At 40.8% G+C, this 67908-nt stretch overlaps 3 protein-coding genes across 4 annotated transcripts; 1 reads left to right on the top strand and 2 right to left on the bottom strand.

Moving 5' to 3' along the window:
* Window positions 1–11086: 11086 nt before the first annotated feature.
* Window positions 11087–18118, bottom strand: layna (layilin a). Of its 2 annotated transcripts, XM_056252924.1 has the most exons (8): window positions 17844–18118; window positions 17450–17467; window positions 15495–15792; window positions 15262–15419; window positions 13802–13846; window positions 12784–12870; window positions 11757–11859; window positions 11087–11673 (listed from the first exon to the last, which is right to left on the bottom strand). In XM_056252924.1, exons 1-8 carry the CDS (start codon window positions 17917–17919, stop codon window positions 11322–11324), a joined length of 1137 nt encoding a protein of 378 aa, XP_056108899.1. In that variant the 5' UTR covers window positions 17920–18118; the 3' UTR covers window positions 11087–11321. The 2 variants fall into 2 exon arrangements, with proteins under 2 accessions (XP_056108899.1, XP_056108900.1); XM_056252925.1 differs by lacking the exon at window positions 17450–17467.
* A 221-nt stretch (window positions 18119–18339) lies between these two features.
* Window positions 18340–48714, bottom strand: hoatz (HOATZ cilia and flagella associated protein). The gene is made up of 6 exons (XM_056252923.1): window positions 48407–48714; window positions 48099–48132; window positions 47867–47936; window positions 31907–31966; window positions 19485–19538; window positions 18340–18488 (listed from the first exon to the last, which is right to left on the bottom strand). The coding sequence occupies exons 1-6, from the start codon at window positions 48636–48638 to the stop codon at window positions 18420–18422; spliced, it is 519 nt and encodes a 172-aa protein (XP_056108898.1). The 5' UTR covers window positions 48639–48714; the 3' UTR covers window positions 18340–18419.
* A 4214-nt stretch (window positions 48715–52928) lies between these two features.
* On the top strand, window positions 52929–54401 carry btg4 (B-cell translocation gene 4). Its single transcript, XM_056252866.1, has 4 exons — window positions 52929–53393; window positions 53465–53602; window positions 53709–53970; window positions 54079–54401. Exons 1-4 carry the CDS (start codon window positions 53221–53223, stop codon window positions 54280–54282), a joined length of 777 nt encoding a protein of 258 aa, XP_056108841.1. The 5' UTR covers window positions 52929–53220; the 3' UTR covers window positions 54283–54401.
* Window positions 54402–67908: the final 13507 nt, after the last annotated feature.

Raw genomic sequence — 67908 nt, 5'->3', positions numbered from 1 at the left:
ACACCACAGTGTCGACAAAGGAACCCTAATCTATTTTGTATACCAAATGGCTTTGCGATATTTGACAACTTTGAATCTATATTTGGGTATCTATATTAGGCTACATAAATGTTGTTGATTTTTTTATTTATTTAAAAATATAATTGTTTTTAAAATAAATAAAATATATTAAGTCTATATATGATTTAAAATGCATAGAATTTAGAATTTAATTTAGATAAATATATTTGTACATTTATTTAAACATCTGTAGATGCGCTCCCCTGACTCTTGAGCATGTTGTCAGATAGCGACCCCTGCTGTCAAAATGGCTTCTGCTGTTATGTTTTGTTGCTGTGAAACCAACCAAATAACAAAAATATAAATAGTAATTTCTGAACACTTACATACAACAATGAAATACAACAATGGATGACAGCATTAATAAAAATAAAGGAAGACATTAAAAATACAAATTAAATATGAAGTACAGTAGAAGAAAATACAGAGGTAGTGAATCAAGTTACTTAACATTCTACAGATTGCCATACAGTTCTGTCAGGACCACTCGTCAAATACGATTGACATTGGCGGTGTTCCGTTCTGGGCGAGAACTCCCAGCGCATCCATGCAGCCTAGCATGGATAAGACATAGACTGTAAATAAGGGGTAAGAGCAGGGATAACAGCAATAACCCCCTTATGGTAAACAGAACAGAACCAACATGAATGTATGCAGATATCATTATTTCAAGATTTTAAAGTAGGCCTACAACATAATTCGAGAATTTATTCTGATTCAAGAGGAATCTGAATGCCAAAATCCTGACTGGGTGAGAGGAGGAGGGAGGAGGAGGATGGAGGAGGGTAATTAGCTCCTGAGAAATGCGATGCTGATAATACTGAAGGAGCTTATATATGTATACAGTGATAGGCGTCGTATTCCTATAGGTAGACAGCTGAGAGTCAGCTGATGCGAGCTTGACTAACAGTGGCGGAACTAGAATTTTACACATGGGGTGGCCACTGCTAATTTCGGGGGTACACAGTACACACACACACACACACACACACACACACACACACACACACACACACACACACACACACACACACACACACACACACACACACACACACACACTGGAAAAGCTTGTGGAAGGAACTGGGTCACTCTGTTTGTGTCTATAAGTGTTGAACATCCAAAACATTTGCAGAAAACAAAGCTGAAGCACCAAGTAGATAAGATACCGCATGTGTCTGTTATGAACTGCTGCATTTATTTACAAAAAAACTCACATTTACAAAAAAAAAAAAAAAAAAAAATATTTTTTCTTTTAATAGATATAGCAGGCATCAAGCAGACATGTCCTTGAAAAAGTTAAACAATTTTATTGCCCATCAATATAAAATCTTATCCTGGGAAGATTAAATACAACATAATTCTTTTTTTATAATAATTTATAATAATTCTAATTCTAATTATTTAATTTATATAAAAAAAAATTGTGTTCATTTTTGGGTGAACTATCCTTTTAATCTGGCAAAATCATCTCAACTTAAATTCCTGAATTGGGTATGTGATTGACTGCCTGTGTCTGGTAGATGCTCTGACCTGTTGCTGGTTCTGAAGTCTGACCACTGACTCTGACTAGCCAGTGGTGATGCAAGGGCTGGCGGGTCTGTTTGCACCTGATCTGCCTGTTAGTCCAGTCATTTTAAGCCAAAATGGGGGTCAACCTTGAACAAATTGCAACAAGCAAACTCAACTGATTTTGTATCCTCAATATGTCCTGAGTAAGGACAAAAAAGTACCAAAGAATCCCATTAGGGAAAGTTTAGAAAAAAGCAAAACAAATATAGCCTAATTATACGCCTATTCATTCTTTTTCTTACGAGAATAGGGTAAAAAGTTTAACATTTAGATATCACCATGAAAATTACTGAGTTGATTACTTACATCAAGATGTATTCCAAGTTTTTTTAAATTGTTTGTTAAGATGGACAAACGGTGCATAATCTAATTACGTATGTGCTAATTTGCATAAAAACCACAACAGATCTAAACATTGGGTCTAGCCAGGTGAAAATGTCTTGTTGAATCTTGTTGACACATAACAGTAAAATACTTAATGTTAAGGTCTGAATGGAACCCATTTAGGCTATATGAGCATTAATAAATAGAGGCAGGAAGAAGTACTTTAGAAACCAGCCTTTTTTAATTATTAAGAGATGGGGTTTGGGGCTGGGTCTGTGCGACTGTTTCTGGGGGACGAGTCTAAGGGAAGAACAGGAGACAAGGCTAAGGAGAATGCAGAAGACAAAAGGTAAGTAAAATAAAAAGTGAATCCCCAAAAACAGATTTCAAAACTTTCCCCTAATGGGATTCTTAGGGACTTTGTTTCCTTACTCAGGACATAATGAGGATACAAAATTATTTGAGTTTGCTTCTGTTGCAATTTGTTCAACCTTTTTTTCATAAAATGACTGGACTATGTTTGTGCTTATTTTAAAATAACTCTGATATCTCTCCCTTTCTTTTCATGTTTAATTGACCCTGTTCAAAAATATGACAAATGTAAAGGTCCAGTGTGTGATTTTTAGCGACATCTAGCGGTTCGGTTGCGAGTTTACACTAAGGGCTCAGCCCACCGCTCACCCCTCCCTTTCGAAGAAGCTACGGTGGCTAAAACGGGACAAACATCGTAGTCTGAGACAGCAGAGAATAGCCAGCGTAAACCAAGTTTCTGTACCACAGTCCATTATAAACCACATCATGGATAAAGTTTCAGGTGAGGATCAAGGGTCTTAATACATAATATAATAATAGTAATCAGCTGATTGTCTCACGAACGTAACCAGCACATTCTCCCCACATAGCAAACCCATAATACAGCGAGGGAGAAGAACCACATGAAACTATGCAACTATATATTTTTTCTAACAGGGTAGTAAAAGTTTAGTTGGCTAATATGAGCTGTTACTGTGGCTGAGCTGGTTAACCTCTTAACCTTCTCCAGAGCGTCGGCGCACTGAAGCGTTTTTTTATTTATTTAGTTCAAATATACTATCAGATTTAATGTTATACCTTGACAAACTATACATCATTAAAAAGATATAAGACTCAAGATTCAGTATTTGACCACTATTGTATTCTGAGAAACTTATAGTGACAGTTATGTCTTAATTTGTGTCAGGAGTTATGAAATGAAAAAAACGAGTCGATACCTTTAATATGAATTATGAGCGTCAGCTGGTCCATTCATAAAAAACACTCCGTGCTGTCCTCATGATAGCGATTCACAAAACAACGTCCCTGAGGGCTTTTAGCTCAACAATGTGCAGATGTGGAGAAATATTGATATATTCTCATAGATTCACATCATATTTCTATAGACAGGAATAATATTTATTGAATTTATACCCAAATGCGTCGATGTAATCATAATGATCGCTTCTTCCTGAGATGTGCTGTGTTTTCCATTCATACCAATAGCATGGGGGCGCTATTATGTCCAATAAAAGTCCATATATGGATCATGAAGAAGACCCATAGTCATGTGACATTCCAGGACGTCACTGAGTGATACAGAAAGTACAGAGATCGCTGTAACATGCAGATAAAGATGTTTTGAAGACAATAAACATGATTGCAATGATATTTGAGTTACCTGTGTTCTTCAAGCCATGCCAGGTATTTCATAATAATAGATTATATTTATAATGTAATGCTAATCGATATAGATTTCATCATCGTTCAGAACACTAAATAATACATTTTCTGTCTGATTTTTTTTTTATCTGAAGCCAAGTTAGATCACAGAAGATTATTTAAAACACTAGACTTGCGTTATATAGTGAGTTTGGAGCGCAAACATAGTTTTAATCTCATAAATGGTCGTGTATTGATGGTGTGCTAAGCTAACATGCTAGCGAGCCCAGGCGCACCTGCCACGAGCAGTTATTGTTTTATGATTTTTTTCTAAATAGGAATGCTTACTGAAATGTTTCAGTGCATTTGATACCAGTTTCAAATATTTAGTGAGAACTTTGATAAAAGAAATTAGGGTTTGAAACCCTATGAATAGCTTGTGAATAGCCAGTCGTTAGTAGCTATAATGCAGACAAAAGAAATGCATATTTAGAGCCATAATAACCAGTCTGGAGAGGTGTAAATGTGTGCAGGGGAGACTGAGACTGAATGGGGCACCACAAAACAATAGAGACAATAGACTGAATAGATGACTCAGAAGATGACTAAACATCAGTTTGCTAATAGAGTCTAATCAAAATAAAGTAATTTGACATGATCTTGAAAAACATTTAACTAAATACAGAGCTTTATACTTATCATTTTCAGATTTTAAATATAAAATGGTCACACATATGGCTTTAGCTGCAGTGCATTTCTAGATTGCTCCAGGGCCAACTTCAATTTTATTTTCATGAAGATGTTTCATAAAAATAAATTTCTAATAACTTTACAAAACTTTGAAGCTATTTAAAATTGTTTTTTTCATTATGACAATAATTAATTCTACATTTACAATAAACAACCAAGTGTCAGCTTTCAAATGAGATCATACTTGTGCTTTTAGTGCAAAGGGTTCATGAACTGTATCTGTTTTAGTTTGGGTATGTCATTTCTGGGGATTTTTCAATAGTGGGCTTGAAGCTTAACAGGTTAAAGCGTAAAGCCTTGTTTAAACTCGACGCGTCCGCATGAGCCCAAAGGTGAGTGCGGCAAAAATGACGTGATTGTAACAGCGCGCGCGCCTCCGCATCCCCTAGACACAGTTACTACACACACAATAGGCTTTTAACTCTGATTTTGGAAACTCGATCGACTTAAAATGCTTCCAAGATCGACGGGTTGGTGATTCCTGTAACTGTTTTACGGTCAATGACAAGAGTAGCCTACTAATCAGCTGTCTCACGAACTTAACCAGCACATTTATCCCCACATAGCAAAGCCATAACACAGCGAGGGAGAAGAATTAAGTTACATGAAACAATCCAACTACATATTTACACCACTGACAAGGGAAAAGTCACTACTTACGGTGTTTATGACTAGCTTCTTCTAGCTTCCTGCGGCTTCTCTCTCAAGGTAGTGACGAAACGCGCACTGTAGCGTTGTTTGTTCGCGTTCGGCTACTGTAGAAACATGACGTCACAATATGGCGACCTTCATAGAAGGGGATTCCCGCGCCTATGTAGATATAAATGCCTCATTCTAAGGTAATAAAAACATTACGGTTTATTAAGTAAGTTCTTTATACACCACTGAACACATAGTTATGGATGTCATATTGCATTTCTGTTAATAAATACTCAAAAATGTTACACACTGCACCTTTAAAATATGAAAAATTCAAAATATGATTCCAATCATATTCATATTCGAATCATCATCATCATCCAATTACCAACATTTAACTCTTTCTCGCTAGTATATAAAAAAAAAGTGGTTTTGGTAATTTCATGGCACCCCAGAATATTTTGTTGTATGAATATGAATATCTGAACATACCAAAAGAAAGAACAAACCCTGTGCTTTTAAAACAAAAAAAATAATGTTATTCTAGCTTCGTGCGTCTTTTTTTTTTTAATCAACATTTGAATGTTGACAAGTTTCATAAAAAGCAACATGAACAAAAAGCTGAGAAAATCGCATTTTTATCAAAGACTACATCTAGATAAGATTCATAATGATGATCAAAACACAGTAGATCGAGTCCATCAACAACCTACACCCATAAAGCTTCATAGTCCTATAGTGATCGCATTATGATATCGCTTGTTTCTGCTCTTCTTTTCCTGCGTTTTGATCCCCTATCCTCACATTAGCTAGAACATTTGTTTACTGACTGTAACGTAGGCTACACACGGCAAGGTAGTCTATATGCGTGTATTAGGCCTAATGTTGGCTATTGGGAGCAAACCACCCTGATGCTAAACCTTAAAAGCTTACTTCAAATACCATCTCTCGTCCGTTTGAAAACTGCGCGCGCCTCGCTGCCGGCGAACGTAATTTAAAAAAAAAATCAGCATCAGCAACTGCCAGTAGCAAATAAAATTTTGGGGTGGTCCAGTGCCACCCCGGACCCCCCTCTGGCTCCGCCACTGTTGACTAACGTGACCTGCCAGAACTGATGCTGCGCTTGATTTTCACAAATTTGACACTTTTTTGTTGTTTGTCTTTTTAGTGTCATAATTAAGTGGTTAAAGCCAAAAAGAAATTTATTTTAATTTGGGTACTTTTATGTTTACATTAATACATACATTTATATTTATGAATAAAATATTTCGCCAATAAAATTATATATTCCTATATTCTATATTATAATTACAATGAGAAAAAATAACAAATTAAATCACAATGTTAAATCAATGTTTCTGTGTTATAATATCTTACAGGCTACACCAGGGCTGTTGCATCACAATAAGTGTATTGTGATTGTCAAAACATTTGGTAACTAAACAGAATTTCATTAAGTTTACAGCATGTTGCAATGTTTAACTGTTTTTATAGTGATTGACACAAATTTCCCAATTTAAATTCATAAGCTTGCGATTTGATTCCGTTCTTAATTCAGCATCGATTTATTTAGATAAATATCAGGGACAGTATCTACATCTTATTTTTTCTCAAGGAAAAAATCTCCCAACTAATGCTGTAAACATACAGGGAAACCTATCAGCTGGTACTATTAAAGGTTAATTAGCCTAACTCACATTAATATAATGCTGTTTTTATACAAACTATTATTTACATATTATTTTTATATATATAATTAATACTCCTCCCTATAGGCCTAGTTAATTTTTCTAGCTAACTAACATGCGATGGTCATTAAATGGCTTTCCTGGGGTAAATGTAAGGAAGTTCCCTTTCGGAAGGGAACTCGCACTGCATCGATGACGCTATTGGGAAACGCCCTCAGTGTTATGGAGCGCGCTTCAGTGAGGCTTCAGCTGCCGCGGGAGCACGTGAAGGAAGGAGCTGTTACCGGCAGGCTGGATGAGCGGTTCCTTTCTGGCCATAACTCCCCAGCTCCCGCGAGCCTTCCATTCCTTCCTGATCTGCATATTGAGATCAAGAAGGCATGGAAGAACCCATATTCTGCACGCATCCATTGTCAGCAGCAAGCAAACTACGCTGATGTCGAGGGGATGCGTGAACATGGGTATGTGTCGATGCCCCCAATCGATGACACGTTAGTGAACTATCTGGCTGCTGGAGAGGCATTGGCACTAAAAGCTCTGGCTCTGCCTTCTAAGCCACTAAAGATGACATCTCGCTTGAATGGCAGGGCATACACGGCAGCAGGTCAGGCTGGGGCTGCCTTACACACTATATCAGTGTTACATGCATACCAAGCCGACCTGCTGAAGGATTTGGATCAGGGGCAGGGTCTCTCCCCTGACGCAGTGGACGAGCTGCGCCGCACCACAGATCTGGCTCTTTGGGCCACCAGACAAACCGCTGCTTCGATTGGAAGGTCGATGGTAGTGATGGTGGCCACGGAGAGACATCTGTGGCTGAACCTGGCTGACATCGGGGAGAAAGAAAAGGCTTTTCTCCTCGATGCCCCGGTTTCGCTATCTGAACTTTTCGCCGCCTCCGTTGAGACGCTGGTAGAAAAGTTCAGAGAGGCGAAGGCGCGCTCGGCTGCATTTAAATCATGCATTCCGCTGCGATCCGATTCCATGCCCATACAGCCATGGGGCCTGGCCCATCCAGGTTCGAGGATCGGAGACAGAGCCAGAGGTTCAGTGTCGCCTCTCGCGCTCCACATCATCCTACAAGGAGTAGGTCGCAGAGAAGGCACGACTCGAGGAAGAAGAGGGATCTGTGGGAGCTGATCCATCACAGGCGCTCCCAGCGTCAGTGAAGTATCCCCTTCCTCTGAGGGTGAATAACAACCATCCTCTCCTCTCTTCTTCCTTTTCCCCCTATTTTCTTTACCCCAGGCGTTTCTTACATCAGGCCTGAGGCCTGGACCGATGATGATATTTTCCCATTAAACGGAATGCTTCTGAAGGTCTGGAGTTGGGCTTGGTAGTGAGCGCGCCCTTTCTAGCTTTTGGGTGGTAGGCCTTCATTATAAGAATATAATTAAGGCCGCCGCTCTACGAGCAGCAGGATGATCTTGGTAGGTCTTTATTATAAGGTTGTTTAACTTTAGACCTTGGTTCCCTGTTTAGAAAGTATTAAGGGGTATGTTTGATAGGTATTAAATTAGGAATTTAGGGCCCTGAAGTTCCTGTTTTTATAGGTAGGCTTGCATACCTTATCATAGCTCTTGTGATAGAGTCGTTATAGCTTTATGTAGTAGGTGGTGCCAATCTTGGTCACCCAGTGAAATGTACAGGTTGGCTTCATATCATAGAGTGATATCCCAATCTCTAGTGAGGCCACCGTGCATGTGAGCTTCAAACAGGTTTTGTTCACATGAGATGGCTTCCTCCCATTTGGGTTTGTCTTCTGAGGCCACCGCTTTGTATAAGCTCCAGATAGACCAACCAAGCGTTGGCCCTCATCGGGCCACCTTGTATTTGTATAGCAGGTCTCCTCTCACTTCTGAGAGTTGTTATGAGACTATAGCTTTGAACTTCAGACATAGGATATTCAAGTGCCATCCCCACGAGGGCTGCCTTAATATCTGGCTTAGGCATGTGTACTAGGAGTTTGTTGGAGACGGTCTGCTAGAAGCTTTTTCATCCCGAGCCCCTCAGTATCTGAGCGTAGGCTCTTTAGATTTAGATAATCTACAGCTTATCTCTGTAAGGTCTAGTTTTTCCCCTGGTACTGGCCTCTTTCTACAAGAGTCGTATAGCCCAGGCCCGCCTCTGCATTAGGGAATTATGCTAGTGGATGTTAAGGGTATAATAAATAGCAGCATAGGTAGCAGGCTATTCCTAAGCCTCCCATGCAGATATATTCTGGGCGTTGTCAGACTTGTCTCTCTATGGGAAGAGAGAGTTGGAAGCAGTAATGCTGAGGTCTCCGTTTACACAGGTGTATATTGTAGCTAGAATTTCCCCGCTAGACTTTAGGTTGGATATCTAGGACCCTTGAATTGGTTTCAAGTCATAACGTGAAAATATTGTTGGCCTCAAAGCTGAGGCCTCCATTTCCCTTGGGCTTAGTGGTTTTTTGGCTACCCACAGCTCTAGTCTATTCACCCTGTACCACTGGGGCTCTTTTTAATACTCCCTCCCATTGGGACGAGTTTGAGTACAGTTTTATTGACCACTTTCCACGGTTTAAACACTGATTGATCGATTACATGAGACATAATACATTTCGGTAAGTTGAACTGTATCTTTCAACATACCTTATAATGTTCATTCGTGTTTATTTACTAGTAGTAAAGAGGAAGAGATGATCAGTGCCGCTTGAACTGAGGCACTACAGCGATCGTCACAAGAGCGCAAAAACTGTATTTTTTGAATTTCGTACTAAAATTTACAGAATTTGAAAGCTGAGACTCTTGTTTCATATCAAAAGTAACCTTCTCTGCCTTGTCTGTCGGTTTCAGTCTCCTCTTTGCTGTGTGAGAAAATGGATGTGTGGCGTGAGAGCTGGCAGCCCTGTACATGCATGTAACTGATTGGTAATATATTTTCCCAAATATGAAAGTAAATATATTTAGTTTCAATTTCATTCATTTGTTTTTGTTTATTAAGGCTTCATTAACATCACGGCATACACATTCCAATATTTGCATAAGAAACTTGAAGGCTGTTTGATTCATTATTTCACAGAAAAAGACAGTCTGCAAGAGATAGTCACAGTGTAATTAATTACTGAGCCAGATACAGCACATCCAGTAAAAGCAGCATAACATGGTCATGCAAACCAGTCAGTTTGTGTTCATCCTTCAGAGTTTGGCTTTAAAGATGCATTAAAAACGGGTAAGTACTGTATTACTGTTCTTTTCACAATGGTCATAGGAGCCTATGAAAACTAGGATTGTATAGGCTTAAATAAAAAAGGTAAACTAGCGAATGTCTGATAATCATTACCCGTAAACTTAAGATGTTGTTGCATTCAAACTCTGGTAGAGAGTAAATTGATGGTAAATCTGTGGAATTCTAGGAATTAGTTTTTCTCATTCATTTAATACATTTCGGAAATCTAAAACATTCACACATTCCACACATTTTCAGGCTCCTTTTGAGCTCTTGCGCAAACCTGATTTGGTAACCTATCCACTTTTTTAGCAACGCTGAAGAAAGCTATTTTCTTTAAATGTGCGAGACTTCCGGTTCATTTGCCGCAATAAATAAATAACTAGAAGAATAACAAAGTGCAGTAAACGGTGAGCAACAAACCAGTGTGTTTATGATTACGATAACTATCAAACATTTTCCTTATAAAGTAATATTATGCTTATATTGTTATCATTACGACCACAAGTTAAAGGTAGGGTAGGCAATTTGTTTTATAAACACTTTTTGTTATACTGCTTGAAACTCTTTTCACATCCTGATAGCAATCAATAATAGAAGTGATCTAAATATTAAAACATGTAGGCCTACATATATATTCTGTGGGAGTCACAGGACCAAAAAAATGTTTGTCCAATCATTGCATTCGTTCCGAACGCCACAAAGAAACAGAAGCCACGTTTAACAGTTCCTCCAGAACCAAAACAACAAGCTTATGCTGCGTTCACGCCATGTCGTAACCGCAATTATAAAATGGAAACCCGCTAAGTTCTACCTGGAGCTGTTCACAACCTCAGACTCGGATTTATGCGTTTCTATGTCAACACTATCAACGGCGAAATGAATCTGAAGCAGTCAGGTGGTACAACTAGAGCACAAGTTGTTTATGTTCATTATTATTGTAACATTATGTGCTTTAATACATGAGGTAATTTGACACCGTCTCTGTTCTCGCGCCGCTTTTCAGACACTGCTGTGTGCGTTCATGTGTTTTGAAGGAGGGTGGGATCTCATGCTTTCAAAGCTAGCTTTATTGCTAGCCTGTTCAAAATTGCCTACCCTACCTTTAATTGGATAGGCTACATGACGTTAACAAACAATGTACTATATAGCTGTATACTTTGATACACTCATTGCTGGCTGATAACAGAAAACCTACTAAATTTTGTACAGGTACAATAACTGGAATCGAATGACACTTGAAGCCTTACGCATTCAAGTTACAAATGACCACACTCATTCTTACGTTAAAAATAAAGTGGATACTTGAATTATAGATAATATTGGATACCTGGCACCAAGGAAATACTTGGGCAAGGCATCGACAGGTAAGCTATTATCATTCTTAACAAGAGAATACCGTGTTAAATGCCATCTTTTATATCAGTAGCCATATAACTCATCCATCCATCCTTGGTCTCTGTAGTATCTCCCGCTTCCACGGCCTTGCAGCGTGTCATACAAATCGTTGGTCACAAAGCCGCTCTCAGTGCTGGCCAGTGTCACAAAACCACTTTCAGTGTCCCGGCCTGCCAGGTTGTCATAATCTCCGGGTGGAGTGTCTGGAGAAGAACCCAGGAAGGAAGTGTTTTTGATGTCAGGCCGTGTGCCGGCCAGGTCTGATTCATGCTGCCTTCGGATGACCTTGTAGACGTCAGGGCTCGGGCTGTTGCATCTTTCTCCAGCGGCCCAGTATCCTGGATCCTTTGGAGGGGTCTCAGTCTGTTCTTTCTTCCTGCATGCATAGATTATGTTTTTTTGCTATCAAAATTAAAATGGCAGGCTTTCTTTAGTGAAGAGATCAGTGAAACAACGCACCTCTTTGTGAACAGCTTGAAGCAGAAAACTCCAGTCGCCACAATCAGCAGCAGTAGAAGTGGTATGGTTGGCAGCACAATGTAAGCGATATTGAGAGCATTGTCTGAAAGACATGCAGGATATTGGTTAATATGAAAAGTATACAGCCTTTAAACACCATTCAAAAGTTTGGATTAATGTTCTTATGTAACAGCATTACTCCAGTCTTCAGTGTCACATTATCCTTAAGAATAAATAGAAAGTTCAAAAGACCATAATTTATTAAAAATAGAAATCGTTATTAGAATTAAAAAAGCCTTTACTGTTACTTTTGAACAATTTAATGCATTCTCACTGAATAAAAGTATCCATTTAAAAAGAAAAAAATCTTACTGACCCCAAAGTTTTGAACAGTGGTGTATACTTTTTTTATATTTTACATTTTTAAAAAACACACTCCAGGTATTCAGTTTTCCAGCGTTGATTCAACATAGTTTAGCGGGGTCCAAACGTCTGAGACCAAGACTGAAAATATGCCTACAATTCTTACTCAAAAGATTTTATTATAAATTATATTATCAGCATACCCATTTAAATGAAAACTTAAAATTAAGTTTAGTATGGTATGTCAATGTGTTTAAAACCTGATGATCATAATATGCAGCATGATTTAAAATGATCCAAAAAGCATATCTTGTGCTTCAGTTGAAGCAACAATGTCTGATCATCTGTACAAAGAGTCACGGGATCAATGACACAAATTTACTTATTGATTAGTGACCTAGAAATAGTGCAGACATATTTATCTCCAATCTATAACTCATATAACAACTCAAACCTGTATGGCATTCATTCATCTTCGAAATGAACAAAGATATAACATTCTCTCTTTTTTTAATCTATCAATTGAAAAAGTCCATACAACCTAAACTTTCACAAATTAAAAAGTACAGAAAGACATAGTTTTATACAAGCCTTCTAAAAAGGACCAATTGAGACCAATTGACCAATGAGAGTCTTCAACCATGTCTGAGAGAAAAAGATTCACCTGGAGGTTCAGATACAACCACCCTCATGCCATCATCCTTCTCTGTGACAGAGGGGTATCTGGGTATTCTGGGTGTCGGAAAAGCATCTGTAATATACGAGAATTAGGTTTTCGTGTATTATCTGGTGTAAGACATCAATAAAACAGCACATTAAACAGAAAAAAGTATTAAAAAAAGAAACAAGCACATACAAATAAACCAATAAATGCAGACTTTCCCATATTTCACAAATGGTGGATTAAAATGAATCCATCCAACATTAGGCCAGTAGTTCTCAAACATTTTGACTCCAAGGCCCCCCTTTGTCCAAGACAATATTTGAAAGTCCTGCTTTGTAAGCTGATATGTACGTTTGATACTTTTGTTGTAATAAAAATTAATAAAATCAAAAATATCAGTTTAATGATGTACATGTTTAGTTGAAGTATTTTGTTTAGCATTGTAATTAGGATTACCCTTGTGAAAAAGAAGTACACTTTAGCATACTTTAAAAAACCGTAGTTCACCCCAAAATGAACATTTTGTCATCATTTACTCCCTCCTCAAGTTGTTCCAAACCTCTATGAGTTTTTTTGTTTGTTCTGCTGAACACAAAGGAAGATATTTTGAAGAGTATGGAAGTCAATGTTGCCCAACAACTGTTTGGTTACCCATATTCTTAAAAAGACAACTTAAGGGTGAGTAAAATTATGACAGAATTAAAATTTTTGGGTGAACTATGCCTTTAAGTGCGAATTGGATGTAATGTAAATCTAAAATTAGTTTTGTTTTAAAATATACTCAAAGATTTTTGACATTTGATCACTTCTTTTTCACAAGGGTATGTTAATATAACTAAATTTAAATAATTTTAAGACTTATTGAGGCCCTCCTGAAGTTTCCTGAAGTCCCCTACTGGTTGAGAACCACTACATCAGCTGTCTTTATTTTATAAAATACAAAATAATTTGTACTAATTATGCAGAGCCACTATATTAATATACACATTAATAAAAAAACATTATATCTTAAGCTTACCTTTAAATGTTTCATTTTCTGCAGGGATTGGGGCTAGAGGTTTATCTGAAACATCACATGATGACCATGTTATATCACATACTAAACAGCGGTGCGTTTCCCAAAGCCAACTGGTCGTAAGTTCCGTCATTACCAACAGAGCAAAACTTGCGACCATAGTTGGCTAACGATGCTTTTGGGAAACGCACCCCAGTTCTTGTTGCTCTAGGAAGCTCTAATCAAAAATTTTAAATGTGAATGGTAAATGATCCCGAAGTCAGGATTTTGTGTTCTCCAGATATGTGGACTCTTCTTCAATGTAAGCGAATGGGATTTTTTTTGCTTTTTTATTGTTTACTAGATGGAAATCATAAGCCTGTTTGCTTTAAAAAATAAAAACACGGTTCTCTTTATAAAGCTGCACCGTTTTCAGTGCAGGATGAGTTACATGTAAGGGATAATGTACATCCAGCCGGTTGTTATCGCAGAATAAACCCCAACAAGGTGATCAGGTCTTAATTCACCCTGAAGGGGTTTATTCTGCGATAACATCCGGCTTGATGCACATTATCCCGCTTATTACATGGCTACTTGCCACATAAGTAAATAATTAGATAAGAAATAGGCTATTGATCTGAGTTGAAATATTTTATTAGCTCTTTAAACGCAAAGCTTCCGCAGAGAGAGCAGTTGCTAGCAAGTGGAAAGTTCAAACTAGACAGACATTTAAGGGATAAAGTACTGTAATAATAAATAAAATAAAATAATAATAGCTAATAAAATATTAAAAACTCAAATCAATATTTTGTGTATTAATTGTGTCATCCGGTAATGCGGACTCGCTCTCTTGTTTCATACAAATGCAGCTGCTGCCAATTTGTGACGATTGATTTGTACACTGTATAAAATAACAAACAGGTGTCGATTTTAAAACAGTTTAATCTCAAATGAATATCTCTTATCCCCATAATTATTTATGTGGCAAAATACTGTGTAATAAGTGGTATGACTGTACCGTATACCTTAAATGTTCATATAATTTATAACTTTGAACTTGCCGCTTGCTAGCAACTGCCTTCTCCGTGGAAGCTTTGCGTTTAAAGAGCTAATAAAGTATATGACTCAATATTTCGATCAGTGTCTAATTATTTACAGCAAGTAGCCGTGTAATAAGCAGGATAATGTACATCCAGCTGAATTTTATAGTAGAATAAACCCCTTCAGGATGATGCAAGACGTCCTGATCACCCTGTCAGGGTTTATTTTCCGATAACAACCGGCTGAATGTACATTATACCATACATAACATACCGCTGGATGGCACAATTGACCAATCAGAATCAAGTATTCCACAGAGCCGTGTAATAAGCAAGTTTAATGCTTAGGTTTGTTCAAATCACCAAACTAAGAACTGTACGAGCAATATCATTAGTAAAATTAATTGAGTGAGAAATCATTTGAATAAAATATGCCTTCCCAACCTTTAGTGTACTTGCAGATAAAGTTGTTTTTGGTTTCACAATTGTCGTCATTCCACTGGAACATGTAAGGACCACCCTGACCCGGAGGAGCAGAGGGCTGATGATACATCACTACACACACCTCATACCCACAAGAAGGCTCATCAAAGTGCCAGTTCCTGTCACACACACAAAACAATGAGCAAAAGGACCTACATAGGGAATGCGTCCATCAAATGCAGCTCTCGTCACACCTGAAGGTTGCTTGGCTTCCATCCATCCAGTAGTATTGAGATGGGCAGTCTCCGTTTTTCTCCTCATAGTCTTGATCCCTACGAAGCCCAATCCAAAAGTCACCGTCTGATGCTTTTAGTTCATGGATGAAATTTTCTATCAGTATCTGCTCAGTCTTAGACTCAATACTGAGAAGGTCTCCACCATCACTCCTGCAGGCTCGACTCGCATCTTCAAAGTTGAGTTTACGTCGGCTGTCCTGAAAGTAGGCGATTTTATAGCAGGGCTTCTCAGTACCACGCTTGCATATCTGTTGACCTTAAGAGACACATTATAGATGTTAGAAAAGACAATGGAGTGTAAATATATTGATATTGATTCATCCCATGTACTTTTATTTAAAACACTTAAAGGGATAATTCACCCAAAAATGAAAATTCTGTCATCATTTACTCGCCCTCAAGTTGTTCCAAACCTGTATGAATTTCTTTCTTCTGCTGAACACAAAAGAAGATATTTTGAAGAATATAGGCCAAACAGTTGATGGGTCCCATTGACTTCCATAGTATGGGGGGGAAAAATACTATGAAAGTGCGCCCATCAATTGTTTAGTTACCAGCATTCTTCCAACTATCTTCTTTTGTGTTCAGCATAAGAAATTCATACAGGTTTGGAACTTAATGGTGAGTAAATGATGACAGAATTTTCATTTGTGGGTGAACTATCACTTTAAGATGAATAATTTTGTATTTAGAAAATGAAACAAAAACAAATGTGTTGTGATGTGGGGTGTGTCTCAATCAGCTCCCTAGTTCAGTAGTCAGGGCACTGATTAGGGAGTCGGCCATTTTAAGGGCTGTCTCAATTGAAAAATCCTACTAGTGCACTAAAACGTTCGCTCCCTAAAGAAAATACCCAAAGTGCACTGTGAAAACCAGGGAGCTCACTATGTTCCCCTAATGGAAGTTCTGAAGCGTGAAACATAAATCATGTGAGCCAACTTACCACACACAATGCATGTGATAGATGTTTTTTAAAACCATTATTTAATTATATTCCAGCATAAACATAAAGCATCCAGCATCACTAGGCAGGTAATGAACATAATCTAGCTAAAATTGATAATTTATTTATGGCTGAAATGATGACATGTAACAAGCAAAGTATTTTATCATTATGTACTTTAAATAACATTAAAAAATTATGTTGGAAATATATCAGTTATGGCTTATTGTTTATAAATACCAAATTTACCAATAGTGATGTTGTATGAGGACATTGTCATGTAGCCATAAATACTGTCAAAGTGTCCCAATGTGTAGTAAGTCAGGGTCCTTACTATCCTTAATTCGTGTGCACGATATACTGATCCACGACCTAGGAACCTGGGATTGAGACGCACCCCATATCTCAAAAAGTACATGCAATACTTTCAATGCTAATATAAACCTTAAGAGATGTATTTTTACTATAGGCTACTATGGATGGATTTACTGTACATGAAGTCACAGGGGATGACCCATAGTGCAATGCTTTAGCAGTCTTAAAGTTACAACAGCAATGACTGCACTGAACTCTGAGTGAGACTGAACTCAAGTGCATTGTCAGTACAAAAGGTCAGCTAAATGGCAAAATGGCAATCTTTTTTTCTCGAGAACACAAATTTTTAGTTACATGTTTGATTATTTTTCTAAAAAGCAATGGTTTTTCAGGCAATCAGCAAATCCAGGGTCTCCCAACACGAATAAATAAATCCCTTTCACTAACATTAACATCATGTAGCAGATCATTATTCAATTGAAAAAAGTGCCTTTCCGTGAGAGTGTAAAATGTAAATATTAAAAAAAGACAAATTAAACGTAATGTTTCTTTTATGATAAGGCTACTTTTCGCTCTATGGATACCATATAAATATATAAATGAGATGGGCTATTACTTAATTTAGAGAAAGCATATTGTCTGGGGCAGAACATACCTCTGGGCTCGTAAATGTCTGCACCGCAGGGAGGATGGACAACACATCGGGTTTACAAGTGGTGAAGAGAGAAAACAGCCACTGTTAAAGCATCTTAAGAAGTCACTCACTCCCTGTATTCAAGCATCTAATTCAAATTACTTCAACAGGAAAACGAACGAGTCTGATAGTTAAGTAAGCGAAAACAACAACAAAGTCAATGAACCTTTCTCATATTATAAAGAACCCCTGTCAAAAGGGCACATGCTGTAAAGTAGGCTAATTATATACAATCTGACTTGTTCAATTTAGCAAGGTTTTCCTCCAAATATTACTACATAGCCTATATTTCAATATTTTAAAGTAGGTTAGTCGACTCGAATGTAACATTTTCTTTCTTAAATGTGCAACTCACCGCCTATAATCTTTGACGCCCACGCGGAGATGCTGAATAAAACCAAAACGCAGGCACATTTTCTCATCAGTTCCATTTTTATCACCTTTGATCAAACTTCCATGGGTCTTAAAAGTAATTTCACGAAGACAACGGGATTCCGAGAAAATAAAAAAAGGAACATCCAACCCAGGGGGGGCATCATCCAGTAGAAAACGAATCACCTGTCCCGTTATCCGCTGAAATCTTTGTGAGCATCCAGAGAGGCAGCTCAGAGTGAGACGAGGGCGCGTGACTGAACGCGAACGTATGAACACATACGATCATAACACGTCACCAACTGACAGTAGGCTAACTAACACGCCATGGGCTTTTATTTGTAGATATGAACAAATTCCGTAACAGTTTACAAGTAGGCTATATTATGCCTAACGATCTTCTTCAGATAAAGTGTTAAAAAACAACAAACATTTTTTTATGATGTAGCCTACACATAGGCCTGCTCTAGGTACAAGTAGACTAAACTTCTTGAACATTTGTCTACTATGGTAAAAAGACATGTTCTTCATGGACTAGTCTTTAATTTCATCAATATGTTTACTGGAGCTTCAGAACTTCTTTCTGGTCCTCGTCCACAGGTGATGAAAGTGTCTCTGGAGCCAATCTAATAAAAAAAACACATAAATGATTTCAAGGTTTTCAAAATTGAAATTAGTTTAGGTAACACTTTATTTTACAGTGCCTTTGTTACACATGTTACATTTACTATAGTAATAAATTATGCATAACATCCATTGTATGCAACTAATCCTATTCCTAACCCTAAAGTAGGCTACATGTTGTAGTAGGCTAATTACACTGTAATGACACATTGAAATAAAGTGTAACTATATAAAACATTATTTTATATTCTTTTATACAAAATTCTTAATGCATTTTCTGTTTTGCATTGTATTTAGTTGCAGCAAACAAGTTAATCTCAGCATTATCATAATATGTGTCATGCTTGCACATTTAACTTGATATTGCTAGAAACCAATCTGCTGCACAGGCTAATTAAAGTCTTCCTACATGACATTAGGTAAGGATTTTGCAATGATGCATTTATCAGAAAGGGAATTGTTTTGGATAATAGGGTAGGCAATCAATGCTGGTTTGAGATGTCTGTACAGAGCAGAGCAGAGCAGAAAAGATCAGACAGATTTCAGATCAATAACTAAGCCTCAATATAAGCTTAAGTTGGTTTTCCAATAACCCTTCATCACTCGGTCTGGAGATCAATTTTAGTAGGCTAAGAATCCATATAATAATGAAAATGTTAGAAACTGTAAGATATTTCCCCTCTCTCTCAAGCTTACGTTTACATGTTTAAATTATGCTTGGGGGTGAGGCCCTATGTGGTTTTCCCTTTTATAATTGGATGTGATTTATGCTGTCCGCAGCAGTAAATTACTATTAAGCACACAATTACTATTACTTTATTGAATGCAGTAATACACTGCACTGCACAATCACCTTTAATTATAAAAAGTTTATTGCACTAGTATACCTAAAAGTTGCAGTGATAGATGCAGTGAAAAATAATTTTCTAGATTAAATTATAATCAGGTACAGTGTTAATCTCTGACAGAGAAAAGAAATAACATTTTGTAGAGGTACCTTTTTTTCTACTGGGTTGCCTTTTCTTGGTTTGTGTTGGTAGGAAATCATCTCCTTCTGTTGAATAAACATATTAATTCAGCATGATATTAAATACAATATGACACACACACACACACACACACATATTGTTTTTTCTGTTTTATGATTACTCCACGGAAAACATTGAATATAACGTTTTTATATAAAAATATATATAATTTCCTTTTCCAAAATTGTGTCCCCACAACATCGATGTTTGTTTGATCAAACATACAGTAAAAACAAAAATATAATGTAATATAAAAATATTATTACAAATTAAAACATTGTTTTCTACTTCAATATACAGTATATGTTTTAAATAATATTTTTCATTGTCACATGATCCTTCAGAAATCATTCTTATATGCTGATTTGGCGCTGAATAAATATCAATAAATATGTATTATCATCATCATACTTTTTACTATTATTTCTTATATATTTTTTAACAGAATAAATGTCTTTACTGTAACCTTTGATTGATTTTAATCCATCCTTGCTGAATAAAAGTCTTAAAATCTTTAATAAAAGACCCCAAACTTTTGAACTGTACTGGTAGTATTGTTTAATCATTTTTTGGGGGCTGGGATGTGTTGTTATCCATCTCAGTTTTGGCTGTAAAATATACAGTTTTCAAGTTTTAAGTTAATACATACAGGGGTTGGACAATGAAACTGAAACACCTGGTTTTAGACCACAATCATTTATTAGTATGGTGTAGGGCCTCCTTTTGCAGCCAATACAGCATCAATTTGTCTTGGAAATTACAAATACAAGTCCTTCTGTAATGAAGATTTGATAGCTAGGACTGTAATTGTAGCTAGTCGGGATAAGTGACCACTGTGGTGCATCGGTAAGAATGCAACTGAATGCTCTTCTTCTCTTCAAGGGATTTATTGACAGCTAACAGATGATTGTCTGTCTTCGTAATTGTACAGTATATGTGTGTGGTTCTATAATAAACAATAAAGAAAAAGAAAATATCAGCATACAAGTAAACAACAGTGCTGTCAGGATGCTATTAGTAAAGCTAATAAATAGTATTAGTATAATTTTCCCTTCAAGTAGCTTTAGCTGTTTATATCAAATAACCAAATAATATACTAACACACATTAGCTGCTTATTAAATTAAAGAACAGCCTTCTTATGGCTGGGTCTCAGTAACAGCAACCCAAAAACATAGTTCTCTACACCACAATCATTGTAAACACTCCAATAATAACTATACAATATCAGGTAAATACACACATAAGCACAATAGTAGTGTAACTAATAATACTAGGCATTAGCATGATGCTAGCGAAATATATGCTAACATACTGAGTACCTCAGAATAAACACTCATAAAAAACCTAATACACCAAAAATACACATATGTAAACATTTTACCAGGGTACTCACATGTTTCTGAACGCACACCTGCACAGATAGTAACACAGATGACAACTATTTACTTCAGAAATATCTACAATGTGATTCCCGGCAACTCTCACTACTGACTCAAAACTAAACTTATCAGTCAGCGCAAACATGTGTCCTCCCCGTGACCCCAAAACAAAGGCGCTGATTGGCTAATCCTCGTTTCCCCGAACATTAATAACGGGTCCTTCTTCACAGCCGCCCCCAAATTTGCACTGTCAAATTTGCTGTCCCATAGAAGGACCGGTGGTCTCAGGTACCGTCTCAGGTATGGCAGGAAGTGGGACAAGAAGGGCAACTGGCCGGGTGTAGTTTCTGTTGTTAACCTGGATCTCCGCTGCCCTTATCCTCCCATCTGCACCTGGGATTACCTTTGTGATGCGGCCAATAGGCCAGTGTGCCCTCGGGAGCTGTGGGTCAACGATCATGGTGACAGCACCAGGTTGTAGTGGGGCTACTTCTTTCTGCCACTTGGTACGCGTCTGCAGGGCAGGAAGATAGTGCCTAATAAATATCCTCCAGAATTGGTCGGCAAGGACCTGCGTATGTCTCCAGCGGCGGCGGCTCAACAGCTCGGACTCCAGATACAACACCTGGGGCAGCGATGGGTCGGGCCGCCCCATCACAAGCAGATTGGGGGTTACTGGGTCAGGGTCTGCGATGCACTGGATACATACCCCAAGGGCTTAGAGTTTAGGATGCCCTCTATCTCGATCAGGACCGTGCGCAGGACTTCTTCTGTCACAGTCTGCATCTGGATTGTGGCATACAGGGCAGCTTTGATAGATTTTATTTCCCTCTCCCATGTACCACCAAAGTGAGGCGCACTTGGAGGGTTGAATCTGAACTTGATCTGATGTTTGGCCAGTTCTGCCTGTAGAGTGGGGTGAAGTGCCTTGAAAGACTCGTGGATTTCCCTCTCACCTCCTCTGAAATTTGTGCCCTGATCCGACAGAAGCTCCGCTGGTTTTCCCCTGCGTGAGATGAATCTGCGGAGGGCCATCAGAAAGGAATCCTGGTCTAAACTAGTCAGGACGTCTATGTAGACAGCTCGGGTAGTAAGGCACTTAAATAAGATACCCCAACGCTTCTCATTACGCCGTCCGATTCTGACCATGAAGGGCCCAAAACAATCCGTTCCTGTAAAAGGGGTGGTTTCATCAACCGCAGGCGGGCGAGAGGTAAGTCTGCCATCTGTGGCACTGCAGGCTTCGCTCTCCATCTCTGACAATCAGGGCAGGAGTGCTGGTGCCGCTTCACAGCTTCTCTTCCACGAAGGATCCAGTACCGTCTGCGATGTTCTGCAAAGAGTCGCTCTGAGCCTGGATGACGGAGGTCTCGGTCAGCATCTTGAATGATGAGTTTAGCCACCTGGTGAGCTGGGTCCAGAACTATGGGGTGAATGGCTTCTGTGTCCAGCAAGTCACTGCGACGCAATCTGCCTCAAACCCGGATCAGCTTCAGTTGGTCATCATATTCAGGGGCTAATGTGATCAAACGGCTGGTGAAAGGGACAGGTTTTCCTTCTGAGAGGTGTTGAAAGTCCTCCTCGAAGCAGTCTACCTGGACTTTTCTTAGTAGATCTCTCTCAGCATCCTGGTAGTCTTGTGCAGTTGGCATTGACTGGCTACCTGTCGCCCCGTGACAGGACCTCACAACCGCCTCTATCATGTCCCTGAAACCATTGAATTGGCTGGCATCAAGTGAAGGCGAAGAAGGAGCAGTGGTGATAGAGCCGCAAAATGTGGCCTTGCGAAGCTCTGTGGCATCCAACTGCTCAGTCTCTGGCTTAGTAGGCCAGTGGGTAGATGACAAGCACAAAAATGCTGGGCCGTGCTTCCACCGGCTCTCCCCTGCCAGCTCCATTAGGGTCTTCCCACGCGTAATGTCATCTGGGGGATTATTTGCAGAATCCACGTACCTCCATGCGTGGGCCTCAGTCAGCTCCTGGATCTCAGCGACTCTAGTGCCCACAAACACCTTAAACCTACAAGAGTCTGACTGAAGCCACGTGAGAACTGTGGTGGAGTCTGTCCAGAGCACCACTTCACTAAGTACCAGGGTGAGTTCACGCTGTAACAGCATTGCTAACTGAGCTCCAGTCACCGCGGCACATAACTCTAATCGCGGTATCGACTGCTGGCGCTTGGGAGCCACTCTCGACCGTGCAGTCAGAAAGGCCACCTCCACCTCACCACCTGAACCCTCTGTACGAAGGTACGCAACTGAGCCGTAAGCTTTCTCAGACGTGTCACAGAATATGTGAAGGCTCCTGACAGAACTTGGGTGATCCAGAGGGGGGCTTGAGTAACATCGTGGCAAGACAATCTCTGGAAGGTGTTGCAGCTCATTCTCCCAAGTTAGCCAGGCCTTGAGAGCGTCCTCTGGCAGTGACGGGTCATCCCACTCTCTCTCTTTGTTCCATAGGTGCTGCACAATGATTTTGGCCCGCGTGGCGAAGGGAACGAGGAAACCTAGCGGATCAAAAAGCCGTGCCAGTGTACTATAGATGTTCCTCATAGTCGGTGTGGGACGGTCAGTGAGGCTGCACTTGTATGCCAAAGTGTCTGAGGCGCAAAGCCATCGGAGTCCAAGTGCGAGCTCCTGTGGATTCTCCATTGACTCTGTGAGCCATAACTCGCTGCTCTGGGATCCTGCCCCTTTTGGAAGGTGACTGATAACTTCTGGGACGTTACTAGCCCACTGACGCAGCTCAAACCCTCCTAAGGCTAACAACATCTTCAATTTATCAACCAGCTGTCTAGCTGCTGTAGGGGAGGAGAGGCTCTGTAAGTGGTTATCCACATAAAAATAACGCTCAATAGCCACCCGTACGTCCTCCTCTGGCTGGCTGTGGTCTGTCACATGCTTTTGTAGTGCAAACGTTGCACAGCAGGGGCTGCATGTTGTTCCAAAAGGGAGGACCTGCCACTCATAGGTGCCGGGTGGCGCCTCTTTGTTCAGGTCCCTCCACACGAAACGAAGCAGAGATCTGTCTTCTGGCAGCAACCTAACCTGGTGGAACATGCCTTTGATATCGCTGCTTATAGCAACAGAATGCTCCCTGAATCTCAGCAGGACACCTAACAGACTGGAGGTCAATGTGGGCCCTGGTAGTAGAAGCTCATTTAGGTTATAGCCCTTGTATGCAAAGGAGCAGTTGAATACAAGTCTGTTTTTCCCATTATGACTCACCATGTGGTGAGGTATAAACCAGGACTCTGTTGACAAACTCAGCTTTTCCTCTGCTACCTTCTTCACGTACCTCGCCTGTTCCAATTTCAGGATCTCTGCTACATAGGCTGATGCTCGTATTGGGTCTTTCATCAGATGTCTTTCGGTGCTCCGCAGACTCGCCAGTACAGCATCTTTGGAGGTGTGGAGACAGGGCATATTCTTTACACGAAGCAAGGGGGTGGCGTAGCGATGTACTCCGTTGACTTCCACCCTCACTGTCCTGGTTTCCAGCATATGAACTGCTTCTTGATCTAGCTTTGAGCGGATCACCATCTTCTCTCTCCTATAAGGCAGTATGTCCATTTGCCATAGCTTCTCCACATGATAAAGGAGCTCTGCAGAGGGTGACTGTGTGGCTATATGCAGACACTGCTGTGGCTGGAGATGATGTCGGAGGATTTTGGTTGGGCCCTGAATAGTCCAGCCCAACTTGGTCTTTACAGCAGCTGGTCCTCCCGCGGACCCATACGAACCGGCTCCACTGGGGTGATCAGATGCGTGTAGTCTGACCCAATAAGGACCATGGGATGAACACATTCCAGTGTTTGCAAGGGGAGTCCTCTCAGGTGTTTATATTTGCGTTGGAGCGTCTTCACCGGTTGGGAGTGCTCGGCCAGCCCCAGCTGCTCAGCAGTAAAGGCTCTCTGGATCTTGTAAGTCTTCTGGGGGTGTCTGGCAGGAGAAATCGAGAAGGAGACAGACATACCCTGTAGAACTCTAAGATCCTGGCGCACCGTCCTTAAAGCAAGGTTCTCTGGCTCCCCTTTAAGTTTAAGCTCTTTAGCAGCGGCTGGAAGTAGCATAGACCTCTCTGACCCGTCATCCAGTATCGCGTAAGTCTCCATGGCCCGCTCTCCATTATGTAACACAACCTTTGTTACCTTCAAGAGCACCTGACTGCAGCCGGACTGCCTATCCAGGTAGAGAACTTCATTGGCAGTACTGACTAGGCAGGATGTGTTCTCTGTGGCTGGTGTCACTAAAGCTGGCCTAATGTTAAGGTTGTGGAGAGCTTCAAGATGCCTGCCATCACAATTCTTGCACCTGGCCTTTAGTCTGCACTGTGCGGCCTGGAGACAGCGACCACAGCGCCAACACCGCCTGTTTCTATTGACCCAATCTCTCCGCTGCTCAGTTGTTAGCTGGCTGAATTTAATGCACTGGTTCAGGTAATGAAGGGCATCGGTACAGTATGGGCAGGGCAGGGCGACTTTGCCTTGTGGATTGGCACTGGTGGATGGGAATACTGGGACAGTCGGGCCACTTGAAGATTGTTCAGCTCCATGGAGCACTGTGGTTGTCCGGCCAGACTTTGAGTCCTTCCGTCTATCCCTTTTACCGTCTGGGTGCTCTCTGGGTCGAGACTCATATCCATACTCCTGAATCTGCAGCTCAAACTCCAGCCAGCTGGCAAAGTCTAACAGCGTAGGGACACGGATGCAGAGGGAATGCCGGTATCTCATAAACCCAGACCGCATGTCTTGTGGGAGCTTGGACATAAGCCTAGTGACATGAGACCCACACTGAAGTTCAATATGGCCTTTCTCTCCAAGCTGATCGAGCATGCCAACCAGGGCTCTCACTCTGAGGGCAAATCCTTTAAAGGCAGCGATGTCCTGACTACGGATGTTAGGTGCCTCCATCAGGTCGGCAATGCGCCATAATGCTAGCTGGTGAGGTTGCCCATAGTGCTCTGTTAAAGAGGCCATGGTGTCAGTGTAGGGTTGAGTAGAGTTGGTGTATGAGTCTGCAATGAGGAGTGCTTCTTCAAATTTGAGATGGTCAACTAGAATCTGATATTTAAACCTCTCCGTAACATCCTTGGGGAGAAGATTTTCCAGGGAGGTCTTTAGCCAAGCAAACTCGCGTGGGTCCCCTCTACTAAAGTCTGAGATGGTGGGTTGAGGACCCCGATATATGTACTCTGTTGCTTGGCGGGAGTGACAGTCTTCGTGTCTCTGTTCATCAGCTGCGCCTGGCTCAGGAGGAATTAAATGGGGTGAGATATGTGGACGGACTTGTGATTCCGTCGGCTGGTGTGACCTCACCATCCGACCAGATGCAACCAGCTTACTGTGGCCAGATGCCGGCATTCCAGGAAGCTGCTCTTGAGTGATTCCCATGTCTTATGGCATGTCATCAGCTCTGCCACTAACTCTGTGGGCAGTGTGGTAGTGGATAGCTGTGGCTTCTCCTCATCATCTGCCACTGGAGGGGGGGGGGAGGGGCCAGTCTTCATCATCCACTTCTACTTTGCTGGGTACCTGCACAGGTGCTAATGTATTATGGACGGTAACCTGTGGTGTGGGTCTTGGTAGGCTAGTGGAAACTGCGAGCACTGCTGGGTGAGCGTGCGGGCTGTACTCCACGGGGGAGAGGGCAGTGTGGTGTGATGGATCTGGGCCTCTACTTGAATTAAGCTGTGTTTGCATCTCCATCACGATGAGTTGAAGCCTCTGGTTATCCTCCCTGATTTTTTTCAGCTCATCTAATATTTCAGGTGAAGCCCCTGGGTTTACTCTGTGAGACAGTGGATCTGGGGTACTCTGATAATGGGGTCCCGAGAACGCTGACTCTCCGGGATACTTAGAGCGAGCACCAGTCTGGTTCCACTGGTCAAAGAGCTGGGAGGAGTCCGTTAACATCTGGTCGATCCTCTCACTACTGTAGTAGGGCTCCTGCATCTGATAGGGACACTGTGGGGAGGGTGCTGCAGCCTGGGGGGGTCTCTCCACAACAGGCAGGGAGACTTCATAATCAGCAAGCCAGGTTGGCGGACGTGTCTGACGTCTCGGGCAGGTATCAGGAAGTGGCGTTGCATCACCTCTACGATATGGGAACATCCTCATGCACAGCAGTCACTCACTCCGGCTCGAAGTACCAATTTGTAATGAAGATTTGATAGCTAGGACTGTAATTGTAGCTAGTCGGGATAAGTGACCACTGTGGTGCATCGGTAAGAATGCAACTGAATGCTCTTCTTCTCTTCAAGGGATTTATTGACAGCTAACAGATGATTGTCTGTCTTTGTAATTGTACAGTATGTGTGTGTGGTTCTATAATAAACAATAAAGAAAAAGAAAATATCAGCATACAAGTAAACGACAGTGCTGTCAGGATGCTATTAGTAAAGCTAATAAATAGTATTAGTATAATTTTCCCTTCAAGTAGCTGTTTATATCAAATAACCAAATAATATACTAACACACATTAGCTGCTTATTAAATTAAAGAACAGCCTTCTTATGGCTGGGTCTCAGTAACAGCAACCCCAAAACATAGTTCTCTACACCACAATCATTGTAAACACTCCAATAATAACTATACAATATCAGGTGAATACACACATAAGCACAATAGTAGTGTAACACTAATAATACTAGGCATTAGCATGATGCTAGCGAAATATATGCTAACATACTGAGTACCTCAGAATAAACAACACTCAGAAAAAACCTAATACACCAAAAATACACATATGTGTCACAGGTCGGGGCGGCTAGACGGGCTACACCACCCCTCAGAACCAGTACCACCCTTGGGGAGTCGGACAGAGGCCAGGCAAGGAGGACAGACAACAAGACTTTAAGTGAATAATTTATTTAATATAAAATGAGATAAAAGATTTAGAGGTAGAGTCTTCTGCACAGGATCGTTCCGTCCAAGGACAATCCTGATGTGCGTTTCGGGTATGTCCACCTCTTCTTCCCCAGATGGCAGACAGAGAACTCACGACTGAGAAGCTTTGCTGCCGAGCAGACAGGTGAGTGTACAGGTAACGTAATCCTCCTTTTCACGGTGTCAGACAGAGAACTTATGGCTGGGGAGCTTCGCTGCCAAGCAGACAGGTGAGTATACGGCACGTAATCCTCTTCTTCATGGATGACAGACAGAGAATTGACGGCTGGGGAGCTTCAGGCCATGGGGTTTCGCTGCCAAGCAGCCAGGTGAGCGTTCAGGCACGTACTCTTCTCCACAGGTGACAGGCAGAGAACTTACGGCTGGGGAGCTTCGCTGCCAAGCAGCCAGTTGAATGTTCAGGCACGTACTCCTCTCCTCCACAGGCGGCAGACAGAGAACTTACGGCTGGGGAGCTTCGCTGCCAAGCAGCCAGTTGAGTGTTTAGGCACGTACTCTTCTCCACTGGTGACAGGCAGAGAACTTGCGGCTGGGGAGCTTCGCTACCGAGCAGCCAGTTGAATGTTCAGGCACGTACTCCTCTCCTCCACAGGCGGCAGACAGAGAACTTACGGCTGGGGAGCTTCACTGCAAAGCAGCCAGTTGAGTGTTTAGGCACGTACTCCTCTCCTCCACAGGTGGCAGACAGAGAACTTACGGCTGGGGAGCTTCACTGCAAAGCAGACAGGTGAGTATACGGCACGTAATCCTCTTCTTCATAGATGACAGACAGAGAACTTACGGCTGGGGAGCTTCACTGCAAAGCAGACAGGTGAGTATACGGCACGTAATCCTCTTCTTCATAGATGACAGACAGAGAACTTACGGCTGGGGAGCTTCACTGCAAAGCAGACAGGTGAGTATACGGCACGTAATCCTCTTCTTCATAGATGACAGACAGGGAACTTACGGCTGGGGAGCTTCACTGCAAAGCAGACAGGTGAGTATACGGCACGTAATCCTCTTCTTCATAGATGACAGACAGAGAACTTACGGCTGGGTAGCTTCGCTGCAAAGCGGACAGGTGAGTATACGGCACGTAATCCTCTTCTTCATAGATGACAGACAGAGAACTTACGGCTGGGGAGCTTCGCTGCCAAGCAGCCAGGTGAGTGTTCAAGCACGTAACCCTCTTCTTCATAGATGACAGACAGAGAACTTACGGCTGGGGAGCTTCACTGCAAAGCAGACAGGTGAGTATACGGCACGTAATCCTCTTCTCAATAGGCTGTCAGAAAATACACTCAACATCTGTAAAGTACAACAGTGTTAGCCTCCTCTTAAGTATTTAGGACGTGATAGAAAACTCAGGTAAGTAATGGACATCCAGCGGGTTTTAGTTCACACTTCACACATCAAAACAGTGCATCACATCACTTCATCTCAGCACTCCGTGGGAAATACACATATAGAGGGCCGTCACCCATTTTCTGACCTGGCATTCACATCAAGGAGTCCCGTAGACACGAGAGAGGAAGATGGAGATTGATTGGACTACTCACAGTCTCTCGTAAACGATCTCAATGTCCAACGATTCCCTCCTTCCCGTTGAGTCGGCGTGCTCTTTCTCCCAAACTCACAGTGCCGCGCCCGTTTGCCGGCCCCACTTCTTCTTCTCCAATGCTCACGCTTCCTCCGAGATCACAGTCCCCAAAACAACACCGCCTCTCCAGTCTGCACTCTCTCCTCTTATCCTCCCCTAAGGGCAACGTGTCCCAATCGCGGAGCTTCACTCCTTTTCCGCGCAGCTGTCGGCGATCCCGATTAATTACCCCATTAGCGGGATTTTTCCGCTAACCCGGAACTAACCCGGTGTTCCATTGTTATGAGTCCGGCGGGAGGCAATCGCGGCGAACATTAGTTCCGCCTTGCACGGAGACAAAAGATGAAATTGTCACCGCGTGACATATGTAAACATTTTACCAGGGTACTCACATGTTTCTGAACGCACACCTGCACAGATAGTAACACAGATGACAACTATTTACTTCAGAAATATCTACAATGTGATTCCCGGCAACTCTCACTACTGACTTAAAACGAAACTTATCAGTCAGCGCAAACATGTGTCCTCCCCATGACCCTAAAACAAAGGCGCTGATTGGCTGATCCTCGTTACCCCGGACATTAATAACGGGTCCTTCTTCACACCTTCACAGAGGGATATTAAGCCATTCTTCTTCCAGAACAGTGGCCAGTTCATTTATACTGGAAGGGGAAAACGTTTTCTGAGTTGCTCCTCCAAAATACCCAAAAGTGGTGACAGTGCAGGTCATGGGAGATGTTCAACTTCACTTTCATGTTCATCTGTCGCATGTCTTGCTGTGAATTGGTGCAGTATCATGCTGATTCACTGCACCCTCTTCAGGATACACTTTTAAACCATTAGGTGCACATGGTCCTCCAGAATGGTTCGGTAGTCCTTGGAAGTGATGCGCCCATCAAGCACAGTAGAGAATGCCATGACATTGCAGCCCAAACCATCACTGATCCACCCCGTGCTTCATTATGGGCAGACAACAGTCCAGGTGTTAAGCCTCTTTGGGGCTTCTAAACACGGTAACTCCCACAGATGTGGAAAAGACAGTGGATGTGGACTCATTAGAGAACAATACATGTTTCACATTGTTTATAGCCCAAGATTTGCACTGTTGGCACCAATGAAAGCGTCATTTGGCATTGGTACGATTGACCAAAAGTGGCCTGACCACGAATACTGACTCTGTGGAGCTCCCGACAAACAGTTTTGGTGGAAATAGGAGAGTCAAGGTGCGCATTTAATTCAGCAGTGAGTTGGGCAGCTGTGGGTTTATGTTTTTTTTTGTGTGTGGATACAATCTGGGTTAGTACCTGGACATCTCTTTCAGACAGCTTCCTCTTGCATTGATAGTTACTCCTGTTGGATGTGGTGGTGGTATGCCGACATTACCCTGGATACCATAGCTCTCCATACACCACAAAGACTTGCAGTCCAGGGGGCGTATTACAGAAACTTTCTATCTTAAGTCTTAAGTTAAGATCTGACAAGTTAATTTAGGATTTTTCACAAATTCGTATTACAGAAGCAAATCTTAAGTTGATTTAGGATTCTTATCCCATCTTACAAAATCTCATCTTATCTGTAGTTAGGAAATCTTAAACCCCTCCATCGAGTTCGGTAATCAACTCTCAGGTCTGTTACCAAGCAACCAATGACACGCAAACAGCTGCTATGAAGTAAAATGGAAAAACTGGAGAATGGAGAAACAAAATAAGTGGTGCTTTTCATTAAGTGAAGTTTTTAGGATTTTTTGTGGAGTTAGGAATAGGATGCTTCTGTAATACCCTTTTCCTATCTGTAGTTAAGATAAGATAATGCATTTAAGAAATGTCATTTTGTCCTAATAGCTTTTGTCCTAAATGAGGTCCTAACTGAAATTGCCATGGTTACCAAACAGATAGGATTCTTAAGTTAGGATCTTTCTGTAAAGCCAGCTAGACACGCACCAACAATTTGTATTTTGAACTCTGATACTGTATGTCTCCCATTATGTTGTGTGGAATATGATCCACATATATAGGCGTGAAACCTCCAAAACTATTGCCCATTGTTTCAGTTTCATTGTCCAACCCCTGTACATACATGCATACATACATACACTATGGCCTTTCTAAAGAAAAAATGACTTCAGTTCCAATTGTATTAGCAAACTAGGTTCGTAAGGTACTCAGCAGGGGCTGGATAAAGCACCACTACCCCATAATCATCAGGCTGCTCCCGAGAGAGACATCAAAGTCTTGAGGAAACCCACCCCCTCCTTTACTTTCCTCCTCTACTTCCATCCTCATGCCCTAAGAAACGCTGAGGCTCTAGGGAAAAAGTGCTGAGGAAGGGAGAGAGAGCACTCTAATGAATGGGAGAGAAATAAAACACTTGGCTGTCTGAGGAACCCTTTCCTGCAGCATCCAAATATGCAACGGCTGTGTTAGCAGAAGACCCGAGATGAGGTTAAGGCTGATCCAAACTGAACTGAGAGACCTGAGCGGATGTTTTAACCTAATGGGGCCGAGTACTTTATTATTCTTACCTTAATTCGCTCAGCCCTCTGCTTTTTCAGAAGGGCAATAATCTGGTCACGTTTCTTGGCCTAACACAAATACGAAAAATGAATCAGAATCAGAATGAGATTTATTGCTAAGCATGTTTACACACACAAGGAATTTATCTTGATGGCAGAAGAAGCTTCCAGTGTACATTGGATAATAGTTACTGAAGTTATTTATCAACACCTACATTGATGCCCATCTGTAAAAGATGGTTCACAATGATACATATGATTGTGTTGAGTATAACAGCACTGCTGAAGTATATTCCAGCCGACAGCTGCACTTACTTAACAAGCCTCATAATTTTGATTTAACGCCCATAGCTTCTGGCTGCACTTAATGTCATTTCATCAAATCCATTACATGCTTGTAGATTGTAACTATTTTTCAAGCCAATGTCACTTTATGGCAGGTTTATCAGTTATAGTAATGTAATGTCTTTGTTGATTATAATCACCCAATGTAAACATCTGTCATATTGCAATCTGCTAAAACTTGATTTTCCACGTTGAAGTAAACACTACAATCAACATCATGATTGTAGTGTTAATATATATATATATTACTTTACTTTTGTTTTTCAATTCAGCCTCAAATGCTTCTTTTACGGGGCAGAGCCAGATTTTATGAAAACCTCCAATGTATAATCCTCTGATGAGGGATGGGAATGAGGTTAATTTGCTAAGAGTAATCTCATAAAATGGATCTGTCCTCCAGAGGGCCATCCATCTTGGGGATTCCAGGTTGATTACTCACAGCATGAATACAGACATTACAGAGAGGGTACTGCCCACTGAACTGCTCGACACGCTATCTTCAGATGCAAGGAGATGAATGACGGACCAAATTGTGAAGAACACATCAAACACCCGTTTATAGAGAATATGGAAGGCTAGAGTAAACAGCACATGGTAGAGAGATGGTAAAAATTATTCCATTATACAGACAGTCACGCTTAAAGGGGCTATGTGTAGGTTTTTACTTAAAAAAATCTTTAAGATAGAGTCTTCATTTGTACATTTATGTGCCAACCATAATGTAATAGAAAGAATGACACCTTGACTGTCCACCACGGTTGCCTCTATCAGCCTGTAGGCTCAATTGTGTGTGGAGGAGTCGGGTCCGAATTGGCGTGAAAATTCACAAAATGTGTCGTCATGCGCGTTCTCGTCTACTTGGGCTTACATCCGTACGGCAGCCATTAGTAAGTAGCGGCAATCGCTAGCAGTAGTGTTTCAAATGGACTCTGCGGACAGAAAGAAGCGACCAGGCTCCAGCAATCCAGAAACCCACAGAAACTCCTCGTAAGTAAAAAAAAAAAAAGAAAAAAAAAAAGCTTTATCTAGTGCGGCCAACGAGCGTGCGAGCGTGTGCACCGAGAACGAGAATGAGACTGGCTGCAGTTTCTCTAACGGCCACTGGTGTCAGTATTGGTAAGAAATTTCTGAACTTCCGCAATGCTCCTTTAAGATCATGCTAGAAAACATAATCATCAGGTTTTAAGCAAACTTGTGGAGTAAATGCAAACTTGATCTAACTATTTTGCGAGTTGTCAATTTCGTAAAAATTTGTGCGATGTGAATCATAGGAAACCTTATGATTTTTAGACAAAATGTAAGCATTAAGATCTACCCTGACATGTAAGAAGATCATACGAAAATGTATGAGAGAGATTGTATGAATTCATATGAATTAGCCACCAGTTTGGCAAAACATAAAAAAAAGTGTTTGTTTTTTTGTACGAATTGCCATGAGATTGTGTTGGTCCACGCAGCTTGAGTGCTGCTTTCATTAAGGGTGGACATATTCAAAATTAAGACTCTCTGGCATTCATGTTTTAATTCAACTTTGTTATACTGATAATATAATTTGCAATGAAAAATAGCCTATTAAAAAAGAACGGAAAATAATTGGACCCGACTATATGTACAGTTTACCCTTAAAATTGTGATGATAAAACATAATTCACGAACATACAACTTGAAGAACTGAAAATGTTTCTTTTCTAATTTCAGCTTTGTAAAATTGTAATGATATGAATATGATTGAAACTCATATTTGGACATTTTGCATAACCGCATAATATGACCACAGTTTTAAAAAATCTTAATGCTCATCAGGTTCTGTGGCAAGTGCGTTTTTTTTTAGTCTGTAAAGCAAAACAACAAGTTTCTTGTCCCAGCAGTGACGCCTAAAAGGGACAAATCAATGCTTCCTTATTCTTGGACGCAGATGAATTGATCCGCAAGACCAATGATTTCCTGCTAATCCGATTAGTAGATCTGGTTAGTGCAGTGTTGGGAGAGAAAGTAGCTATGTAGAGATTCATCACTGCACAAATATAAGGCTTAAGAGCATCTAAGCAGGCTCTTAAGGATTCTGCCAGCTAGATAGCATTACAACTGACTCCTCTGCGAGAAAATTTACACGAGTCAGACAGCGATGGAAACCTTTAAATTAAATCTGCAAATTTATTGGATACCTCTGTTTGAAAGCACTGAAAGTGCACTATCAATCAGCATACAAACTGCCTGGTAATATGAAGCACAACATATCAGGTGCTTCAACAGCATAAATGATGCAAGGATGCATTACTGTACACATCAAAATTCAGGGTTAGGGCGGGGTGTGTTCAAATTCCTAGGATCAAAGTATCAGCAATAGTTATAGTGATGCTTGCTGTAGCACCATTAAAATATCTACTTTATACCAGTTCTATTTTATGTTGTTATCTTAAATGATCTGTGATGCTCCTCAGATATAGGCTACTCATTGTGCTAATGCGGTGTGCTGAGCACTACTGGCGAATCCAGCCTGCCAGATCCACACTTATAAACCCTGCTGATCTCAAATCATCTTTCATCAGCGATCTATAACTGCCCTCCACAGGCTGGCTCATTAGCTTTTTATGCAGCAATGCACTGTCTAGAATTAAAGATCACAGCAAAGGGAGTATCAAGACAAACTCGGGGCATCTAGTCCATGTATTTTCAACAAACTGAAGTATGCCACATGCAGTGGATATAAATAGCCTACACACCCCTGTTAAAACTGTTTTTGTAAAGTAAAAAATTAAAAATAAATAATATCAAACATATCATAACAGACCATAAACATCACAGCTCTAACTGAGAGTAAGCAACTGAGTAGCAAACACTCTGTAGAGCGAACGTGAAACCCATCCAACGAATCTGCACCGGGCACATTTTTTGACACAACGCACCACCCAGCATACCTGGTTAAAGAAGTGACTGCTCGCCACTGATATATATATATATATAATATATATATATATTTATTACACGGCTCTGTGGAATACTTGATTCTGATTGGTCAATAGCGCCATCCAGTATGTTATTCCCAGATAACAACTGCTCAAAACAGATAACGCAGGCTCATCCGGGTTACTGAAGTTAGCAGCGCTAGGAACGTTTTTTTTCTTCGTGGAAGTGTTGCGTTTGGTGAGCTAATAAAGTATTAAAACAGTTATTTAATTATGCCATCCAGTGCAATGGACTCGCTCTCTCTTGTTTCAGAGAAAAACGCAGCTGCTGCCATTTTGTGACTATTGTTTTGTACACTGCTGGATTATGAGATACAAACAGGTACGATTTTAAAACAGTTTAATCTGAAATCAATATATCTTATCCCTATAATTATTTATGTGGCGAAATGCTGTGTAATAAGTGGTATGACTGTATACGTCTCTCTTAAATGACCGTCTAGTTTGAACTTGCTGCAAACTTCTCTCCGCGAAGCTTTACCTTTAAAGAGCTAATAAAATATTTCAACTCAGACCAATATTTCGTGTCTAATTATTTACTTATGTGGCAAGTAGCCGTGTGATAAGCGGGATAATGTACATCCAGCCGGTTGTTCTCAGAATAGGCTTTATGCCGAGCGTCACGTGTCCAAGCCGGAAAACGTCTCAGGTTACGACTGTAACCTATGTTCCCTGAGAACAGGGAACGAGACAATACGTCATCGACGTTATGGGGAACGCCTCAGGCGTGACAGGTGTCTGAAATCAAATATCAACTCACAGCAATAATGTTGACCGGCGACAGCCCGTGCATCATCAGCTTGAATGATGAGCGCGCAACCTGGATGTATAAAAAGGGTGCCTTGAAACCGTGACAACATCCTATAGTCTGAAGGGACTGTTGCAGGCAGGCCCCGAGGTATGGCAGGGAGACGTATTGTCTCGTTCCCTGTACTCAGGGAACACAGGTTACAGTCGTAACCTGAGACGTTCCCTTTCGAAGGGAACTCAACAATACGTCATCGACGTTATGGGGAACGAAATACCCACGCCGCCATACTGAGGGGAGTGCATGTCCAATGGCAGTGACAACTGTCAGAACCAGTAATACAAAGGACACTAAAACCACTCACCCTAGGTCACGTTGGGCTGTCAGTGACAGCACTCCCTACCGGTCATAGCCCAAGCTAATGAACCGAGAAACTGCCAGAACATAGTTCATGGGAGGTATATCTGGGCCAGCTCAAAGGCTTAGGACCACAACTTCCTAATAGAAGGGCTCCCTTCTAGGGAGTGTGGCTAGGGGACTCAAGGGATTCCCAGCCAGTCACTATTCAGGAGAGCATGCCTCCTGACATGCCACCAGGCTGGCCTGGTGATCTATACTAAGACGCACAGTCTGGCCATTGCCTGTCTGTCCAAGACAGAGCCTATGGAAACTGCCTTGGAAAAGGCATCCAAAACTGAAGGCCTGCAAAGCTGGCAGAAATCATTCAGTTCCGGATCACAGAGACGGGATTACCCGGAGAGTGTAACTCAACCTCAAGAAAAGACGGAAGTCGTCCACTCAATCCATGGGTCTACCCAGTGCTCCTCCTGAACACTGAGGAAGTAAGAGAGGGATCAAAAACCAGGAAGGTCTGCTGAGGCCAAAAGACCTGTGCCCGGTTGCATAAAGCACCTTAAGTGTAATTTTCCCTTAAAGTCGCCCTTATGTTTCCCTTAAACCTAAGGGTGTTGCAGAAAAATACCCTTAAGTGTTACTTAACGTTTTTTTTAAGTGAAACGTCATAAACACTTAGAATTTCCCTTAAATGCTGTTTTTTCACTTAAGTAATCGTTAAGTGTTGCATAAAACTCCTTAACGGTAATTTCCCTAAGTATAACCAGTCGCATTTCAAAGTCGTACGCGAAATGACCGCCAGGTGGCGCAAAGGGACATTTAGCAAAACGTAAGTGGGGCTAATGTCTATTAACAGTAGCCTAAGGATGAAATACTACAAGTTATGGTAATTTCCAAATAAGCCTACAACAAATTGTTGGTCATACAGATAAGATATAATCTTTTAAAACTGTAAAAGGTTAAAGTAGGCCTACACTCACAGGCTAAAGACAAAACGTTTTCTCGCTCATGTGAGAATCAAACGTTTGGTTATTTCTCAGTAACAAAATTCATAGCCGAGCGGTAGAACTGATGGTTCATCATCAAGATGACACAGGTTCAAATCCCGCACAAACATGGTCTGCTGTATATTTTATATTTATTATTGCAGAGAGATTTGTCTAGCTCTAAAACTCTGTTACACCATACAGTTTTGTTTTATATAGGCTATATATATTTTTTTATTTATTTATTCCAGGCTCTCACGCCACCCCCCCGATTTCTCACGCTGAAGTGTCAACCCGGTCGGTCAAATTCCTGAAAGATATAGTTTATCTATAGATCTACCTGTTGAGCCACTCGTGATCGACTAGTTATACCGTAAATTAGTTAAAATATCCCGTAATCTATTTAGAGCGAGCGTGCATGCGAGACAGATATTGTGCTCCAAACCGTGCGCGCGCATGGCAGAGAGGTCTGTTCCCTACAACCTAGAGTTTTTAAAAACATGGTTTTAAGTAAAGTGTGATTTGCCAGGGGGGACTGGGATTTCCTTCTGGTCTAAACATCCCTACTTCTGCTGAATTATTTTAATCCCCACACCCCTCCCTCCACAGCTAATCAATACTATAGGCTACTTCACCAATATCAAATATATAAAATAGAGATATGCAACAGGCACGTTTAAACGAAAAACAATAAAATCAAAACCAGCGTTTCAGTTGTTCATTAGTTCCAGTGGCCTTAATGCATGCACGGCTTTTCAAAATTTCACAAAGCGTGTTGAGATTATTTTGAATGAAATATTGAAGTTTATAATTAAGTGTTTTGGCACACCACGCCGAGTGACCCTATGCATTTTTCTAAAGTCGGGTTTTATTCTGGCATCGTGAGTTAGTGTTCGACAAACGCGGCGGCGCGTTCATTTAGATTAATTTATTTATCTCATTATTACAGCTAAAATAACTTAATAGGCGACTCCGTAATTTTTTGGTCATACAGATAAGAGTAGAGTAGCTTACATCGTTCAAAACTGTAAACTTGTATTCATATTAGGCTAACGACAAAAACAGTATATCTGTCCTCTCTGTCTCCGGGAACTGCGCGTCACAAAAATGAACCGAAAGCCACTTCAGCTCAGTCACGATAAGAAATCGGCTATGTCTAAAGCCTTTAAATGTCTAAATATTTAGGCTAATAAATGTTATCTGATTATGTAGGCTAATCCATATGAAAACGAGAGGTACAGAGGATCTACTCAAACATGCGCTTCCCAATGAGAAAATGACAAGACATGGGTGAAAATCTCGCTCTAATTAAATGTAGGCTAAATCGCCCTGAATTAAAATGTAAAAACATAATAATGTATTTGTCGAAATGTTGCGATATTGTTTCATTTAAGTTCATAATTATTCTATAAATGTTATTTAATTTAGCAGCATTACCACGAAGCACCGTGTTTCGATATTTATTTGAATAATACAAAATAAAATAAAAACTTAATTCACAAATTGCATGCCTGGTTGTAAGGATCCAAAGATCCCTGTAGACTTTAATATTAAGTGACAACAAATTCACAAGCGTTTTTTCAGATTATATTTAGTTTTGCTTGGAAAAAGCTGCCCCAAACCAGTTTTATTTCATCAATTATTGAAATAATGAAATATTTAGTAATAAACTTTTATGACAGAAATATCACTAGGCTACATGTAACTTAAATCATTTAATTCCTTCATTATCAACACTGTCTAGAATGGCGATTTAAGTGTGAATTGCGACTTCTCTTTGTGTTAAGTCAGCCTCAGACTCCGATAGCCTGTGGGGGGTTGGAGGGACAGTTGCTGGACAAAGGTGTTAATGTTCCTCTTTCATATGGAGAGTGTCGGATAGCCAGCCTGATGAGCAGGCAAAATTATTGTAAGGATAAATCTGTGTCCAAATGTAGGCCCCATATCTTATTAAATTATAAATATTGTAGTTTATTTATTGTAGCCTATTTAAAGTTTTTTTTTCACACAAAATTTCAATTGAAGTTATTGTAAGGTGAATTCAACAAGGCATGCTGTGTCTTTGAAGCAACAATTAAAGGTTAAATAATTTTTTCGTGATTTGTATGGCTGACACGCAGCGACATATACAGTATTATCAGCTGTATGATGTGTTTTTACCCTGAAATGATTAATTTCGAGAGAGAGACCCGCGCGCGCAGCGAGGGAGACTAAATAAACTTGTTAAAAAGAGATCCAGCGCGAGAGAGGCAAAGAGAAACGCATGTTTTTAATTTAATTATGTTTCTTTGGACAATTTTCGTTTTGTAGGCCTACTGTTTTAATTGTTTAATTTAGCTGTAATTTCTTTGGCAATACAAATTTAAAATGTCGCAAGAATAAGATTAGCCTAGTGTTTCTTATTTTGCATCGCAAAAGAAATAAACTCTAAACAAGATGCAACCCTGTTTTAAATTAAACAATTTAAACCTTGAAATGTTCGAACTTGGTTTCAAACTTAAGTAATTTTAGTGTTCTTTTACATTACACAATAATTTAGCAGACTAAAGACGAGCTTCTTCATTTTCATTTTCTGATCGGCTGACAATCTTCATCAGTTTTTGTCGTTTGTGCAGCGGCTGCGGTTCTACAGGAATGTAGCAAATTTATGTTGTAATGATAATCAAACAAAACTCTTGACTTTAAATAAGTAAACAGATATAAACAGTTACCTATTTAAGCATCAAGGTGGGAAAATATAAACGTAGGACAACATCGGTTAACAACATCTATGCTACATTGAGATTCGATCTCGGGTCTGTTGAAGCTCCTCGAAGCTCGTGTCGTTGCGTTGATCACTGAGCTATCGTCTGTACGCTGTTAAAGTTGTAAAGCCTCGTTCATGTAGCCTAAATGTTTTTATTGCAATGTTTTATGTTGAAATGTTTTCATTATTTATTCAATTACATTTCAGTAGCCTAATTTCAGTATTGTGATTATGAATTATTTTAACTACGTTTCACTTGTTGAATTCTTCTGCTACCAGCTTTCAATCGCTCTGAATCAGCGCGGTGCGGCAGCAGATTACGCATTAGAGAGAATAAACCGGAATAAACGAACACTTTTCAGAGTCTATGATTGTAGCGCCTCTTAGCGGTAAAAGGCAGCAAATACACCACACATTTTACCGCCGCGGTGGAACAGCTGATGTGGGCGTTGTCATGGCTTGCCTCGACATTTGCGTTTGAATAGCGCGCGTCGTCCGTGGGCGTGTCAGATTAACGCGTAATGAAGTGTAATGAGCTGGGGGAAAAAATACTGACAGCACTCTCTTTTCATACAGATTGCATAAACTGAGAATATTTGTTTTTTATATAAATTACTTCATTTAAAAGAAGAGAATTCAAGCTTCATAAAGAAAAACCTCTCGTGCCTGTGTGACAAGTAATCGCGGAGTTACAGTTAATCTTAGGACGCGTTTCAGAATGGACTTCACTGACAGAGAGAACGCAAAACTCGCATCATGTTTGTTTTTCTTTATTTGGTGAAAAGCACAACACTTTGTTTTTATTGTGAGTATCCACAAAAAAAATAGAAACTTAACAGGATCTAATGATGTACAACACTTATATGTAAGATCAAAATTAACAGAGTAATTTGAGTCTCTTTTGCACTGATAAGGAAAAAAGTGAGCTGGTATCGCCGGCGAGACCGCCGACCCCAGAGAGTTAAGGTTTGGAAATCGTAACCTTAAGAGTAACGCGGACAAAAATAAGACGACATGGCTGAATTTATGAAACCAGCTGAAGATCATAGGGAATAGGGAGAACCCTTTGGACCAATTTAGCCATGAAAAATTGTTGCAAGAATACCGATTTGATCGACGCGCAATATTTGACATCGCTATCAAACTAGACGGCTGTCTGTCTGTCATTACACGCGACTCGCATGTAAACTATCACAACGTTAAGTCAGTGCGCGCACGGAGAGTGTGTGGCCGACAAAAAATTCACAGGAGAACGAGCTGATTCTGTGTTTTAAAAGGAATCATGACAGAAGAAAACAGGTATGCTATGGAAATATACTCAGCTGTATTTCGAGACACAGAGCCAGAAGTGCATTCACAAAACCTAAACAAATGCCAAAGCATGAGACGGTGAACAACACAAACTGCCGCCACGTTCGGAGCTAACGCGGTGTTGCATGATAGCGTCACTGGACTGACACGTGATATTCCGACATGTTAGTGTTTTGCGTATCTATGGCAACAACAGACTTTTATAACGTGAATCCAGGATTGCTGTCGTGAAACACTTAAATGTTTCCCTTACCTAAGAGAACTGTTTAAGAGATTATATGCAACACCCTTAAGTTGTTCTCTTAGGTAAGGGTAAATCGCCTCTTAAGTATCATACTTAAGGGAAAAACTTAAGGTGCTTTATGCAACCGGGCACTGATTACCCTCTATGTGGGGAGCTCCAGTACCTGAGAGCTCACATCAGGAAAGGCCGGTGAGGCCTATAACCTGATACCCAGAATATGGGAGCTCATAACCAGGAAGGCCTGATAAGGCCTGCAACCTGACAACCACACCACGAGGGGGCTACATTAGAAAGTACATGAAACAAAAGTGCATGTACTTAGTTATTCTGAGTCCAGAAAAGGCCTGGATCAGAATGAAGAAGTTAGCCAGAAAGGCGTCTGTCGTAGCATATTTTGACGACAGGACGCATCTAGAGTGGGACCCGAGGTTAAAGACTTGGGTCTGGGCCACATAGAAAGGGACTGAAGCCTACAGCACATGACCCTTACCATAAAATGGATTTTAGAAAGTACACAAGATGTTCCATCATGTGACTTACCATAAGTATGGTTTTGACATGACCAGGAAGGCCAGATGAGGCCTATAACCTGATAGTCAAAATGTGTGGGAGATCACATTCAGGAAGGCCTGATGAGGCCTGCAACCTGACATGTGAAAGCTCACAACCACACCCTAGCGACCACAGTGAGTGGGAGTTCACATTCAGGAAGGCCTGGTGAGGCCTGAAACCTGACATGTGACAACTCATAACCAGGAAGGCCGAGGAGGCCTGAAGCCTGGTGACCACTGAATGTGGGAGCTCAAAACCAGGAAGGCCGGCGAGGCCTGTAACCTGACAACCACAGTAGGAGGGAGCTCATATCAGGAAGGCCTGACAAGGCCTGTAACCTGACATCCACACCATGTGGGGGCTACTTTCAGAAAGGCCATAAATATGGATTTTAGAAAGTACATGAAACAAAAGTGCATGTACTTAGTAATTCCGAATCCAGGAAGGCCTGGATTGAAAAAAGGCGTCTGTCGTAGCAAACTTTGACGACAGGACGCATCTAGTGTGGGACCCGTGGTGAAAGACCTGGGTCTGGGCCACATAGGAGGGGACCGAAGCATACAGCGCATGACCCTTACCATGAAAATGGATTTTAGAAAGTACACAAGACGTTCCGTCGTGTGACTTACCATAAGTATGGTTTTAACATAATCAGGAAGACCAGATGAGGCCTGTAACCTGATAGTCAAAAGCTCACAACCACACCCTAACGACCACAGTGAGTGGGAGTTCACATTCAGGAAGGCCTGGTGAGGCCTGAAACCTGACATGTGACAACTCATAACCAGGAAGGCCGAGGAGGCCTGAAGCCTGGTGACCACTGAATGTGGGAGCTCATAACCAGGAAGGCCGGTGAGGCCTGTAACCTGACGACCACAGTAGGTGGGAGCTCATATCAGGAAGGCTGGTAAGGCCTGTAACCTGATACCCAGTATTTGGGAGTTCATAACTAGGAAGGCCGGTGAGGCCTGTAACCTGGCTACCACAGTATGTGGGAGCTCTTATCAGGAAGGCCGGTGAGGCCTGTAACCTGGCGAGCACAGTAAGTGGGAGCTCATATCAGGAAGGCCGGTGAGGCCTGAAACCTGACAACCACAGCATGTAGAAGCTCATACTTAGGAAGGCCGGGTGAGGCCTGTAACCTGGCGACCACAGTATGTGGGAGCTCATGTCAGGAAGGCCGATGAGGCCTGTAACCTGGCGACCACAGCATGTGGGAGCTCATAACCAGGAAGGCCGGGTGAGGCCTGTAACCTGGCGAGCACAGAAGGTGAGAGCTCCTATCAGGAAGGCCTGTGAGGCCTGTAACCTGGTGAGCACAGTAGGTGGGAGCTCATATCAGGAAGGCCGGGTGAGGCCTGTAACCTGGCGACCACAGTATGTGGGAGCTCTCATCAGGAAGGCTGGTAAGGCCTATAACCTGATACCCAGTATTTGGGAGCTCATAACCAGGAAGGCCGGTGAGGCCTGTAACCTGGCTACCACAGTATGTGGGAGCTCTTATCAGGAAGGCCTGGCGAGGCCTGTAACCTGGCGACCACCGTGTGTGGGAGCTCATATTCAGGAAGGCCTAGTAAGGCCTGTAACCTGAAACCTAGTATGTGGGAGCTCATAACCAGGAAGGCCGGTGAGGCCTGTAACCTGGCGACCACAGTATGTGGGAGCTCATATCAGGAAGGCCGGGTGGGGCCTGTAACCTGATAACCACAGTATGTGGGAGCTCATATTCAGGAAGGCTGGATAAGGCCTGTGACCTGACATATGGAAGCTCATAGCCTGGAAGGCCTGGTGAGACCTGTAACCTGGCGACCACAACATGTGGGAGCTCAGCTCACCTTACAATACATTACCTTTGCTTACCAACATGTCCCCGGCTCTGTACAGGAGACGAGTTCTGAAAAAGAAGAGAAAAATGTTATTTGCGCAGAAAAAACATTTTCACTCAACATAAAACCTGCAACGTGCGAAATGAAGCACACCAGGACACAGGAACTCAGAAACCTGAATTCTACTGTTTCACAATACCAAGGGAAGGCGCTCCTAACAACCAAGCTGAAGCGGGCCATCAGAGAATTCTTGAACTCATCATGGGCCCCGCCCCAGGCCTGATGTAGGAGGAGCCTGGGAGCGATGGTGGGTAAGAGACAAGATCCAGGAAGGTGATGTCTAATGTTCAGTCTGAGAACGCTTACTCTGGATCACCTGCCTGAGATCCTGCCTCCCGCGGGAGTTACGCCTCCTGCGCGCCCTGCTCCCCCTGCTAGGAGGAGGGGGTGCACGGGAAGCGACACTGGCGTTCTGGGTCCGTCTGTGATCCTCAGACCACGACGGACCAGGCCCTCCCGCCTGCCTGGGCTGGGCCGAGGACCTCCGCGGTATGCAGCTCTTAAATGCCGCAGAGCGCGCCCTCGCCTCCCTGAACTTATCGACCACTGTCTCGACAGAAGGTCCGAAAAGCTCGGAAGGCGAAACCGGCGAATCGAGAGGAAAAGTTTTTTCTTTCTCCCCGATGTCAGCCTGGTTGAGCCACAGATGCCTCTCCGTGGCCACCATAGCAGCCATCGCACGACCGATGGAAACCGCAGACTGCTTGGTGGCCCGGAGAGTCAAATCCGTGGTGCGGCGCAGCTCCGCGACCGCGTCAGAGGACAGGCCGGCCCCCTGATCGAGGTCCCGCAGCAGGTCGGCTTGGTAGGCCTAAAGGACCGCGAGGGTGTGCAGAACCGCACCCGCCTGACCTGCTGCCGTGTACGCTCTGCCATTCAAGCGCGAAGTTGTCCTGAGCGGCTTGGATGGCAGGGTCGTGCAGCTTCTAGTGAAGACGACCGACCAGAGGCGAGATAGTTAGCCAAGGTCTCGTCTACTGGCGGCATCGACACATACCCGTGCTCCGCGGCTCCCTCCACAGCAGCGAAACTAGCTCGCTGATGTAGATAGAGACGCGCGGAAAACGGGTTCTTCCATGCCTTCTCGATCTCAGAGTGGAGATCGGGAAGGAATGGAAGGCTCGTCCGAGCCGGTGGCTTACGGGTGGGGAGGAACCGATCGTCCAAAATACCACGAACAGGTTCCTCCCGGACGCGCCTCCACTGCAGCTGCAATCTGTCGGTGGAGCGCCCCATAACATCCACCAGCTCAGCGTACACTGGGCAGGAGGGCTGAGATGGTTCGGTCTCAACCAAACTAACATCATCAACACCCACCTCCTGCCCGGCCCGAAGAGAACATTTACATTACATTTATTCATTTAGCTGACGCTTTTATCCAAAGCGACTTACAATTGCTATATATGTCAGAGGTCGCACGCCTCTGGAGCAACTAGGGGTTAAGTGTCTTGGGGACACATTGGTGTCTCGCAGTGGATTCGAACCCGGGTCTCTCACACCAAAGGCATGTGTCTTATCCACTGCGCCATCACCACCCCAGAACCAGTTACAGACCCATCAGAAAGAGAAAGAACCTCTTCTACATCGACCTGTAACTCATCCTCGTCAGCTGGCAGATCATCCGCGAGGTTAACGCCCCTCTCCAGCTGATCTGCCAGCTCCATCTGAGAGCCCCACGAGCTCAAGCGCCGCCGAGCCTCAGCCCGAGCGGGACCAAAACCGCGGGGTTCAGATGCCGCGCCCACTTCCCTCGAGAAGTGGGACAGACGAGAACGGAGCGTTTTCAGAGAAAACCGCTCACAGTTTGCGCAGGAAGCTCCCTCGAGAACTCCCCGCGCGTGCTCTTCTCCCAGGCAGAAAACACACAGATCGTGTGAATCCTCCGGTGTCAAATATCTAGGACACGGGTCGGCACACTTGCAGAAAGTATTTTTCCCCTTCTCTGCACGCTTCATTTTCTTTTTGTTGACTACTCAAAAAACAGACAAACAGTCCCTGAAGACGAAAAGATGTTGTCACGGTTTCAAGGCACCCTTTTTATACATCCAGGTTGCGCGCTCATCATTCAAGCTGATGATGCACGGGCTGTCGCCGGTCAACATTATTGCTGTGAGTTGATATTTGATTTCAGACACCTGTCACGCCTGAGGCGTTCCCCATAACGTCGATGACGTATTGTTGAGTTCCCTTCGAAAGGGAACAGATCACATCGCTTCCGATTCAGGTCTTTTGTATGTGCTTCATGAATTTTTTTGCGGTTTTACTCAAGATAACTTAAAAGGAGCAAGCAAAAATGAGCACAACCAATGTCCCTCGCATGTGCAGATTGATATTTAAAAGTTTTTTTAATTTTTCTTCTTCACACTAACGTTTAGATATTTAAATAGCATAAAACACCAATAACAAAGTGAACTTAGTAGGTTAGCTGATTACCTTAAAAATCCATAGATATCGTAGTTAGTTCTTACGGCCGTTAACACTTTCTCTGACAAGCGGATGCAATGAGACCTGTTTTCCGGTTTGGTCACGTGACGCTCGGCATAAAGCCTATAACCCCCTTCAGGCTGATTAAGATCCCTCCGCTTCGTGTCGGGGTCCTCATCACCCCGTCGGGGGTTATTCTTAGAGAACACTGCCTGGCCAAAACAAGTTGTTTGGATTTAAATAGGCAAATCAGAGGAGCCCATTCGTGTGTGAAAATTATTTTTTATGCTCGCTCCCAACCATTCTTTCACAATTTGAGCCGCGTTTCCACTGCAGGAACTTTCCCCAGGAACTAGTAGGGACTTTGGGGTGGTTCTTTGTGTTTCTACCGCAGGGACCAGGCTCTAAATGAAGTTCCGGGTAAAAAAAATTCAGGTCAGAAAGTCCCTGCTCGCAAGGTAGTACTTTTTCAAAGTTCAGGAACTTTCGGGGGTGGGACTTGGGCGCTGAACATGCTGATTGGTTGAGTTCACGCAGCATTTTTATTGGTTGACTCCACGCAGCATTTTATTTCAACCACCATTTATAAAAGTCTGTTGCCGTGCGTGCAGTAAGAGGTGTTTCCAATTCGAATCAACAATGGAGTTTAAAAATTAAGACTAATGAACCGACGAAGAGGTTCAGGCTTCATTAAGCTTATGTGGAGGACGAAATCCAGCGGGAACTGGAAAGTCGCGCGCAGTCCTACGTCACCGGACTAATTTGCCTAATCTTCACGGTACTTTAGACCAGTGTTTCCCGACCCTGCTCTTAGAGGCACACCAACAGTGCACATCAGTTCACCCTTATCTGACACATATATTTCTGGAGTCTCTAACGAGCTGATGAGTTGATTCAGGTGTGATTGATTAGGAAGAGTTGGACAATGTTGTGCCTCAAGGAGCAGGGTTGGGAAACACTGCTTGGACAATGTTGAAACCGTGACAGCTACAGGTCTGGGGGAAAAAAGTTCCTTCCTGGGACAAATTGTTCTGGGTAATTTCGGTGGAAACGCGGCTATTGTCATCTTGGAATACGGCCATGATGTGTCTTCCTACATGGTTGTTTAAGAAATGAAAAGCTACACACTCCATCAATTATGGTTAGAAGAACAGTTGCCAAACATATAACATGCTAGAAACATAATGATTACTGCAATGATCCAATCATAGACACAGTATGCAATATAAATATATATATAGGCCTATAACATTGTGGTGTATCTATGTAAACCTACCTGCTGAAAAAAATACTTTATTTAGTATTTCTGCTGAGGGTAAAAAGGTTTGTTTGGTAGAATTCAGCAGAATAAAACAGCATTTTTCTTAAGTACTCAAAACAGTCCATGCAGTGCCACTGAGACCTCACCATCTCCATGTATTTCTGTCTCTCCTCTTGTTTTTGCTTCAAATAAACATCCTGCTGGATTTCATCATCCCTCTCTACCAAGAAAACAAACAGGCCAAAACAGATTACATTTCATACATAAACAGAGCAATTCCAAGAGGGTCCTCACACCATCGGTGCTCAGGCCCTAATAATACAATATATAATACACTCATACAATCAATATAGCCTATATAGCCTATACTTACTTGACCATGATGACGCTTGGTTTGCGCCAGCATTTGTGGCTAAAAATAAAATAATTCTTATTTTATTTCAATCCTTTTCATGCGCCACCACAACTTTTGAACAGTATTTAGAGACTACAATTTCTATTTTACACGACAAAATATAGACTACTTTTAAGCCCATAAACAGCATTTTCTCTAATGGTGCAAAAAGCACTATAAGAAGCACAACATTAAAGGTGTTTAAGCGTTTCACAGCTCATTCATACAAGTTTGCAACGCACTTTAAGACAATTTGCACGTACAAAATACACTGAATGAACGTCACGCTTACAGTGCGGGGTCTTCGCAACTTTTAACCGCTGCCTGATGTCAGCTGAAACGAGACGAGACTCTATTGGAGGCTGTAGGGAAAGGGAGTTCCAGAAAACTTTCGCATATGCCACATCTTCTTGTGACGCTCCATCAAATACCGTGTACAGTTTTTCGATTTCTGAAAGACTGTCTAAAACCTCTTCGTTTAGTTCTTCAGTCATAATAGTTAGCGAGCTTTCTGTTTTAGCCATAGGTTACAGCCACACGAGGATGTGTTACGGTTGCCATGGTGACTAAACGCTCAGACCAGTAAACGGAAGTGCGGGGCCGGGGATTTCGAAAGAAGAGAGGCAACGAAAGAAGAGAGGCAACTCAGCAGAATATTCATTATTTTAAAGGGAATAAAATACAAAATACAAAAGATTTTTTTTAACAGTAAGTTTAAGTTAGGCTGGACAATTTTACAGACAATAATGTTTTCATGTACATTAGGGGAGCGCGGGGCACAACGTAACGTAACACACTTGTTTTAAATACTTCCACGAAACTTGGTGTATTTACTAAGTTAGCCATTTCAACACTATATAGAGAAAAAAATTGCGCCAAAATTCAGAAATCTTTGTATGATATCACTGAACATTTATTAACCATAGCAAAAGTACATTTCTTACTTGAGTTGATTTTTCATCTCTATTTTTTTGTGTTTATTTAAAATTAGACAAATTAAATCTGATATTATTTTATCTCCAATCTGTTGTTTAACAGTTGATATAGTTCTTTAATGCTTCGCTAACTAGCTGAAGACACTAGCAGGGTTTAAACCCCATCAGTTGTGCAGTTGGGGCATGTTGTAACACTGCGTTACTTACAATGTGCCCCTATTAGAAATATGCTATTATATTCTATACTTTTATGAATTTTATTGTGAAAACATTAGAAACATGTAAATAAAGACTGAGTCATTGTTCAGAAATTATTCATTATTTTGTTTTGAACTATGCTGTATAGCTGTGTTTTCTGGTGTGTTTGTTGTCAAACTCAAAAATTAGTTTATTTTTAATTATTAAAAAATGCCATTATTTTATATGAAAAAGTTAATAATTGTATTTTATTAAGAAAATATTTAGGTTTGACTTGCATATTTTTTTGATTAGATCAGATTTAAGCTGTCATTTGGTTTATGTTACAATGTGCCCCTCACATGTTGCAATGTACCCCACCTATGGGGCAAGTTGTTACATTACACTTCCATTCTTTCGGGGTAAATCAAGAAAAAAGTATACACTGTATTAATAAAACAAAACCACATAATTGTACTAGACATGAGGGAAATTAATGTGGGAAAAAAATAAATACTCTAAACCCTAATACACAAACTGAGAAAGTCAAGAAGCGTTACGTTGTGCCCCGCTCTCCCCTACTTAATTGTAGAATGTAGAACTTCATGTTTTAAAGTAAAAATCTGTTATATACCCAACAAGACAATACTCGTAATTGTAGAGTAAAATATTTTTAGCCTATGTGTTTTTTGTAAGAATTAGCTTATAAGAAATTATTAAATCATAATTTAAGATGAACAAAAGTAAAATGGCGTTTCCAGAAATCCCTGATGCGTGTTACTTAAATGGTTGTTTCTTCTTCTTATTATCAGTTATTTTTGTTATCTATAACACTGCACATATTTACTGTATATAAAGGTACAAATCCTATTTAAGCAGCACAAATACGTTTTTATAATAAATCAATATAAAAATATAGGCCAACAGCAATGTGTAAAATGCAGGCACCAAAAAAAAAAAAAAAAAAAACAGACATTTTTTACAGCAAATTTCTGCCTACCACAGCATTTTCTAATGTAAATTTAAAATAATACAATTTTTTATTTTGCAGAGGCAGACTTTTTCTGAACTCAGTTATCAGTTGACAAATTCAAATGTTATTGAACAAATATTTATACAAAAATTAGCAATACCACCAAATCTAATCAATTGCAAAATCAGAAAAATGTGTGATATGTTTCACTTTATTTTCAGATGTATTTCATTACAAAGATCATATTATAAAAACACAGCAAAAACAAATAGTTGTTTTACAACTGGTCTTCACCTGGTAGTGAGGTTAGTGATTACTATAAGGATTGTAATCAATTAACTACACTGCCTGATGACCACACAGTATAGCCTCTGGCAGGGTCCATTTCCATCATTGTTTTATCCTAATGTCTCCAGCAGAACCTGCACAAATCCACCAGAGTCATGTCAGACCTGCATCTCACAAAAGCTGTTCTTAAAATGACAAATAGACCAATATGATATACATAGACGCCGTCAAATAATTGTATCAGCTCTGTGTTTCCTTGTAGGTCGTTGTGTTGGCAGTATGGTTAGTGATTGTAGATTATATAAAACAATCAGCTAACAACACTGCCTACAAACCAACCCCAACAGGTTAATATATCAGCACATTAATCTGCTTGTACCATGTAAACCTAAAGGAAGAAAAGACAAACAACAAAGTCACTTGGCAAAACAAACAATACATTGAAATAAGGCCTATATGTTAAATCTATAATAGGCTACATACCCAAATCGAAGAAAGAAGTAATACCCACTGAATGCTAAGACATAACAAATATTAATAATTTTAGTCTTTCAGCGAGAAGTCACCTGACTGAATTCTTCTGCACTCTCAGGTTTGTGTTCATCTGTTGTTGTTACCACCCTGCTGACGTCACATCTCCAGGTGGGGTTGAATGTGAATATATAGCTACCTCTTTTTAATTATAGGTAACTTTATCTGTCAAATAAAACAATTCATAACTGGAAAACGAAGGTCCTCCTCATAACGACCATTTAAAGTGAGCCAGTCGTAGGCTACGTGAAGAAACTCACCGGGAGCTCTCTGTCCCGTCGTCTTTCAAAGTCCCTCTGCTTTGGATTCCAGCACAAGCTGTCTGTATTTATAGCCAGGGCTGATATTGTATGTTCAAATTCAGCGCCATCTGAGGCGGGAGCCGGTTGAGCGCGAACTACGGCGCTCACCGCTGCTGATCCTGGCGCTATATCTCCTATACAATACAGAGATGCGCGCCGTGCAAAGAGCGAAAATATAAAAGCGTAAAATCAGTGGAATGTAAGCCTACTTAATTGGCTCAAAACCAACGAACTCTTAATAACATTACTCTCACTAAATACAAACAATAAAACTTAATATTTACACTTGTGCACTCCCCGCACTGAGCTAAAGAATATTTTGATTAATCTAACTTATTATTTTTTTATACAAAAAAAGTAGGCTAAGCCTTTTTTAAGATTTACAATTAATAGTAAACTTCCATCAAATTGAATTGAATAATTCTTACATATTGTTCACATTATGAATTAATAATTTTAAGAGTAAAAAAACAAAACAAACTAGAGCTTAAAACATTTCGTATAAATCGTAAACTTAAATTTAAACATATTTTCTTTCTTTCTTTTTTTTTATGAATACGAATCACATAAACTAATGGTCCATTCCCTTGTTCCATTTAGATTTATACAAAATGTTTCATTTAGCTGCATTTTAAATTTTTATTAATTTAAAATTATTAATTCATAATATGGATAACATGTAGCCTATAAGTATTATTCAATTCAATTCAATTTGATTAAATTTTACTATTAATTGAAATGCATAAATCTTGAAAAAAGGCTTACATTTTTTTAAATGGATTGTCATTTTTTTTTTTTTCATTCACGGAAAATTGTCTGACTAGACGTACCGTTCATTTAGGGTGTACAATATTAATGTAAGACCGACTTTGAATGTGCGTTAATCTGTAGCAACAGCTTCTAAAGCTAATCCAATCATAGTTGGAATGATCAGTTTATAATCCACAGTAGCCTAATATCAAAGGATTAAAGTATACATTGCTCAGCCGTTACCTGTTATCATTCCTTAGGTTGAAAGAAACAAAAGTCAAGCGTAACGATGCTTGGAGACAACAAACTGCCTCTGAGGCCCATATCTATGTCAACACTGAAAAGTTATGTTGTTAGCGGTTGGGAGGCAATGCTATACAGTGTTTAGTGGACAATGGCTCTCTGGACAACGTTACCAGAGAGACCATTCAGTCCACGTGAAGACAGGTCTAGGCTTGCCCACAGGGACTATAAAAAAAAAAAAAAAAAAAAAAAAAAAAATCACCACTTCCTTGCAGGCCCAACCTGTTCTTAGGGAACAAGTTTGCTCAACTGTTCTGTGAAGCTAATCAAATCTCTGTATGTTCTCTATATTGTTTTGGTTATCAACCTGGCCAACTAAATTAGGGATGGGTCTATCCAAAACCAATCCGATATCATGGTAATAAATGGGAGTCCAGACAAAAATAGATCCACACTCATTTACAATAGGCTATCTTATTTGTATATTGGTTCAGCATGGGTGTCATTTAATTTTGTTGACATATATGTTTAATTTCTTTGGTAGCTCACACAACGATTAGGAAAACAAATTCCCCTTTGTTGAACCTGAGACTAATGATTAGTTAAGACTTCATTTTGAACATTATTAGTTCCTCCCACAATTTGAAACACCTGTTCAATCTAATTACAGATCAGCACATCCTGAGACATTAAAAAGCTGACTGATGTTCAAAGAGATTGAAATTCTTAGTTGTGGAACCTAATATGACTTTGCATAGCTGAAGCAAAACACCAGAGTGACAGGCCTACTTATCAAGTAGCTGTAATACAAAGCAAGTTTGTTAGTTGTATTTTTAAATTGCCTACTTTTAAGATTTTTAAAAAAACAAAAACAAATTAGCTTGTCTGATTGACTCACCACCTGAAAATGAAGGAAGAGATTGCAGCAACAGTGTTTTTTATTGCAAGACTAGCAAAGAAACATGGTAAACTGGACCGTGTTCGGAGGGAGAGATTTGCTGTGCAACTAACTTCAGTGCTCTTTGAAACTTACAAAAGTCATTGGTACCCAGAAAAACCAACCAAAGGACAAGCTTTTAGGTGAGTAGCCTAATGCTACCTTAACTTCTGAATCAAGTAACTGAGTAATCAAGGGCTTTTTCTTTTCTTAGGTGTCTAAGGATGAACAAAACTCAAACAAGAGACCCAGTTATCGAACGTGCTTGTCGCCAGAGTGACATTGTTTATGAAAATCTTGGATTACCGAAGGAAATGACCATTTGGGTTGATCCGGGAGAGGTGTCCTGCCGGTAGTGCTAAATTTGCTGGCCTATCAATGAAGTGTATAATAGTTTTTATGATTTGATTGTACCACTGTCAAACTTCCAAAACTGAAGTGTTGTTTGTTCTCGAAAGGTATGGTGAGAAGTCAACCCCATTTTGTGTTACCCAGTTGGAGGGTCAAAAAAGAGATGGGGAGTTCTCTCGTAGGATAAATAATGCGGTGGAAAGGGCCTCATCGGACTACCACTCTGGAACCTCCTCTGATGATGAGGGAGGAAACACCAGCATGAGCAGCACAGTGAGCAGCACTGTGAGTAGCAGCAATAGCAGCAGTCTTTCAGTTCCAGAGCCCAAATGCATCCCAACGGTCTCCAACCCAAACAGTGTATACCAGGTAACAAAGTCCATATATACACTTTTCAGTCCCTTAGCATGTCTTTAACCCTACTTGTTGCTTTCTTAAACTTGCACTGGTTTAATTGCTGTTGTTTTCCATCTGTAGTTCAGTGAGTTTGGGCAGCCCCCACCCATGCAAAACTGGGGGAATTACCCTAAAAGAAAACCATATGTTGCTGAGGGCTACCAGCAGCATTCTTCAGGTGGACAATACCCACCTCATAAGAGTTTTATGGGCTACAGGCCCTCCTACGGCTTCTCTGGTCCAAGGGTGGACCGATTTCACTGGGTCAGCAAGAACCGCTCTTAGACTTTAATTTTAATATCACAGCGTGTCATTGTTTTGCTGAGCAGCTATGCAGGCATACGTGAGTTATTGAATATAACTTGATTTAAATGTAATGATTTAATAAATTATTTATGGAGTCATGAGGCAATTTTAAAGTTAATTTTATTAAATGGTTTTTGTGGAAAAGACTTTCTAAATAAAATCTGTTTTAATAGAATTTGTTTGTGTGGAAGTATTTGAAGTTCATGCTTGTGCCACTAGATGGTGACAAATATATACAATATCCATACCTTTTGGCAAAACAGAATTTCTTCTCGCTTGTAGTTTCAATTAAGCTTTTTACGTTCATGACTGATACTAATGGTTTGTAACTACGTTGGCTAAAGCTCAATCTACAGTGATAACTTGGAGAACTTCATACTCTGAGTTTCCCTTCACTTATGCTCTAACTTTTGTACTAATTTAACTTAATTTCACACTGTGTAGCCTACGGAAAGTAGTCTTTCTCTTATAAATGATCTCAGTGAATTATGCGTTGTACTGTATTTGGGAAGTCAGAACTATGTGAGTTGGGAGATGTTTTGGTTTTTCCTTCCCGGGTATGTTTCTGAATTTGACTAGCAGTAGTCTTTCTGTTGAAAAGAAAAAAAGGAGTGTGGTTTGAGATTCAATCACCCTGTAGACTCCTTTTCAAGGCTCGCTCTAAAAGGAGCACTAATGAATTGCAGATGCCTGTGAGGTTAAATATTTAGACTTATCTCCGAATCCTGTGACATGTTTTGACTGGAACTGACATTAAAAGTTGTTACATTTCTCATCAGAACTGATAAGAATGTAATTGTGTTCCTTGAAATGCTGAACTGATAAGAATGTAAATGTGTTCCTTGAAATGCAATGCTTTTTGGATAAAAGCGTCTGCCAAATGCATAAATGTGTAGTGAGTATAGCAACCTACTAAACCTCTCTCAGATTGCATCTTCGTTATTCATGTGAATGGTACTGATGTACCGATTTAGGCGTTTGTCTGCGATCTCCATTAACTGCCACTTGAGTGGAAAACCTGCTAAAATAGTGCAGTGTGTGGGAATTACTTGTTTATTGCATGTAAACATGGTTTATGCTAAAACTCTTTTAACTGCTTGCACTTCATAATTGTTGCTGTCGGCCCTCTGATTAATCACTACGCAATGCATATTTATCAAATAATCTTAATGGATACAAGGAGACATTTAAAAGAAATTATTACAGTACAAAAAAATAGATTTTCAAATTTTTCCTTCAAACTGTAATTATGTAATCACTTTAGGTCTACTTTAGCTGGATATATGAAGTATATATATATTTTTTTATATATCACAATAATTGCTGAAGCTTTAATCAGGGTACTGAATTAAGTTACAAAACTATAGGCCTCCCATGATGATGTATACACTGAAAAAAGTGCATATGCCTTGTTACTCTAATGACCTGTTTATACTTGATCTGAGTCAATAATTTTACTCTTCTGTCATTGGTCAAATGTAAATTAATTTAGTTGAGTGGAAATACAACATTTGTTGGTGTTATTTAAATGTAGCTTTGTTTTTCAGGGAAATAACAGCATACTCAGGGTATCTGTTACGTCCCCAGAGAGCTGGGTACGTATTATAGTGATTCTTTTCTGGCATTCCTTGTGGTTTTTGTGTTTGTATTTCTTCTAACAGGTAAGATGACTTCTGTAACAGTTCCGGCAGCTGATTGGTGGTTCAACGGCTGATTGGATCTTGGAACTCCTCCCGCTCGTCAGCTGGCTGGGCTCTTTAAAAAGCCTAGTTTTGAATCGGTTCACTCTCTGCTCTGCTCTTGCTGTTGGTGTGGTTGGTATTCCTTTGTGGGGATCTTGGTGACTTGTAGATAACTTTATTGTTATCTATTGAGATTATGATTGGAACATTTGACAATGCTTTGACAATGTTTTAATCTGATTTGTTAGCTAGTAAATCTAGTTTTGTGTTCCACTTTTGGAACTTGTGAACAGCAGGACTGAGCATTTGATGTTTGTGAATTATTATTATTATTATTATTATTATTATTATGTGTTAACCTTTTCTTTTTCTTTATTTGTTTATAGGGAGTTGGGGAGTAGATTTAGAGCTACCCCGGGGTATACATCACCCGTAGGCATACTACTTTGTCTAGAAACACCAGCTAGACCTGGGCGGACCACCATCTGTAAGTTTGGTTAGGGCGCCTTGATCGTGTGCCAGATAGGTGATGTGTATAATTAGAATAGGTTAGTGGTGGGGTATCTTTTATTTCTTTTCTTTGGTTCGTCCAGCTCTCCCCTTTCTCCCTGAAAATTATTATTGTTTATCATTCACATTATTACCGTGGCAAAAATAAAAGCTTAGTTTGTACGGTATTTGGAATTTGTGTCCTTTTCTCGCACCACGACTCCATACCTCCTTTGCTGGCATTTGTGGGCCCGAGCGGTGGGTTATCAGGTTCCCCTCCCTTTTGGGGGCTGGAACGTAACAGTATCCAAACATCCCTATCTTTATTTTAAGCTACTGTGTTCACCAACAGCAAAGTTCACCAAAGGGATACTTGTCCCAAAAATGAAAAAGCTTTCAAAACTCGGATGAGGGTGGGTAGATCATTCCACCAGCATGCAGCGTGAATGAGAATGTTCTGGAGAGTGATTTTGTGGCTCTCTGTGTTGGTACCACGAGCCGTCGCTCATTGACCGATCGTAGGCTTCTGGTAGGGATGTAGACTTGTAGTAGTGAGTGGAAGTAGGAGGGTGCTGAGCCTGTGGTCAATCTGTAAGCAAGTGTCAACGCCTTGAACTTGATGCGAGCAGCCAGTGGTAGCCAGTGCAGAGAGATGAACAGAGGAGTGACGTGGGCCCTTTTGGGCTCGTTGAAGATAAGACGAGCTGCAGCATTCTGGATCATTTGTAGAGGTTTAGTTGCACATGATGGAAGTCCAGCCAGGAGAGCATTGCAGTAATCAAGCCTAGAAATGACCAGGGCCTGGACGAGAAGTTGTTGCATGCTCAGTTAGGAAAGGCCTGATCTTCCTGATGTTGTGCATAGCAAACCTGCATGATCGAGCTGTCTTTGCAATGTGGTCTGTGAAGGTCAGCTGATCATCAAAGATTATTCCAAGATTTCTGACCGACCTTGATGGGGTGATTGAGGAAGAATCTAGCTGGATAGTGAAGTCATGCTGTAGAGACGGATTGGCAGGGATGACGAGAAGCTCAGTCTTTGCCAGGTTGAGCTGCAGCTGATGATCCTTCATCCATTCCGAGATGTCCGCTAGACAGTATTTGGACATGGTGCAACAGTATTTGGACATGGTGCTGTGGATGTGTGACTCCCTACACAGTGGGTGAGGTTAATGATGAAGACAACACACTTCAGCAACCCCCTTGGTCTCAAATGTCAGTGCCCATGGGATTTTCAGAGAATAAAGGGTTGTCTTCCCCAGCATCCAATATGTTCAGCTCCAGGCCTAGCAAGTTGCCCAAACCCAGGTATGGTCACGTTAAGGCCGCAATTCCCCAATCCAAGAAACCAGTGTTTGGAAGCAGTGACCAGGTGGCCAAAATAACTGATCCACCAATTGTGTCAGCATGGGTGGCAATTCAAACAGGCTAAGTATTTTTAAAGCATGCTATTCAGAAAATCTCAACACACTCAAGTCTTTCATCACCACTCCAAGTCCAAGAGTTTTGTCCAGAGTCTGTTTTGACTCCAGACTACAGTCCAGCATGCTATTCAGAAAATCTCAACACACTCGAGTCTTTCATCACCACTCCAAATGGCCCGTCCCAAAGTCCGCTCCAGTCCAAGAGTTTTGTTTGACTACAGAATACAGTCTAGTGTAGAGCACAGAGTTTGCTCCAGCCCAGGAATCATCGCCTGCTCCTGTCCCCAAGCTCAGTCTAGAGTCTGCTCCAGTTTCAGAGTCCTCTATGAACTCCCTATATCCTCTAATTGGGACACTACTGTGAACGCAGCATGAAGGAGAAGACAAAGGAGGAGGAAAAAGTCCTCCCTCGAACATCCTGAGAGAATCTCAAATTCAGTTGTCGTCCAGAACTCTCTTACCTCAACTAGGGGCTACCTCAATTTCCCTCCTCCCTGATTGTAAAGCCAATCCAAATTCCCTGCTTGTTTAGTTGTGACCCAAGGAGATTGTTCCAGTGTATAATGCCTGTCCCGTTTCGACTAGGGAGGCTGTTCCCGAGTTCCCTATCAGCCCAGTCAAGGCAAAAAGGGAAGTTTTAGAGTTTCCTACCTGACTGGTTACGACCAGGACGGTCATTCCTGAATCCCTGCCTGTCCAGTGTCGACAAAGGAGCCCGTTTCAGTGATAGCTACCTGTCCTGTCTCGGCAATAGATGTCAGGCCCGAATCTAAAGCCTGTCCCGTTTAGGCCAGGTAGGCCGTTTCCGAGTTTCCTACCTGCCTTGTCACAGCCAAAGAGGCTGATTATGCATATTATGTTTGCCCTGTATCAACCAAAGACATTGTCCTGGAGTCTTGTCTCTGCCCCCTCTCGCAGACAAAGACCGGTCCTAGTTCCCTTGTCTCAACCATGGAGGCCGTACCTAGTACCCTCATCCCGATCATAATAACCTCTTTTGTGTTCTCTATGCATGTTCTCTCTGTTTTGAGATCTTTTGCCAGATCTGCCAGGGTCCTCACTACTGAAGTCCTCAAGCCAGCCGGCAGCCCAGACGCCCGTCTCTCAGCCGGCCCTCCAGACGTCAGCAAGACAGCCAGAACTACTGACGTCAGCAAGTCCACCAGAACTCCAGGCAGTTATAGGTTCATGGGTTTCTTTGTCTAGTTTTATGGACTTTTGTTTTGTATAGTACTTTCTGTTTCACTTGTTTCAGCGCTTCCCGTTTCCTGTTAAGTTCCTGTTTGACTTTTCTCTTATGCTGCGTCCCAATTCGCCTACTTATACTACGGCCTACTTATACTAAAGTACATACTTTTGAGTGTGCAGCAAAAGAGTAGGGAAGCTTTGGGACATACTACTTCGCCATCTTTAACGGACAGATATTTCGCTTAGTTACTTGCATCCTGTCACCGTAAACTGCCCTGTGAATCATCTTGTCACAGTTAAAATCCTCCATTCAATCTAATTTAATTTCCTACTGTTTCGGAGAGAAATGTTGTAGCACGTTGATCTGGCAGTCGTGGGTCTTTCATGTGGAAACTCTCATGTGTTTGCAATTTGAATATATGAGGCATTTAAAAGTTAATGGCTAAACATATCTTTACAATGATGCTGCAGATGTAATATAATGTGGACAACATTGAATAAATAGATTTTCGTCAGGTTAGATGCTGATAATTAATCACTCAAACCCCTTTATCTAAACATCTCTACATAACCGCAGGACTCGCGTGTCCTCCATGTCTGTAGTTTTTTAACACTTTTGTCTCGTGTTTTGTAGTTCTAATCGAATCCTCGTCTAATGCACGATGGGTTGTGGGCAATATCAGCCGTTAGAGTGTTCACGGATCTGCACTTCGGATTCTGACCGGAAAAAGTAGACCATACGGGTATCTTTGGAATACTCATTTGAACATACTAAGATTTGGGACGTACTAATTCTTTTTTCGATTACTATTTAGGATGGATAGTATGCGAATTGGGACGCACCATTAATTTTTCCCAGATTAGCCTTTTAGTTTGAACAATATTCACCTGATGCACATTACCTCATAGCCTGGTTGACACCAGACCCTTCTCAGTTGTAACTGAGAGTGGGTCTGGGGAAGGTTCATTTACAGCCAATTTCCAAAGGGGCGTCACCAACGGACGTCGCTCAAATGGCTCTGGGCGCAATTGGATATAATAGACCTAAAACCAATCAGAGATATTGTTATCGTGTAAAGCCCGCCTCAACGTTTGTGTTTTGTGTCTCGATTTGGAAAAATTGGGAATGGGCTTGAATGGGCTCTTGGCCAGACTCACTTGCAGAGCAAATCTTAAATTTGATGGAAGTTTGTCTGGGTTTTCCATGCTAATTTTCTCAGACTTTAGGACAAACTTTATAAGCCAGCCCATTGAATCATTCATTGTCTGGCCTCAGTAATGTTTCCTAGTCTTTTTTTTTTATTACTTGCATGTTCCTGTGATTCTGTTTTCTTGATGGACTCTTTGGATCAGTCATGTGCTTAGACACTTGTTCGTGCAACTTATCTGGATACTCACCTGTTCCTGTTATCATGTTAGTTTCCTGAAACACTCTGGATCTGTGTGTGTGGACTTACCTGGATACTTACTGGTTCCTGTTATTTAGCTCATGTTCTGGACTCTCTGCATCTGTCTGTGGACTTATCTTAGTGACTGTTTGTCAAGTCAAGTCAAGTCACCTTTATTTATATAGCGCTTTTTACAATACAGATTGTATCAAAGCAGCTTCACAGTGAGAACATGAAAATAATACAACAAAGTTTGTTTCTAGAAGAAAATTGCATCAACGTCCACCTTAAGTAAGGCAGATCAATAATATTGTTGAATATTAAATGTCCCCAACTAAGCAAGCCAAAAGCCAAGGCAGCAGTGGCAAGGAACCAAAACTCCATTAGGTGACAGAATGGAGGAAAAAACCTTGGGAGAACCCAGACTCAGTCGGGGGCCAGTTCTCCTCTGGCCAACGAAGGAACAGTGTATGATTCGGGCAGCATTACAAGTCAGATTGGATCTGAACATTTAGAGTATTTATCCATTTCCATCTGTTTGGAAGTCGAAGTAATCACGCCGGTATGGAGACGAGTTGTTGAGGATCAGTGCCGATGGCTGTTGTGTCGATTAGGCCTTCACAGGGCTGATGAGGCTGGCACTTCAGGATGAGTTGGGATGGGTCCAGGCTCAGGTCCAACATAGAGGGTCCCTCGGGATAAACAGAGAGACTAATATTAGCGTAGACGCCATCCTTCTTATGATGTACCAAGTACATCAGGATTTACGGGACGTGTTCCTGGTTCCGGCTGATCTAAACTATGCAGCCTAATTTTGAATTAAGGAAGTCTATAGTGTGTTATGTGTATGCTAGGCCAAAGAGATGTGTTTTTAGTCTAGATTTGAACTGACAGAGTGTGTCTGCTTCCCGGACAATGTTAGGAAGATTATTCCAGAGTTTTGTTGCTAAATAGGAAAAGGATCTACCGCCTGCAGTCGATTTTGATATTCTAGGTATTATCAACTGGCCGGAATTTCGAGAACGCAATAGGCGTGAAGGACTATAATGCGTTAAGAGCTAGCTCAAGTACTGGGGAGCTAAACCATTTAGTGCTTTGTAAGTAATCAGCAATATTTTAAAATGTATACGATGTTTAATAGGCAGCCAATGCAGTGTTGACAGAACCGGACTAATATGGTCATATTTCCTGGTTCTGGTAAGAACTCGAGCTGCTGCGTTTTGAACTAGTTGTAGTTTGTTTATTAAGCGTGCAGGGAAACCACCCAGTAGAGCATTACAGTAATTTAGTCTTGATGTCATGAACGCATGAACTAATTGTTCCGCATTTGTCAATGAGAGCATATGGCGTAATTTAGATATATTTTTAAGATGGAAAAATCCGGTTTTACAGATACTAGACACGTGATTTTCAAATGAAAGATTGGTATCAAAGAGCTCACCCAGGTTCCTAACAGACGACGAAGACTTAACAGAGCAGCCATCAAGTGTTAGACAGTATTCTAGATTATTACGTGTGGAAGTTTTTTGTCCAATAATTAGAATCTCTGTTTTTTCTGAATTTAGTTGTAGGAAATTACTAGTCATCCAATTTTTTATATCAGCTATGCATTCCGTTAATTTTGTGAATTGGTAAGTTTCATTAGGTTTTGAAGAAATATACAGCTGAGTATCATCGGCATAACAGTGAAAGCTAATGCCATGCTTCCTAATGATAACTCCTAATGGTAGCATGTACAGAGTGAACAGCAGCGGTCTTAGTACTGAGCCTTGTGGTACACCATACTGAACTTGTGATCGATAAGACATCTCTTCATTTACTGCTACAAACTGATAACAGTCAGATAAGTATGATTTAAACCATTCCAATTCCACTAATGCCAACATAATTTTCTAGTCTATTTAAAAGAATGTTGTGGTCAATTGTGTCAAATGCAGCACTAAGATCAAGTAATACTAATATAGAGATACAACCACGATCGGATGATAAGAGCAAATCATTTGTGACTCTGATGAGAGCTGTCTCTGTACTATGGTACGGTCTAAATCCGGACGGAAAATCCTTGCAGATATCATTTCTTTCAAGAAAGGAACACAGTTGTGAGGATACTGCTTTTTCCAGTATCTTTGACAGAAAAGGCAGATTCTAGATCGGCCTTTAATTGGCTAATTTTGTATGATCAAGTTTTTTTTTTTTTTAAACAAGCGGTTCTATCATAGCCAGCTTAAAGGTTTTTGGTACGTATAGAGACAAAGACGAATTAATGATATTAAGAAGAGGATCTCTGACCTCTGGAAGCATCTCTTTCAGTAGCTTAGTTGGAATAGGGTCTAATATACAAGTTGTTGATTTAGATGAATTAACGAGTGACCTTTGAGCTTCTCAGAACCCTTATGTTACTATTTACCTGGATATTTACCTCTTTTGATGGTCTTATTTAACTTTGAATTGTTTATATATCCTAAGTTTCTAAAACAAGTATTGATTGATGAAACTGTGCTATCCTACCTGAATACTTACCTTTGTTCCTCTACTTCATGTTCAATAAAACTCCCGCGCCTGGGATCTAATTTACATGCTGTGTGTGTAATATATCGTTACAGAAACACAATAAATGTTGTCATGTTATCTTTCGTTCAGAGGTGACTGCCTGGTGTTTTGGAATGTGATTGATGTGAGACCGATCTGGAAGGTAATTATACCAAACCATTTTGATGACAGACTTTTTGGCAAAATTAAATTGTTTAAGAATGTTCGGACCTCATCATTCATCTAAACATAACTCTCGCTCTCTGGCAGTTTTCTGATCACATGATCGGATGAGGCAAAGATGCATTACTCTTGCGTTATGCAACAAGGGATTTATGGTGTTCCATTTGTACTTGGAAGAAATAAATTTCCCAGTTTGAACTTTTAACTGGAACGCCGTTTAAGTTGGAGTTCCTACTCAGAGACTCGGAGGCACCGCAATAACCCAGACTTCAAAATCCAAAGTGGCTGCTCAGTTCATCAACAATAATTGAAACTGGTTATATATTGTTTATGAGCAATTTTGTTTTCTGTTTGTGTCTCAAACTCAATGTTACAAACGCTACTGTCCAACCTCTATCTTTGAACATGATAGTTCAGCATTTTCTTTTTCATGCACATTTTTATGCAAACACTTTTTTATGCACATTTTTAGAATTTAAGTAGTTTGATCAAAATTACTGCAAGGGACAATTCAGTTGTAACTGGATATTTGCAGGGACATGTTCTTAGCATTCCTACTAAATTCTATGTCCTTGGACGGACTGCATCATTACGAGAGAGTGTTATGACTTTCTCTTTGAATCACGGAAAGGACAAACATAGCGAGTGAAAAGTCTCCCACAGTTTTCAAAAATAATATTGACACATGATTACTGATGAAGATTTAGAATTGACGTTACAGAATTTATATTGAAATGGTGGTGATATCAGGGCACACAGTACTCAGCGTACAGGCAGATGTCACTGCTGTATTCAAAAACACAGTCTTGAATATATTGGAATCTTCTCAAAATAATTGATCTGATATAACTGAAAATATGAAGTTAAAAAACAAACAAAAAACAAAACAATTTAAATAAAAAATTCTTAATTCTTAAAAAAATAATTCATTGTGTATTTAATAACCCTTCCAAATTAATATAATTAAATACTTTCAACTTATATGTTGCTTGCAAAAATGATTTTTTATTAGAATATTGAATACATGGATGTGTTTGAATGGCTGTAAGTGAGGAAAGATACTTTCCGAATGGTCTTTTGGCATCTACTTGCTGGGAATATATAAACACTACTCAGACAAATTTTGACCCCTTGGTGTGGCCCAGCATTGCAACATCGGCTCAACCAATGGTGTGGTTTGGGGCGGGACTAGCCAGTAAGAGGAAACTTCTTCAGATTTGTCAGGCATGTTTGCAATGTGGAGACTGCAGATTTAGCCTGGTGAAAAAAGTACATGTGCTCCATTGCATGCAAATCCACTGGAGTCATTTCCCAATCCTACATCCTTCTCATCCTCCACCTCCTCCCATCCCTTCCTGTTTACTCTCTCGCTATCTTTGCCAATAAGATAGAGGCCAAAAAATCAAGCAGTGTACAGTCCTAAATCTAAAGATTATGTAACACATCCAGCATGGTTTTATATTAACTTTCTGTATCAATGTCATAGTAGCCAAACAAGTGCTTTCCAGTGCTTCAAGTGCTTTCCAGCTTTCCAGTTGTTATGCCAGTGCGAGTACTTTGTCTGGTTCACATCAGCTCATAAGTGAAATTTTGCTAATTAAAAACACACAAGTTATGTGATGGTTTAACCTTAAAGACACTAACTAGTTAAAGGTGACGTGTGTAATTAACTTTCAGACTTTTAAAGAGACCCAATTAAACACCTCAATCTTCATTGATGTTATCATACATTTAAATTAAACAAGCAAAAAACAACAACAAAAACCTCAAAAACATGCTTCATTATAATTCACAATGCCTGTGGCAGAGAAAACAAGGAATCACTTCATACTCACTTGGCACTGTGCCAAATCCTTCGATGCTCGGAAGTGTGACTCCCTTTTCTTGAGATGGGCCTCACTGTTGAAGAACTATGAACACGAATCCACACATACATCCAAACTTCAACAAAGCAAAATTACACAAGTTACATTCATTCCGATTCACACAAAAAACAGCACACAAAATCCATCCAATGCATTGATGCACCTATACATGATTTATTTAAACAACACAGTCAGGTAAGGTTGAGCTGAACTGAAAGCTGTAACATGACAGTTTATCAAACATTCTCTGACACATTGAGCTGTGGTACAAATACAGTACATTAAATTTAAAATGAAAACCAAATTAAATTAATAAGGACAAATCAAATTAAACAATAAAATATCTGTAATTGGAACTTCATTTGACTAAATATGATAAGTGCCTTTTCATTCAGAAGAAAGGAGTGTTCAGAAGAACAACAGTTCACTAATCAGAGCCGCAGCTGTAACAGGGCTTTAGCAACGATTCCAAGGACTCTGAAAGGGGGAGGGATCCGGGCAGGAATAGCAACCGAGGGGGCCCCAAAACAGAAGGCTGCCAGCAATCTTTTCTTGTAATTAATATACACAACGTTCCAGTTCAGTTTTCAAAGAAAGTGAGGAACAGTCATAATATATTGTAGTCCTCTATAGTTTTTGAAGTACCAGCCATTCTGTTGTTCTCACATTATAATCAATGGTTGCACACAGAATGTTTTATTATCAATGGTTGCACAGTAAACTAAAAACAATGTACAATAGAAATAATTTCCAAATGTGGTGCTTAAATGTATTTTCCTCAAAATCAAAAATGTTAAGCTTGTTTTATAATATAAAAGTAGACTAAAAACAAAGGGGGAAACCATGTATGGATTATTTATGCTATAACGGAGTAAATGTTATGAAATAACAGATATCTCAGCGTAACACTTGACCCATCAGATGTTTAGTACAATATAATAAATTATGTCTCAAGGACCTCTGGCACACAAACGCATTAGCAGTAGGCCTATATCTACTTTTAAGGTAACCACTGATACACTGTTTGGTTTAACAGACGCCATGATGTGCTTTCCGGCCAACATCTAATGAGAAATTTCTATTTAGAAAAGAACATAAAAATATATGTTTGCATTTTGACAGACAATTTGGTGGCCAATAAGGAAAAACACATGCCTACAAAAAAAATGTAAAGGGGGAAGGGAGGGGTTTATATATAATATATACGTGTATATATCCCCATACACCCGATGTATGGATGTATGGATTGCCGAAATTCTCCTGTCTGCAAAAAAATGTTACCCTCGGGTACTAATAAAGACACCTTGACCTTGACACTACTGTTCAAAAGTTTGGCGTCATTAAGACTATTTGTTCTTAGAAATGTTTTTCAGTGTTCCGTCCAAAGACGTAGTAATATGTATATTTTTTTTGTTATTCATGTGAGGAGTGTTACTGGAATCTGTCTGCCTCTGCTTTCTTTTCCTGTGCTTGCTTCCCCGATAGACTAACAGGATCACCTGTTTCCAATCGTCTACGCGTGTGTGCGTGCGTAAAGGACCTCAATATAATGCTGCAGAGAACATTGGGGGAGGAGAGAGACAACACGGCATTTGAGGTTTTCTGCACTCCAATCCCAGACAATTTAATGATCCTTGTTAGTGCTGTTGGGTGCAATGTGTGTGGCACAATGCACATTTTGTTGATGAAATATGTGATAAAGTTGAAAGTTTATGGGTAATGTAGGGATACCTATATCTTTTCTCCTGTTTAGTGGATAGTCAGGGAGTGAGGGAAGTTATCTGTTGTTGGTTTTTCTTTCTTTTAACGACAGGTAAGTTGGTGTTCATTCCCCTCCAGGTAGAGGTGTTTTTGTTTCTTTGTCCTCCTGCCGAGGTAATGTTTTATTTTAATAAAACATAATTTTTATTTCAGTTCATTTGTTATATAAGAAAATAAAAGGCAGACATGCCACTTTAAACTCAAAGCTCAATGTTTGGTTTTGTGACTCTGGGGCGGAAAGCTGGAGATCCTCGTCTCTCCACATGTTTTATGTTGTTTCTTAATTTCCTATTTACCCCTAGACTATAGGTGAGGACGTCTGTGTGCAGCGAACATACACAGATAACTCAGTTACGAAACAAAATACTAATTCTCAACTCGTGTGTCTTACACACGTTACTATGTACACTTCAAGGGCCAGATTTACTAAACAGCACAGATGGGAGTGGAAAGTTCTGCGCATGACCTACTGATGACTTCCATAATGACCAACGCAATCTCACAAGAGCAGCGCAAATTAGCGTCTGGTTTAAGACATGCTTTTTTTGGGTGGTAAATAACAGCACACATTTGGCCACAAAGGTTTAATATGACAAATTATCAATTAAACAACAACTTTTCTTTACCGTGATCTCTCTCCGTTCGGCTACACTTGTCACTCACTTTTCACTTGTATCCCCTGAACAACCACTCACACTACAGAATACAGAACACACAGGTGAGGGCGGGACATAACTCTCATAAACCTAATCAGTGCCGCTGCTAGCCATTTTGGTGCCCTAAGCATAATTCCTTTATGATGCCCCCGTCCCCCCTAAAAAAAAAACATTTTCATTTAGGATTTTCATTTAGGGGGGCTAAGCTCCCAATGAGGGTATGATTTATAAAAAAAAATTAAAAAGCTAAAAAGTAACACTTTAGATTAGGGTCTAATGCTTACTATTAACTAGTTTCATTACCATGCAATGGCATGGTTTTATAATCACTGGGATCCCGAATTTGAGGCAGGTTAGTTAGGGGTGTTCGGGGGAAATTTGGGATTTTTCTGAACTACAGATGTGCATTTTAAAGATGTTGTGAAGGCAAAAAAAAAAAAA

This window comes from Rhinichthys klamathensis, unplaced genomic scaffold (assembly GCF_029890125.1).
Source record: "Rhinichthys klamathensis goyatoka isolate OS25496 unplaced genomic scaffold, OSU_Roscu_1.1 h1tg000099l_1, whole genome shotgun sequence".
NCBI classification, from domain to species: Eukaryota; Metazoa; Chordata; class Actinopteri; order Cypriniformes; family Leuciscidae; genus Rhinichthys; species Rhinichthys klamathensis.
Note: the sequence above shows the minus strand (reverse complement) of the source record. Positions and strands in the feature narration are given on the sequence as shown.

Coding starts and splice junctions, on each gene's coding strand:
- layna (XM_056252924.1), bottom strand. CDS start 17,919: ATGGAACTGATGAGAAAATGTGCCTGCGTTTTGGTTTTATTCAGCATC. Junction 13,847..15,261: donor TATCTGCAAGTACACTAAAG/GTTGGGAAGGCA, acceptor GTGATGTTTCAG/ATAAACCTCTAGCCCCAATC. Junction 12,871..13,801: donor AGAAAATGAAACATTTAAAG/GTAAGCTTAAGA, acceptor CGTATATTACAG/ATGCTTTTCCGACACCCAGA.
- hoatz (XM_056252923.1), bottom strand. CDS start 48,638: ATGGCTAAAACAGAAAGCTCGCTAACTATTATGACTGAAGAACTAAAC. Junction 47,937..48,098: donor GCAAACCAAGCGTCATCATG/GTCAAGTAAGTA, acceptor CTTGGTAGAGAG/GGATGATGAAATCCAGCAGG. Junction 19,539..31,906: donor AGAGGGCTGAGCGAATTAAG/GTAAGAATAATA, acceptor TTTATTCAACAG/AAGGAGATGATTTCCTACCA.
- btg4 (XM_056252866.1), top strand. CDS start 53,221: ATGAAGGAAGAGATTGCAGCAACAGTGTTTTTTATTGCAAGACTAGCA. Junction 53,603..53,708: donor CCGGGAGAGGTGTCCTGCCG/GTAGTGCTAAAT, acceptor TGTTCTCGAAAG/GTATGGTGAGAAGTCAACCC. Junction 53,971..54,078: donor ACCCAAACAGTGTATACCAG/GTAACAAAGTCC, acceptor TTCCATCTGTAG/TTCAGTGAGTTTGGGCAGCC.